At 37.6% G+C, this 65,397-nt stretch overlaps 3 protein-coding genes across 5 annotated transcripts; 2 read left to right on the top strand and 1 right to left on the bottom strand.

Annotated features, from left to right (window-relative positions):
• Nucleotides 1–23,052: 23,052 nt before the first annotated feature.
• Nucleotides 23,053–25,157, top strand: LOC127806658 (auxin-responsive protein IAA32-like). Its single transcript, XM_052344077.1, has 5 exons — nt 23,053–23,362; nt 23,535–23,693; nt 24,142–24,399; nt 24,563–24,671; nt 24,852–25,157. Exons 2-5 carry the CDS (start codon nt 23,543–23,545, stop codon nt 24,919–24,921), a joined length of 588 nt encoding a protein of 195 aa, XP_052200037.1. The 5' UTR covers nt 23,053–23,362; nt 23,535–23,542; the 3' UTR covers nt 24,922–25,157.
• A 403-nt stretch (nt 25,158–25,560) lies between these two features.
• Nucleotides 25,561–28,947, bottom strand: LOC127806657 (receptor protein kinase-like protein ZAR1). Of its 3 annotated transcripts, none has more exons than XR_008024463.1 (3): nt 27,236–28,947; nt 26,204–27,088; nt 25,561–26,100 (listed from the first exon to the last, which is right to left on the bottom strand). XR_008024463.1 is itself a non-coding variant. In XM_052344076.1 (2 exons), exons 1-2 carry the CDS (start codon nt 28,713–28,715, stop codon nt 26,418–26,420), a joined length of 2,151 nt encoding a protein of 716 aa, XP_052200036.1. In that variant the 5' UTR covers nt 28,716–28,947; the 3' UTR covers nt 26,124–26,417. The 3 variants fall into 3 exon arrangements, 1 of the variants encoding a protein (XP_052200036.1); XR_008024462.1 differs by having other exon boundaries at nt 25,562–26,100; nt 26,315–27,088; XM_052344076.1 differs by lacking the exon at nt 25,561–26,100 and having other exon boundaries at nt 26,124–27,088.
• Nucleotides 28,948–40,308: 11,361 nt separating this feature from the next.
• LOC127805544 (uncharacterized) lies at nt 40,309–41,133 on the top strand. The gene has a single exon (XM_052342299.1). The coding sequence runs from the start codon at nt 40,309–40,311 to the stop codon at nt 41,131–41,133; it is 825 nt and encodes a 274-aa protein (XP_052198259.1).
• The last annotated feature ends 24,264 nt before the right edge of the window (nt 41,134–65,397 follow it).

The following is a 65,397-nucleotide window of genomic DNA, read 5'->3' as shown; positions in this document are numbered from 1 at the left end:
TCAAAACTAATTTTTGAAAATCATTTAGGAGATTTCATCATAATACTTGTTTGTGCAAATCTCCATGTATAAGAATATAGTTTGATTGATCATGATGAAACCATTTTTCCATTGTATGTTAAATTGATTTTTGTTTGATTTAGACTTCAAAACTAATTGTTGTTTTTCATCATCAAAACCAATTACAAGAGTAAAACATCAAGAATAAGGTTAGACTTCATAGAATAAAGAATTAACGCTCTAACGGTTAAACTATCCTCTTTCCGCTTTTTGAGTAATGGCTATAAAATTTAAAACCCGATACTAGTTACTGGACTAACTCCTAGAGATACTTGACTAATATAAGAGCATACTTGATTGGATATCTCACACAATCGATCATATAGAAGCCTCACTCGAGTAAAACCAAGTAATTACTTGACTATCTCAGAAGCCATAGAGACTTTGCATTAAGCACTCGACTACTTGGCTAAGGTTACTCGACTAACACAAGCATATACTTGAGTACAAATAACTAATTCTCAATTAACTTTAAGCATGGAGACTTAGCCATAATTAATCCAACTTTTACTTGACTAATACATAAAAATACTCGATTATGAAAATACTTTAGTCGATTGATGAGAGAGATATACTCGACTAAGGAGATGCTTGAATTTTGATTCCAAAAATTTACTCAATTAAAAACAGTCCTTACTCGATTGATTTTAAAAATACAGAGAGTTTACATAAAATGCTCGAGTAGGAAACCTAAATAGTCGATTGAAAAGTGATTTTGCCAAAGCACATAATCAATTGATTTGAATAACACATAAAGCAATACTTAACTGAAAAATATGCTATAAAGAAACTCAATTTTTAATAGCTATAAAGAAACTCAATTTTTTAAGACCTTACTCAAGTATGAATAATCAATATTAGATTATAGAAATACCATACTCGATTATAGCTTTAAAAAACAAAGCTTTGGAAGAACATAATCGAGTAGGTTTTTATGATACTCAATTAAATAGCTTTAATACTCGATTAATTTAAAAAGTAAATTGAGCAATACTCAATTGACTTGAAAACTATTTTTAGGTTGAAAACAAATGTAGAAGTTTTAACATAATTTTTGAATACTTTGCCTTCAAAGGCTTTAGAAATACATATAATTAGTTGAACAAAGGTCTTTTATACTTAGTCGATTTTTAAAAATAATTTTAGTATGTTTGACTGACACAAAATATATTTTTTGTTGATTTGGAGAATATAAGTATATATATAAGCTTAAAGTTCTCCAATTTAAGAAAAATATTTTCTTAAACTACAAAACACTTTGATCAATCATTCTCGACCTATACAAAACATATTTTGACTAATTTGGAAGATATGAATGAGCATGAAGTTTTTCAATTTAAAATATTCATATCAAATGTTTTGGGGATCATCACTAAACCAAATTTAGTGAAAATATATTTTTTAAAATTATTTTCTCCATAAATCAAAATATAATTTTTTCAACAATTGGTTTAAAGTGTCTCAATCAAACAAAGGTATGGAAAGTGTAAATCCCTTTTCTGTTTGATTATGATATTCTTTGGTCTCTTGAAAGGATGACTTCCTTTGGATAAACATTTAACTGTGGCCACAGATTTCAAGTCATCTTTCACCAAAGGGCCTATGAGACATATCTCCCCTTAACAGGGGTTGATGAATCCTATCTTGAGCACTCCTAGTCTTTGCATACTTCATGGCATACCTAATCACTTCCACACTCACACTCCTAGATGTTTCCTTAATAGTGTCAAAGTATAAAAATCCACATGCAAGGCACAATGGTGATCTCAAGTTGAAGGATCACTTGCACAACCGTCACAAGAGATTTTCTTAGACACTTTTTACAATATCCATTTGGAATCCTCAAGTCAAGTCACTGCCCAGTGAACTTGTTCTCCAACAAGAAGCTATGTACTAGCTTAGGCATCCAATGCTCACAGTCTGTAAGATCAACTGCCACCTTCCTAAGGTGACTGCATAGTACACACTGATCTCTTTATGTCATTGATGTCCCATTTCAATGCAACTTTTGACCAAGGACGTTTTAAGGTATACTCTTATGTATATCAAAGACCATATAATTAAAGTCACACTTTAATTCTTTTCTACATAGAATATTTCTAGGGACTTTCTCTTTAGGCATCCAATATAATTAAATATAAAATACAAAGATGTGCCAACTGAATACATGAAACAAATAGATATATTACTCATAATATATCAAACCTTAATCTATCATATACAACTTAACACTTAAATTGTAGGCCATACACTAACAATATCAAATTTTAATATATGAAGTATAACTTAACATTTAAGCTGTAGGGCATACACTAACAAAGTTGATATTAATTGAGTAACTTTGTGCTTAGTTGAGTGATAATCATTGGACAGAGTGATAATCTCTATATTTGAATTATTAATCGACTAAGTGAAATTTGTAATCGAATAATGTTATACATTAATCAATTATCAAAAGTAGTTAATCGAGTAACAAGTTCAAACTTACAAGTGATTGATGTGTTAATCAACTAAGATATTATTTTAATTGAGTATAATGATCTTGTAGTCGAGTAACATATATTTTAGTCAAGTAATGACTAATGCAGTTGACAAGCTTAATCGAGTAACATTAGTTAGCAATCAAGTAACATCTTAATCGACTAACTCTTAAGTTTACTCGATTAATATTGTGTTGAAATTCAAATTTTATAGCCGTTAAAAACAACATTTGTTGTTACCAAAATACAATAATGAATTTATAGTGTGGGAAAGATAATCTTGACAATCTTAGGCAATGAAGATCAGGTGACTGGATAGTAATGATCAGGAGGCTTGCTGATGAACAGATGGCTTGCTAATGAACGAATGCCCTTTGATGAATGAGTGCCCTTAAATGATCGAGTGCCCTTCGATAACCGAGTGCCTTTTGATGACTAAGTGCCATCTGATGACTAAGTGCCCTATCAAGACAAACAAACGGTTAAGGGCACGAGAGGTTGTCCCTGCGCAAACCTCTCGATGTTTAAGTTAGTCTTCGAGTGCTTGAGTGTAAAAAAGGAGTCTAAATATCAGAGTAAGGGTACTTGAGAGAAGAAATGGTCCTTCTATTTATAGAGGAGGGAGAGGTGGACACATGGCATCCATCTTAGGCTTCTAGGGTGGCATATTCTGAGTATATTCCTAGCATATTCGTGTCATATTCTTGTGGGTCCTAGGGAGGATCCCAAGTTCGGTTCGAGGAACGCCTCAGAAAGGTCTGTCAACTACAAGGAAGGCTCCCAAGGGTGACCTGTTACATGATCATCATGGCCAAGTAGTGGCCATTCAGTCATCACTTTACCACCAATTTGCTTGGTTTTTCTTGCTTTTAATTTTATGTTGTGTTTCGGCCCATTTAGGTGTACTTGACCCAGATCTACTTATTGGGTTTGACCCATGTCTAGATTATTTGTTATTTGTATATCAGCATTAAATGAGCACAATTTTGATTTCAATCAAATCAAATCTTCATTAAATGATGTCTGAACAATCTTTCAACAAGTTAACTATGTTTGAACTTTAAGAACACATTCTAACCGTTGGAAAGAGAAAAAAATAGAATATTCTTATTGTAACACCCCATTTTCCAAACGTGTTATAACTTAGGACAATTCTAAGATAAAAAAAAAAAAAAAAAAATCTACTCAAAACTACGGCTAAAGCATATCAGTCCTCATACCTATCACAAAATTTTCATTCATCAATCTCAAATGAGAATCATCATAAATATCAAATGCGGACACTAAGAATCGAACCTTAATCTTTAACATGAATCAATAATAAGGTTATATATCATCATTCCTTAAAATGTCCAGAATTCAAAGTAGCAGAACTTAAATACATGGACTACATAACATACAATCAATTCATCATGCACTTTGCTAAGTGCCATTTCATGCCTTATTCATTCTCATTTCTACTACAATCTCCATCTAGAATGTTTGAATATTCCAGGGGCAAAGCCCAAGTTAGATGATAAATCATCTAAGTAAGGGTACAATAAACATATTTCGTGCATGGATGCAATATGCAAAATGTCCTTTTTCTTTTCCTTTCAATTTGAGCAAACCATACCTTAATGTTACTCTCCATTTTACAGCTTCCTGATGACTGCTACCTATGTTGCACGGAAACGGAAACGGGAGACGTTTCCGATAGGAAACGGAAACGCGAAAACGGCATTTTTCTAAAAAGGTAGGAAACGGAAACGCGGGGTAAACTGTAAATTTAAAAAATATAGGATTTTTTTTATAAATATAATTTTTAATATAAAAAAATATTCAAAAATAAAGAAGTCAGTGTCATCATATACCTTCAGACATTTTGCTAATAAGACCATAACTTAAAGTGATGGATTCCTCCAATGAATATGAACTTCATGAGTAAGAATGTTAAAGTGCTGGAAGGAATGTGCCATTCTGGTCGCTGCCAGGAAGTGAAAAGCTGTTTGACCAGGAGACAGCCTTGATGCAGATGGCGGCGAGGGAGATGGAAGAAGAAGAAGAAGAATAAAAAGAAGAAGAAAAAGAAGGGAGGGAATGAGGGCTCCATGTGCTGTAATCGCACGCTATTTGACCAGGAAAGAGCTGAGAGCCTTGATGTAGATGGCGGCGACGGAGATGGAAGAAGAAGAAAAAGAAGATAAGGAAGGAAGGCTTCCTGTCTTGTAATCGCGAGCTGTTTGACCAGAAGAGAGCCTTGATGCAGATGGCGGCGAGGGAGATGGAAGAAGAAGAAGAAAAAGAAGACAGGGAAGGAGGGCTCCTTGTGCTGTATCGCGCGCTGGAAACGCGTTTTCGGCTGGAAACGCGTTTCCGGCGAGGTTGTTAAAATTCTGAAACGGCCCGCAATGTTTTAAAAATTACACAAACGGCCCAAAAAACGTTTCCAGGCCGTTTTTCGCGTTTCTGAAACGGGAAACGGTTCGGAAACGCCGAAACGGCATCTCCGAGCCGTTTCCGTGCTTCACAGACTGCTACGCTACCCTGCACATTTATTTATCAAAACAACAACCAAATTTATCAAACATTAATCCTTTTGTTAAAGCAGGTATAGGGCGATTATACTCGCCAGTGTGCGAGTGTGCGTGTAGTACAATTTTAAATTTATAATTCGGTGAGTCCGAGTCGGTTCATAGGGAGATTATTTTGGATGAAAACAGAAATCACTGAATATTTGATTTTAAGAGGTGATTAAGATAATCTAAAGGAAATGATTAAAACTAAATTAACAATGAGTTTAAGTAGCTTGGGTCAAGACAATTTCAGTGTCAAAACCAATTAATTCCCAACTTAATAGAAAAGATTAATAATATTCATCTGAATTAAGTTTTGCAGATCTATGAGTAATTTTAGTTCAAGATAATGATAATTCTTGTTTAAGCAATCTCCATACATGGCATGGAAATTCTAAGTCAAGCAATTATCATAAATTGAATTATATCCCACAGATAGAATTTATAGGTACAGATTAATCATTTGGGCTTGGGTATGAAAATATTTCCAGGTCTAGCAATCTCCATACGTGGCATGGAAACTCTAAGTTAGGCTTATGCTCCAATCCAAACTCATAGATACACTATACGCACACTGCTCAAATTAAATCAGATTAATATTACACAATTGAAGCGCAGCTTTCTTTGGGAATCATTGGCGTTGGACACTGTCCTTGCCTTAACCCAAGATCGGATTTAGCTACTCATCTTCATTTTTAAAATAAATTGGCAGGAATTTAAATGACGGGAATTAAAAGACAGTATTTAAAAGACTATTTTTTAACCGACCATATAGGCGGTATATAATGAAAAGACAAGAATTGAAAGACTATTTTTTAACCGACCATATAGGCGGTTTATAATGAAAAGACAAGAATTGAAAGACTATTTTTTTAACCGACCATATAGGCGGTTTATAATGAAAAGACAAGAATTGAAAGACTATTTTTTAACCGATCATATAGGCGGTATATAATGAAAAGACAAGAATTGAAAGACTATTTTTTAACCGACCATATAGGCGGTATATAATGAAAAGACAATATTTAAAGACAATATTCAACCGACCATATAGGCCGTATATAATAAAAAGATAATATGAATAACATAATACAACTATATGGAAACAAAGGTTGAAGATTTAAGAGAGAAATTCTAAGAACGAAATCATATTGAAACTAAAGTGAAAATTTTGAGAGAGAAATTTCAAAAACATAACTATACTTTCATTATAGGAAAATTGAATGGTTACAAATGCACCCTAAGTGCTCTATTTATAGGGTAAAAGATGCAATAGAGACCACTCAATTATATAATTTAATAATACAAAATATCTAAAGAAAAATAAAATAACTAATTTAAAAATACAAAGATAAATAAAATATCTAACACATGATGTAAGCGATGATGTCATTCCAACTCATGATGTAAGCAATGATGTCACTCCAACCCATGATGTAAGCGATGATGTCATTAATTTGTGGGACTTGGGCTTTTCATATTTTTGGGCTTGGGCCTTCCTTGTGTTGGGCTTGGGCCTTCCTTGTTTTGGGCTTAGGCTTGGGCTTTCCTTGTGTTGGGCTTGGGCTTGGGCCTTCCTTGTGTTGGGCTTGGGCCTGGGCTTTCCATGTGTTGGGCTTGGGCCTGGGCTTTCCATATTTATATTATTATATATATTATATTATTATATATATTATATTTAATTTTTTTATATTAATATTTTTAAACATGCACAAAATTACAAAATGCATAATAATATTCAATTTAAACCATTTTAAGATCAAAATAAGGGTGAAATTATAATAAAATTTTTACAAAATTGATCACTAATCACCTGACCATGCCGAGGTGTATGGGTGCACCCTTGGTAGAGCAACGATACCGACCCGTACTCTCAAACCCTTATATGATGCATGATTAATAATATCATCGTATACATATGCACATTTCATCATAGCATGTAAATGCAATCTACATGACATATTCACATCAATACATGACAACATGATAAAACCATTTATATAAAATCAGGTTTAGAGTCTAATCACTTACCACGAAGGTATCTCAGCATATCTTGACTCTTGTGCCAAGTTTCTAATGAACTCAATTCAGAACCTCAACATTCCATGTCTATCGTATTTGTAACATATTGCATTGAGCGATAGCAAGGACTGAAACAACTTACCTTGATGGGCCTACGCGAACTTCCTAGGAGTTATCCATCCTTAAGCTTTCCTAGCTCAAGCACTCTTAATCTAGGAGTTTTTTGTCTACATTCAGCCCAAAAGGTATCTAGTTGATGTTGTTTCCTTCCTTACTTATCCTCGATATATACTACCCTTCTCTAGGCTATTGAGGTGTTACATTTTCCCTTCCTTGAGCACATGATGTCCTCGTCATGCGACTTTACAACTAGTCTCAGATCTTCTCCCTTTTGGGGTTGCCATCCTAGAAGCCTACTAGAAGCCACTTGTTGTACAGGCCCTCGAGCCCTGGCGCCACTCCCCGCCGTCATCAAACTTCCTTCACCATGGGTCAGATCTGATACCACCTGTAACATCTTGCATTGAGCGATTGCAAGGACTGGAACAACTTACCTTGATGGGACCACGCGAACTTCTCAGGGATCACCCATCTTTGAGCTTCCCCAGCTCAAGCACGCTTAACCCAGGAGTTCTTTCCCTACATTCAATCCAAAAGGTATCCAGCTGATATTGTTTCATTCCTTACTTATCCTCGATATATACTACCATTCTCTAGGCTCTTGGGGTATTATAGTATTTATTCAAGAATATCAATATTCTATTTTTCTTAATTTTCTCACACTTTCCTCTACTTCTTCCTATTTTTTCCTCAATAAATCCACACTAAATATTCTCTCAAATATTTCTCTATAAAAATTCATAAAATAACTTTCCTAATTTTTTGAAATTTTCTAGGAAATTTTACTCACCTTAACTTAGCCTCTTAGGCTTCCTCGGTATGCGAACTCTGATGTCAAAACTTATGCCCGGTCAATTTCATGATTCCAGACATACTCCTCTAACCCCAAATTAATTCCTAGAATTTTTGGAGATTTTTTTCTATTTTTTCACATTTTTTTCTATTTTCTTTTTCTTTCTTTTTTCCTTTTCCTTTTCTTTTCTTTTTTTTTTCTTTTTTCTTTTTCTATTTTCTTTTTCTTTCTTTTTTTCCTTTTCCTTTCCTTTTCTTTTTTTTTCTTTTTCTTTTTCTTTCTTCACTTCTTCTTCCTTCTTCTTCTCCCCTACTTCTCCTTCCTGCACGAATAGGGCCTCACCCATCCACCTGCTCCATTGGCCACCTTTGCGCTCGTGGCCACCGCAGCCTCTCCAACCGCTACACACGCCCTCGCTAGCCGCTGCCCACACTCTCGTTAGCCTTCGTTGCAATCGTTGTCGCAACACCCAGCTACTGCAATGGCAGTTTCGATGCTGCCATGGCCGAATTCAACCACCTCTGGCCCCCTCCGCCGCTTGTCGCGACCACCACCGATTGCCTTTTGTTGTTGCTCGGCCACCTCTGCTGCTGGCCACCCCCTCTCTCACTCATTGCAACTCTCTGCTTCATTTCTCACCATTGCTTGCTCCCTTCTCTTTTTATAACCAAACCACCGTCTTTCCTTACTGCCTTGGCCATCACCCTATGCATCCAACCATCACTCTACGCACCTACTTGCAAAAAATTTCGCAGAGGTATGGCCATGAAATTTTGCAGAGGCATGGCCTCCACGCACCCAAACAATTACGTATATATATATATAACTACATATTACATAATAATAAGAAAATTATATATTTAAATCTCAATTTTTTCTTTATTTCACATGTACAATTCTCTAATTGCAATTATATTCTTAAATATCAAATTAATTTACATTACGACACTTAAAATCTAAAATTAATAACTCATGACTTACTCGATAAGAACGATTTCGCCTTTGCGCCCTCACGGGACCCTTGTTTCATCCCAAAACCACTTCAGGGTTGATCCTAACACAAAATCAGACCCTCATGGTTCAGTTAATTTTCGGGAAGTCCCCTACGACGATTCAATTTTTTAGCCTGAATCATAGCTGTACCAAAAACTGTCTCCGATATGACCGCTTTCAATTTCATAAATCATATCTCAAAATGATTGTCAGTACCATATTAATTTCCTTAGTCATCTACATTCCAAGGCATTCCCTGTAGTCGATTCGATACTGATAATTGTAAAAAATTATACTTAAGTCTCAAATCTTTTAATAATTTCACCTATAACCCAAGTTAAAATTACTCTTAAGCCCTTTTAAAAATCTGGGATGTTACGCTTATAGGTTATAGGTTTAATGACTTTATCCTCCAGACAAACTGCAAAAGAGCATTGAAGAATGAAAAGATATAAATATCAAATGTCCTCAAGATCATACCTCTTCTACATGAGCTAACCTAAGTGAAAAAGTTCTCTTGAGTAGAATGAAAAAGAAGAGAAAGAAAAAGAAAGAACTGAAATCCCTGTTTGTAATCTTGAAATCCCTCGTGAGCTTTCTTTCTTACCCTTTGAGAGTTTTTTTTTTTTTTTTACATCATGAGCTTTTGCTTAATATTCCTTAAAAGAAACTATTATAAGGGTTATTGCTAAGCCTAACTAAAAAGAAAAAGGGTTAGTGCCTTAACTTGGTAAAAGGCTTAAAAAGGTTTTAGTTGAGCTTGGCAAAAGCTACTATGAAGGTTCCCACTAAACCTATGAAAAGCTATGTAAAAGGTTCTAGCTAAGATTAGTAAAAGCTAAACAGTAAGTACTTGAAAATCCTTAGTGAGGACCGAAGGTAGTGGAGTAGGTCAGGTTATTGCAAATCACTATAAATCCCGTGTGTTATCTACTTTATCTTTCCTACATTTGATTTCACAGTTCATGCACTTCCTATTTCCATTTATAGTATTGTTTTCCAAAAGAACTTGTTAATTAGCTTAAGAGATGTGAATTAAGCTCACCCAAAAATTAAAACTTAGATTTGCAAAAAATAAAGGAATTGAAAGAATGCAGCACTCGACTTTGGAAGGTGGTTCTGAGATTGCCCCAAGTAGGACTAACCTTCGTTTTACAAATTTAGCGAGAAGACTTGCTCGTTTCAAATGTCGCGACATTCTCCATTAATCCAAACATTAGTGGTGTAATCTCTGACATCATAAAAAACATACAGTCAAGTGTATACCAATATAGTACAATTTCTTAACTCTTGTGATTGCCACCCGAACAAAAAATTGTTAACACCAAAATTCATTAGGGCTCCCTTGCCTTAGTCCATAAAACAAATGGGGCACCAATCAATGTAAGGACCCACTCCCAGATATTCTCACTAGCATAGGATATCTGAAAGGAGGTCACCACAAAGATGATACCAAACAATATAATTCAACATCATATTTCTATCCTTAGATATTATCAACGGAAGCCAAAATAAAAGTTTACATCATCATCAGTTTACGTCACCAAGAATAGGATATCCAAAAGAAGGTCATGGCAAAGATGATACCGAATAATATAATTCAACATCATATTTCTATCATTAGATATTATCAACAGAAGCCAAAATAAAAGTTTACAGCATCATCAATTTATGTCATCTTGGCACCATGGCTTATAAAACATGTGCACAAAGGCACTGTAACAGCCCGCCTCCCGGAGCCCCCGTGCACTAAGAGGATCCGTGAGAGGGTCATTACTAAAATGATATCGAACAATAACATAACTACACTCTTACTAAAATCACAATCTTTTTATCATAGCACATCACATAATCGTTTTTACAAAATCATTCATCACTTGGGCCCACTTGAACTTACATAACATATATCAATTTCAAAAACATAAACATTAACCTTAACATAGGCACAATGACACCCATGATCTAGTTTCGGGAGAGCTCTGCACTTGCTACCATGACACGAGTATCTAGACCCAACTCCGCGCGTACACACCTGCGGTCTTGGGATGTTCTTACTTGGAATGATGTAAAGCAAACGTGAGTCGCGAGACTCAGCAAGCTCTAGAAAGAAGAGTTGAGGGTTTAGGAAAGGACAATTCCCATGACACCCCATGCAATTTATGTCAATGCAATCACGCCATGTCATGAGCTATACATACCTTACTTCTACATGCATAACATAAAGTTAACTGCACATAAGGAACCAGGGGCCCACATAAGCCACACATTGGTACCCAAGTCCCGCATACAAACCTGTTGTAGCCTAACATAGGATACCATATCATTAACCATAAAGACTTGCCTTTTCCTGACTTTAGTCGACTTTTCCTGATACTTATGACATGCTTTTCCTGATACCTATCATACCCTCATATGTTCTTCCTGTTATTCATCACATTGTCATATACTTCCGCGATCTTGGTCTTCCCTCGGGCCAGCCCCAAGCTAATATCTAAGCCGAGCCGAAGCTCACCCGAGTCGGTACTCCCGACACTTGGCACAGTACTCCCGCCCAGAATAATAGTAATAATAGAACCATGCAATGCAACACATAAGAAATGTAATGACTTTTGTAGCATAAACGTGATGACAATGCCCCTATAAACCAAGCATTAGGTGCTACTATGCCCACGTAGGAATACATACATGCGGCATGTTCTAAATGCACACGTTCGCCTAGGGTACCCAAATTAGCTCTTAGACCAACCGAGTCATGCAAATGCTCACACATCCCGTCACACACAAAGCATGTTTTCCCAAATGAATGCAACCTAGCCCCCTGTAGCACACACATCATGATATGCACAAACCAAGGCGAGAATCTGGAGTACCAGCTTTTTTAGCCCGTCTAGGGCTTATCGTAACAACCAATGACTAGCGCCCATACATCCAACCATCAACTGCCACGACCCACGGTCGACAATCAGTGGTTTTGTACCCCATACCCTTAGACACACATGTCGATAATACAATACTTAGTCACTTTAAGCTTATCAGTTCACAAACTTTCTCCATGAAAACATAAACTCCATTATATCATTCTTATTCTCATCTCTTCTCATACATAGGAAGCTATTTCCACATTCATAATAAATTATTAACCTAACACTATTAAACCATAATCAACACTTCTAAGAACCTTACCCCAATGGGTTCGACATCATTCCCAAGGGAAGCGGAGCGATACGAAGCTCCGTGATGGTCGAAAAGAAAGACACCAAGACATCCTTACTTAGCTTATTTAATCACCAATTAATCCATTATCAGCATATAAGACATAAGATAGTGGCCACGCGGGTTTGCATTATTAATGTGTGGAACCGAGTCACGGTGGGGAAGGGTTTAAAATATAAGAAACCTCGAAGACTTTCACGGGAAATAAATAATGCGAGGAGAGGGTTAGAAGCTTGCCTGAAACCAGTTGTTTTCGGCCTCTCTTGTGCTCTCGTTGTGAAGTAAAACGTTTCCTAACAGTTAACACAATTGGGACTTAAATTAATTAATTCTAACCGCGTAAAATTTATAATTTAATCATATAATACTTCTACTAATTTTTTACTCACGTACTTGATCACTTTCCATGCCAAAAAATCCCAAAATTCCTTCATTTTTCCCATATTTTCTTCCTTTTATTTTATTTTCTTTCCTTTCTTTTCTTTTCTTTTCTTTCTTCTTCTTCTTCCCCACCTCTCTCCTGCGCACCATGCTTCTTCTTCTCCTTTCCCTTCTTATTTTCTTTCTTTCCTTTCTTCTTTATTTTCTTCTTCTTCTTCTTCTCTTGTCTTCTTCTTCCCTCGCACAGCTACCTCGGCGCACCAGCACGGCCGCACGCCCCAACGGCCACCAGCCACAGCCGAACTCCTCCAGCCGCATGTTCCACCTACTCCAGCATCGCCCATGGCCGCCGCTATTGGCCTTCCTCGCGTCGCTCCCTCCCTTGCTCAGCTGCGGAGCTCGGCCAGCTTCCATGGCCCCCGCTCCCTTTTTCTATCTTTCTCTCTCTCTCTTGGCTAAGCTCTCTCTCTCACCCGATCTCTCGCCCCCCTGCTCCCATAAGCTCCTTCTTCTTCCTTCTTTGTTTAAGAGAACATGGCCCCCCTATAGCATGCTTGGGGCCCACGCACGTTACATATAAGTATATATGTATATATGTGTATATATATATATATTAGGTTATTAATTTAAGTTAAGTTAATTTAATTTAATTTAAACATTTTTATTATTATTAGCATTATCCCTATTATTGTTATTATTATTATTATTGCTATTGCTATTATTTTTTTTCTATTATTTGGTTACCTTAAATCCTCAAATATTTAATACATACCCCAAATACTGAAATTTAATAATTATTATCATTTCCAAAATTTCGGGATATTATAGGCACTAATGTAATTAACAAAATGAAATCTCTTCACAACATGCCCTCATCAAAACTATTAACATGGACCTTCAAGTTTGGGATGTATCTGTATAATTACTTTACATTTACCTAGAATGACATAAGAGTAAACAAAGTGAGCCACGAGACTTAGCAAGTATATATATAAAGCATAGAAATATAGGATCAAGGGCATAGATAACCAAGATAGAGTAAATAATGACTCTATGAAAATATATAAGTAGGACACAACTCATAAGTTTCCATTCACAACCATTTCCATGTCGTGATCATCATACATGCCATGCATTCATGTCCATCCTCATGCACATACATTAATAGTAATAAATTTCACATGCTCTACATGGCTCCCAAGGCCACCACATCCATGCATATATAAATATATCACAAAAATAAATCAACAAGCAATTGAAATTTGAGCCTCGCCTACCGGGCTTATAGGCACCTCCACCCATATCAGACACTCGTAGGATATCCTTTTTCTCACCCGTGGACACAACCGTCGAGCAAAATAATGGGTGCGCAAAGATAATAATCATATTATGCATCACACATGAAATCCCATGATCATGTCAACCATGCACGTATCATGACAATTTCCCAACATGATTATTATGCATACTTACTTGACTCAAGTGCATACTATCTCCTGAATTCCATATTTAAGTGAGGTTTATCGAGCTGTTACGGGTTCAAAAAATAACCAATTAATTCCATAAATATGCCAAGACAAATCTTATAAGGTCTAGATTATGGTACAAAAAGCGAATCTCAATTTGGATAACACCACAAGAAGTTATATTCCAAAAATTGGAGTATTGTCGGATTGAAACAAAAATCTTAGGTGGTGTTCTCTTTGTGTTTCAATTTTGAGTTTTGAGTTTTGAATTCATTTTCAATTTTGTGTTTTGAGTGTCTGTTTTGAGATTATTGAAAATGCGTTCTTTTTGTCATTCTGAAAAAATGTTTCTCAAAACTAAAAATTAGAAAACGCGTTCTCTTCGAGATTTTGAGAAAAAATATTTTATGATATTTTATTTAATAAATTTGATTCAAAGTAAATTATAAATATTTATTAATAAATTATAAATTTAATTTAAAGAATTTAAAATATAATACCAAAAATAACTAATAATTTAATCATATATAATAATGTATTAAAATTACAAATTATTTTTTAAAGTCATTTTTAATTTGACTCAACTAATAATTTTATAATAAAATTATTTTTACTTACAAATTAAAATTTGACATTAATTTTAAAATTTAGATTACCCACAACATAAATATTAAAAAAAATTATAAATCATAAAATAGCAAAAGAAAAAGTTTATCTAAAATTTTTAAAATATTATTGAAAAGAAAAATTAATAACAAAAACCAGAATACATAAATCATAATACATATTTTGGGTGTGGAGGCAGAAGAAATGGCAGGGAAGAATGGCCGAAGCTGAAGGAAGAAATGGCAGGGAAGAAATGGCTGAAGCTGAAGGTGATGGCAGAAGAGACGACTGGCGGTGGCGATGGTGATGGTGATGGCAGATCTGGGCGTGGAGGGCGGTGGCGGGCGATGGCAGTGGCGATGATGGCGGTGGCGGTGGCGAATCTGGGAGTTGATGGCAGTGGCGGGCGATAGCGATGGCGGTGGTGGCGGATCTAGAAGTAGCAGTGGTGTCGGTGACGAGTGATGGCGGTGGCGGTGGAGGATGCGGATCTTGGCGTGGAGGGCAGTGGCGGTGGTGTCGGTGGCAGATCTTGGCGTGGAGGGCGATGGCAGTTGTGGCGATGGCGGTGGAGGTGATGTCGGGTGGTGAGTGGTGGCGTGGAGGGCAATGGCAGTGGTGGTGGAAGATCTATGTTGCTTGTTGGAAGAGAAAGTGGAGGATGGAAAGGGAGAAGGAAGAGGGAGTGTGTGAGGCGGAAAACGCCTGTGTTTTCCTCGTTTTCAATTTTTACAGTATTTTGGCTGAAAACAGCCAAAACGTTTTTTTGCTGTTTTTCATTTCCTTCACAAATTTTTTCCTTGTTTTTGAAAACGTGTTTTTGAAAATAACAAAGAGAACACGTTTTCGGTATTTTGAAAAATTGAAAACAGAAAACGGCTCGAAAACGCCAAAGAGAACAGGCCCTTAGATTTCAAATGGGTATTTCACAAGACATTTACAAGCTCAATACTTATCCAAATAATCCAATTTTTATACCGAAATGAATCTTATCGAGTTTAGTTTACAATGCAAAAATAAGATCTCAAATCAAATATAACCACATAAAGTTATACCCAAAAGAGTACAATATGCGCAGGCTGAAACAAGAAGTCGACTTCTAAAAAGTCGACATTTAGAAGAAAAAGTTAACTTCTACATCAACTTAGTTGACCTAGCCAAGAGCTTCAAAATACAGAGTTGACTTTCACTCAAAAGAATCAATTTTTGAGACCCAAAAATAAAAACGGACGAAAGAATGCAATGCATATCAATAATATTTGCATTGTTCTAATCTAACCAATAAAAATACCATTCCTCGTAGGATTTTTGGAGAGAATCAAGCCCCAAATGAACACCTCAACAAGACCCATTAATATTCAAATTTTTTATAAAATGTTTACAACCAAAAAGAAAGACTCATTTTATCAAAAGAAGTAATAATATTATAGTAATGAAGGAAGTAAAGTGTGCTCAAAATGAAAATAAATAATCAAGAAGAACTTGCACATAAATGGAGAAGATAAAAGAACTTGCCTTTTTGATGGTGAGAGACCAAAGAGAAGAAGAAACACCCCCTTTAAAATCTGCTACCCATAATTTGAACTTCAATCTAAGAAGAAAATGGAGAAAGAAGAACAACAAAGAAGAAGAAGAAGAATATGTGCAATCGGGAAAGCAACGGGAGAGAGAAGAGAATGGAAGGAAGAAAAAGAAATGAGGAGATATAGAGGAGGAGACGGGGGAGGAGTGGGTTACCAACCATTCCTTGACATTTACCATAATGCTCTTCCAATTAAAACACAAGCAATTCACTTTAATTAACTCTTTTTGGACATTTGCCATTTGCTCTTTTCTTTTTTTATTTTCTTTATCCAATTCATTTATGTAATTTCTCATTTACCCTTACTTTTTTCACCCACAACATAAAGACATTAAATGCTTTTTAGATCTTTACATTAATCATTTTCAACCCACAATATACACATATATATAAATCACATGCACCTACCGGGAGTTTCTTTCAATTTAAACCCCACATAAATTTTAACTTTTCCACATGACTTTTCAACCATTCATATGCCTTGACTATTCTACATATATTTTTTTCTCACTTACTTGGACTTTCATTACACATAAATTCACTTACACTATTTTTCTATAAAATAATATTTTTATTAATTCTAGCCTCTTTATCAACACACAAGATATTTTTGACATGATTAATTCAAATGATACCCAAGATGCAACACCTATAATAAAATATTAATAACCACTTTAGACCTATGAATGAGTCGTTATAATTAATCTCTGTTAAGTTGTGCCATTAATTAATATGAATCCTAAACTCTTCGGAACCCACCCTTATTGTCAAATGTTGATGTTCTTATTAATTGGTCTTCTATGTGTAGGGCACACCACGTGAATTCCATGCCTCTAGGATCAAATGTACTCAAAAGATAATAGGTAATAAACAAAGGGGATGATGAAGTTAATTGTGTGGCCCAGATTGTTGTTTTTTTTATATGAAGCTATCTATCCATGCCATTGTTTTTAATTTTGTTTTATTTTATTCTTTATCTTAAACCTTCTGCTAAGAGAACTGCAAACCACCACTTAACTGTTGTGTAGGTCAGATAGTTGTGTGCGTGTGTGTATATATATATTTGTGTTTAAAAGAGCAAAGCAAAGTGGGGCAATCAGCATAACGATCTCCTTTGGTCATGACTATGAGAGTTCCTTTTTAATTAGAGAATGTCTAGTTCGAGTCATAATTTCTGCTAAAAATATGAGCCTATCACTCCAATTCCACCATAATATACAAAGTCATACGCGGCAATTATTCTTCATTTTGACGTTATAAATCTAAATTATTACACAAATAAAATGAGTTTAACTTTTAAATTCCAAACTATGTACTGAACTAACACCGAGTCGGTGATTTTTGTATGGCTTCATTTTTGTTCCGTTGCCTCTATATGGCCCGCCTATATGACTCTCGCTGCCACCCCCTTTGTCAATGTCACGTAGCTCTCGGCCTTTCACCTTCGGTCCCATCTCTCTCTCTTTCTCTTTCTTTTTCTTTCTGCTCCCCATCATTGATGTGTGGAAATGGTATGGAGATGCTGTTTCAGCGTTTCCAAACCGTTTTCATTTCGAAAATGGTAAAGAGGAATCAAAACGTTTTTTGGGCTGTTTCTATAATTTTTGAAACATTTCGAGCGCATTTCACAAACTATAAAAAATTATTGAAAACGCGTTTCTAGCAACTGAGCTTGCTGCTTCCTAGCCGTGCATTAGAAGAGATAGATACCCTAGAGGGTGGATGAAGGGGCAGAAGAGAGTGGAGCTTGGAGTAGAGGGCCTTCATATGATTTCTTCTATTTTTCTTATTGGTTTTTTTGTTAGCTCTGGATGATCTAAAGTCATTCTCCGTCACTATTCCCAGCTCCCAACAATTACTCTGAAGGATGCATATATATATAATTTATATTCATTCTCCAAATAAGCGCTAAATATATTGAGTTGTCAGTGTTTTCTTAGAGTGGCAAAGCTGCAGGATAGGGCCAAGCCGCATTGTAAAAATAATTGTCTGATGAAGAAAGTCATTTCATTTAATGATGGGTTGGGATATATATATATATATGTGTGTGTGTGTATACATATATATTTGGATTTTGAAAGTGGTCCAAACATTCTATTTGGTTTATGAGGGGAAAAATGGTTTTAAAAAATCAAAAATCTTGGGAATAGTTATTGCATAATCAATTTGTAAGATTAGGTGACGGTGAGAAGTGAAAAGATTTACTTAGTTATTATGGAACTGAGTAGAAATTGTTTGTTTGAATATATTATGAAACTTATATGTATTTTTTATATTTGTTTGTATTAGGTTTGAATTATTTTTTATAATTTTTTATATTAAAAATTATATTTATAAAAATAAAATATATTTTTTTAATTTACATTTACCCCGCATTTCTATTTTCTATCTTTTCAAAAAAAACGTCATTTCTCTATTTCTATTTCATATAAAAAATATTTTTTATTTCTATTTTCATGCAACCTAACTCCTCACAAATCCCTCTTCCACTCTATTGAGAGGCTCTGTTTGACTACCCAAGTAGGGTGGCAAAAGAGGAAAAAAAATAAAAAAAGTAAATTAAAGTTATCAAATAATATGTTGATTTTTTTATCATTTTAATTGAAAATAATATATATATAGAAAGAAAAAATCAATAGTTAAAGGAGAAAACTTGAATTTTTTTTATACAATTAACTTCGGTATTTAACCATAACAATATTATATTATTCACTAGCATAGTGAATAATCACCAACAATTTTTTTACCATTAATGTTAAATGTCACACAAAATGTCAAAATTTTGTATTCATAATTTTTTGACTATTAATATTAAGTATCACACAAAATATTGAAACTTGATATTCAAATAATTTTTTAAAAAAATAATATTCCATTATATAAACTCGTGTACCAAATACATCCACAAAGAGGATAATAGATTACACCACCCTCATTATATTTCGATATATTATACAAACTTTCCTTTCTTCACAACTTTAAAAGTTGTCTCATGTTCTTAGAAGCTAGGTTTATAGTCGGATTCTTAATATGAATCCTGCTCCTCTCATGTCACTAGTAAGATGAGATGTGATGTTAATTAAATCCTAATCTTATGATTAAGAATGGAATAAAAATTTTAGAATAAAATGAGAAATGTAAAATATTAACAAGGGTAATCCCTCCACTACCATATATTACAATTTGTAAAAGTAACTTTTCCATTAAGGAGTAAATAGATTTCCACTTGGTAGGATTTTAAAAATTACATTTTAATTTTTGAATTCTAAGATAATATTAGGTGAATTGATTTCAAAAATTATTTTCCAACAATTGATTTTAATATATATAGTCCTCAACTCATTTTCATTGATTCAAAAAATATTATATACAAATTCATGTTAAATTATGTTATTGTAAATTATTGTTGTTGAAATGCAACAATAAAAATTCTAACTTTGGGAATTGCCTTTAAGTCATGAGTCTACAAGATAGAAGATAGTTAGAGGATGCAAGGTATCTCCTATATATGCAATTCATCCAATACTTAAGTCATTTCAGTCAAAAAATAAAAGAGTATGCAATGAGTTTCTGTAAAATTTTTGACATCCCTATAGATATGAGGGATCACCTCCTATTTATAGAGACAATGGATGACAAGTAGTAGGGTCTTCCGTAATTTTGGAATTATTTATTCTAACTTTCAAGAAGAAGATCTTGAAGGTAACTATTCGCATATAGTATAAGGAGAATACCCCATGGGAGATTGCCTTAGAGTCTCTCAAAACCTCCTTTGTGGGTCTATCAAAATGGTTTCTTTAGAGCTCTTTGCTTGATAAGGTCCCTTGGGTTCTCTTTCTCAACACACTTTTCTAGACTTGTGGGGTTTATCTTCTTATGCACCTTTCAAAAATGGACCTCATAGGCCATGCATACATCATAAATAAATGTGTTTCACTTAGAGGAAAAAAAAACAAGTGTTTCTAAAATTTTTTGTTAATAGTGTCAAAATAAAAAAATAATAATGATATTTTCATCAAAATGGACAGTCAAAATTATTAGTCGAGTGAGAAAAATGATAAAAAATAATTCCTATTTTAATGAAAATATCACATAGTGGAGATTATTCGAGAGAGTCTCTCAGAACTTTCTTTGTGGGTCTATCAAAATGGTATCTTCGGAGCTCTTTGATTAATAGAGTCTCATGGGTCATCTTTCTCAACACACTTTTCTAGACTTGTGGGGTTTATCTTCTTATGGACCTTTCCAATACGGACCTCATAGACCATGCATGCTTCATAAATAAATGTGTTTCAATTAGAGGGGAAAAAAAAAAAAACAAGTGTTTTTAAAATTTTTTGTTACTAGTGTCAAAATAAATTAGTCAAGTGAGAAAAATGATAAAAATATTTCTCTTTTAATGAAAATATCAGAGTCCAATAAAAGAAAGCTCATCTAATTAGGAAGAGTTAGATCGTGCATACAGGAGAGATAAACAAAAGGAGGGGGGGGGGGGGGGGGGGGGGGGGGGGGAAAGAACAGTCAACAAGGGGAGTTTTTGGGTTTCAATTCTGTTTCCAAAAATGTGAGGTAGAGAGCTTGTGGGTGTGGGTGGCTTGGCTTCAAGTATGGCATTTTCTTGATATATATGTCCCCCCAAGCATGAACCATAAAATAAGTTGAGAGTGTTTGCAAGTGATGAGCTGCAACTGCAGACAAAAACCCTCTGAAATCACACACATGTTAGACACGCAAAACACCCTAACAAAGGATGGGCAGATTCTGCAATTACTTGCTGCAAACTGCATCCATTCATGTCTCGTCATCAAACCAGCTGCTTAATTAGCTCTGGGAATATTCCTATTAGTTCTTTCACATTGGTCCATTACGACTGATCTCTTTTTTAATATATTTCTGTGAATTTACCATTATTATTTTTTGGGTGTAGTTTAATAAATTTACTAATTGCATGTAATACTTTATAATATATGTAAATCATGTAAATATAAACCCTAAAGAAATTTAAATCTTTGTCGGAGAAAAAGTCACTGTAATCTCTTATTAACCAATCTTAGGGTTTAAGTGATCATTTCCATTTACACCCTTTAAAATTAAAAAGAAAAAGAAGAATACTATTGGAATAATGTGATTACCATTTTAAGTACAGATATTTTTTTTCTAGATTATAAGTCGAAATCAGTGAGGGGGCAAAGTGAAAGAAATGACCACCCAACAAGGGGAAGTGGTTATTTCTTCCACTCTGCCCTCATTTCAAACCTATATTCTTAGACAAAAAAATATTGCTCTAACATTTTAATCGTTTTAAATCGATATAAGTGAATATAAATAGAGAGTCTGGTATACAACAGTTTTGAATAAGGAACTTCATTTAGTAATTTGTATTGTTTTAAGGACATTAAACAAACAAAATTACTATACATAAGTAACACAGAAGATTCATCACAAGGACAATATGAACCCTTTTCATTCCCACACCATGCTCCCTCAGCTGTTCCGTTATTATTGCAGCAGAAAATAAAAAGAACGAAGTTACCAAAAAATATTTTGAATTGAGTCGCAGACAAGGTCGCTTTCTTTAAGACGTTTGGCGACTGTGCCCAGACTTGTGCAAGCAGTATATTAGCCCTGTCGTCCTCAGGATAAAACAGCCCAGAATCACCTCTGTCTCTGACCTCCCTTGCACTGAAGAAGACTGGAATACAAACACTCTTTGATTGCTTGAAAAACCATAAACAACCAGAATTTTTCAGTTGTAAAGAATAATTTTTTCTTTGAATGCTGGTTTTTTTTTTTTTTATCAGAAATTACTGCTTTCTCCTCATTTAAATAGCAAAAATACAGCAACAGAAAAGAAGAAGAAATAGGGAAGAAAACGTGGAGAGAGGAGGAGATCATGGAGAGATTTTTGGAAGAAAAATCAAATAGTATAGTTTAAAAAAAATTGTAGACTGAATCTTCTCTTTATTTTAGGAACAATAGTATGCACAGGTGGCCACAATCTCTAAGAGATAAACACTAATATTTTTATGAAAAAATTCACACAAGTTCCAACAGTTATCTTGGGCTAGACCATGGATGGCGCTTGTTGGCCCTATGCCGTGATAATGGCAACCAAGAAGAAAGCCAATATTTGAATTTATTGGTACCTTCCTGTCTCGCATTGTTATAGGTTCCATTAAGATTCCTTAACTCCCCCCTCATTCATAATTTTCAAATGCTTCTTAGCTTTCATGCCGTATATTAATGGGGTGTTGGATTTTACAGCCTCAAGATATGCAAAGGATTCTGTTGCCCTATAAAGTGATTCATTCAGTATATCTGTCATATCTATAGGCTATCTCTTGTTCAAATATAGAGGGTCCCTCGGGTTAGGACGTCTTGTTTTCTTTGTTTCACTATCAAAATAAATATATAATAAAATAAAATATTTTAGGATATAGTAATCTATATATACTACTTATGCTTTATGAGTTATGACAATGATTTTTAATCTAAAATAACATTTTGGTAATTTAATGGGAATACAAGTAAGTAAATTGATGTGGGCCTTATTTCTTCACTTAACACACATAATAATTCACAAATCACACATATTACATAAACATGTAAAAATATGTTTTTTGAACTTATTTGTAAAAAAAAAAAAAAATTAAACCCTAATTATCATTAATCGTGCTTCTTTTTAGTCTAAGAATATTGTGCTGCTTTTCCACCCACAGCCCTAGCCCTAATATACAGTTGCTTCATCTATGCCTCTGGTCAGTGTCAGAGACTTTGATGGATCTTTGTAGCATAAATGGGAAGCAGAATCCCAATCCACTTGTATTAGGATCAGATCAGTTCAGCCATTCCTTGTTCTTCTGCAGCGTCATGTTTCTTCCTTGTATAGTAGTGTTTGTTGCAGCTGCATTAACTGCATCTTATATATTATTATTAGTGGCGGCAGCAACTCAATGATTGTTAATGGAGGAAAGGCTTCCTTGTCTTCCCTTCCACTTGCATCTCTCGTGCACCATGTTTGGCGCCTGTTTGATTCACTATTTTTCAGAAGGCTACTGTTTGAAACCAAGTCGTCAAATACCATCTTTTGAGTAAATTGAGATATTATTTTCTTTTTTTCATTTTTTTTGCAGGGCGTTTAGTTCTTTCCTTTATATATATCTGCTTGTATAAATATAGGAGGCCACACACCAAGTATTTTGGGTGCTTAATTATTAGAGCTGCAGCCTGCATTGGTATATTTATTATATTTGCAATTTGTAGAGGCATATATGGATTCAAACACATCGGGCTACTTTCTGAACCACACAACTCTTCATCAGTCGTCAGTTTACTATCAAGAAAAGGAGGACGATGGTTTAATTGACTTGGGACTCAGTCTGAGAGCCTTGCAGCCTGAAGCTTATCATCCTTCTGTCCACGGTATTTCCCCTTCTTCATTCTTTCTACGCAGTTGCAGAATGCATCTTAAATTCCCACTTGATTACAGTCCTTGTTAGCTGGGTAAAGGGTATATGAATAGCAACTAAGCTTAAGCATGGCAAGCGGCCACCCTTGAAGCCCTTCTTTTGTCATTGAAAATCTTTATAGCTTCGTCTCCTCTGTTTTTCTATTTGGGACACAGCCCTCAAACTAGAGACTTGTAGTCCCCGTCCAAGCCAAACTCTCACTGGACTGCCACATTAAGGACAGTCAAGAGCTATTTTCACGTTAATAAACACCATGCTTTTGCTCCTGTCTGTATTAAAGTTTAATTTTAGGCTAATGGTACAAAAAAGCATCTTTAATTAAATCACAAGACTCCTTGCTTTGAGAGAGTTGGGGGACGATCGTTTTTCATGTCGTCCGGTATTTGCGTTTCAACGCACAGATGATTACGGCGGTCTGATAGAGTGGTCGGAGCTGAACCCGGAGCCGAGGCAAGGAAGAATTGCGTATCCCGGAAGCATGAGGCAGCAGCTGGATTGTGAAGATCATCATCATGACAAGGGAGAGGCCGGAGCTCAGAGCCAAGAGCGGTGGGCTTACGTGAAAGTGAACATGGATGGAGTAATCGTCGGGCGGAAAATATGCATTCTTCAGCATATGGGCTACTCTTCCCTCGCCCTTCAGCTTGAAGACATGTTTGGTAGGCATCCTCAAGCTTGAACATTTCAATTTCACACATTAATAACTTAAAAACAACAATACATCAAGTCTTAATTTTACGACATATAGAGTCAGTCTACCATATGATCAGTTCTATGTCGTTGCCTATAACCTATTTCATCACATACTATCTCTTTGTGAAGGTCAACAATGCTTGTCAGGGTTAAGGTTATTTCAGGCTGGGTCGGAGTTTTCTCTCTTCTACAAGGATAGAGACGAAAACTGGAGGACAGTGGGCGATGTCCCTTGGAAGTACGTTTTCCATCTTCTTTGCGTATAGACTAATTCAAAAAATTCCATATTTTTTCACCTGTTGGAACTTGTAGTGATTACTAATTACCTCTAGGAAGAAATTCTAGTTTTATTTTATCAGAGAGAGCCTCATTTGTTGATCAGTTGATTAACAAGCTGTTTAATGGGTCGGATCTGCAGGGAGTTCGTTGATCGGGTGAAGCGGCTTAGGATTGCACGCAAGAATGAGGCTCTCTCATTCCCTAGCTAATATTGCAATATTCATCTCTTTCTTCACCTAGTTTTTCTAGTGAATTGCTATGTTCTCACTCTTTTAAGGTCAATTGATGTGATGAATTATATCAATCTTAATTCATTCACATCATATACTAAATACGATTATATTGTAACTCAACAATATGTATGTACTCATCAATTAAGAATTACACAAATTAGCTATTAATTAAAATGTCATCAAGGCACGATACTTCTCATTGTGAGGAAAGCGTCCTCTTCGTATATAATTTTATACTTTTTGTTTATAAGAAAGTGTTCTCAAGACAGAAATTGAATGTCCTAAAATAATTAGATAAACTTAATATATAGATGAATCCTTGTACTTAATGATTAAGATTTGATTATGTCAATCGATTATTTTAAATTTATTCAAATAATTTAACAATTTAAAAAATTAAAAAAATTTGAAAAAATCTAAAATTGTTGAATAAAGAAACCAAGTCTTAACTATCAAGTATATAACATATCTAAATATTTCGCCTCTAATTAAGCAGCACAAATGGGAATGAAAAAGTAAACAGAGTATGGACAAAATGTGTTGGCAGATCAACATTTATTTATAGATGGGGGACTGCTTTTTGCAGACAGCCGTAGTCCCTATCTGCAATACATTCTTGGGGTTGTTTGAGCATTGAATGAATTGGGGGGCATGTATGGCCCATAGCTAAGCATAAATCCAAGCTTGCCAAGCTGTATTAGTTTGACAAACAACATTCTTCACAAAAAAGCTTCTTTGAAAAAGCCTCTAGTCCACACCCAAATTTATTACTTGTCAATTACATCGCCTTATTGTTCTTTTACAATTAGAATGTTATGAGTTTAAATTTTGAAAATAATTTATAAAGGCAATGATGGTAAAATGCCATTTAAAGAATAAGGTAAGATTGGAAGTAAAAAAGCAAGGACTTCGTACGTGTTGTCTTTGTAACAATAGAACATCTTGAGTATCAAAGGATACCGATATTAGTAGAGCTTGTAGAATACCTAAGGGCTAAGGATACTGAACCTCCAATGCTTTGTGTTCCCTGCATTGCAACCCTTTGACGTGGGACCAAATGCTAGAACTCCCATCAATGCTTCACATGTTCAATAGTTTATCCAGCAGCTAGTCCTCCATCCATTGAATTCATTTCCCAAGCTATAAAGGCTATGCCTATATATATATAATGACACAAAAAAACCATTAATTTATACCAAGGGGACAATAAAATGACAAATGGTCTGCAATAAGAGTAAGAAGAAGACGACATTCTTACATGGTGTCAATTCAAAGCAGGCTATTTTCACCGGGGAATATTAATACACTCAAAACTACAGGAATCCTAAGCAAATACAAACTGTTAACACCTCCCAGTTCACTGCCTCACCTGCACTTGTATTTCCACCATTGATATGGCCTTCCATCGGTTCCAGCCGCAACTTTACACTTGATCTTGATAGATGAACGAGATTTAGCAGCCGGGTTTTGTTTCAATCGCTAGACGCTGTCAGTCTCTCCAAAGCATCCGAGACATGCCTCATGGTCGGTCTTCTTTCGGGGCTACTATGCGTGCACGCCATTGCAATCTTTAGAACAGCAATCATCTCCTCTTCCTTGTCTGCATCATCTGCTAGGTACGGGTCCAAAACATCAGCGAGTGGCTTTTTTTCTTCGATGCAGAGCTGAATCCAGCTAACGATATCCATTTCTGAGGCACCCACTTGGACCACTGGCATTCTTCCAGTGATCATTTCTAATAAGATCACCCCATACGAGTAAGCATCCCATTTCTGTGATGGCTTTACCACTTTCAGTGCCTCAGGGGCTTGGTAGTAGGATCCAAAGTTTGCAACCGAGCTGACTGTTGCAAGTTCTGATGGAACATTGCTTTGTTGCCTTTGATGCAGCTTCTCGGATGCAATTCGATTGGATTGTAGGGTTGGGGATCCTCCAGCTATATTAGCAAGGCGTCCAAGTCCAAAATCAGAGATTTTGGGTTCCAAATTGGATCCAAGCAAGACATTGCTCGGCTTTAAGTCCCCATGGACATATTTTTTAGGACTGCATTCATGCAGATAAGCCAAGCCTTTTGCAATTCCTTTCATTATTTTCACTCGAACTGACCATGGAAGAGGCGCAAATGATGTCATTCCTGGCTTGCCTGTCAATATTAGAGATACAAAAGAACAAATCAACAAAAACATCAGTCCGATAACCAAAAGAATAAAAGAAAAATAAAGAGACTTCATTCATCCACTAAAGAGTAATACGACAATAACTTCTAACAAGAAAGTTTGATAAAGCTTACCGTGAATTGCAGTTGAAAGGTTACCATTCGGAATATAGTCATAGATAAGCAGCTTCTCATCGACAGACCAATAGTAGGCTCGAAGAGGTACAATATTGGGATGCCTTATCTTCCCAATCGCCTCCACTTCAATCTGAAATTCTTTAAACCGCTGAGATCCTCCTTCTCCCAATCTTCTCACAGCCAATGGGAGCCCATCTTCAAGCACTACCTTGTAAACAATCCCGATCCCACTCTTTCCTAGCACAAAGGCTGAAGCTTTCAGGAGCTCGTCCAAATCAAAACTCACATGTGAATCCAACGTGACAAGATCATACTGTTCTACATTATCTGACAACATCTCTGATTCATCCTTGGTAAAGCACAAACATTCTTTCCTTCGCTTCCATCCTTTTCCGAATTCATAACCATTTTGATCCTTCCTCTTGCTACAAGGCAAAAATCTTGAATAGCAATACGAGAATATCAGCCCAATTAGGAAAATGCCAATGATATCGCTAACAATAATTGCAATCACCACACTTTTACTAAGCCCTTTCCCGCTCCCATTCTTTCTTGCATTATCGCTGGTACCCTGTGGAGGGTAGTTATTTGGCAAGAAAGGGTACGACGAAGGAGAATTAGCCCCTGCTGCATCGGATGAACACGGATTTTTCAAGGGCGGGCCACAGAGACCGGGATTTCCTATAAAAGCTGTTGGCCCTCTGTTCATAAGAGCACCAGTTTGTGGTATCGGCCCGGTGAGCTTGTTGTATGTGAGATCAATATAGACCTTCTCAGGAAGGTTTCCTAGGCTAGCTGGGATTGGACCACTAAACAAATTGTGAGACAAATCAACAGTCCCTTGCAAATTAGACAAGTTTCCCACGTCACTAGGAATTGGACCACTGAATTTATTGAAAGAAAGGTCTAATTTTTCTAGGGAAACCAAACTAGCCCCAAATCCATCAGGAAGGGAACCGGTGAAATTGTTCTGACCCAGATCAAGGGTTCTCAATCTCTTGCACTGAAGTAACGAAGTGGGTATTGACCCATTAAAGAAGTTATATGATAAATCCACGTTCTGAAGAAATTTGAGCTTCCCAATCTCAGAATGAACAGGCCCAGAAAGGGAATTCCCAAAGAGGACCAAACTCTGAAGCCCCTCAGCTTGAAAGAGCCCAACAGGCAAGCTTCCAAAAAGATTATTGTTCCTCAAATTTACATGTCTAAGCTGAGAGAGATCTCCAAGGGAAGAAGAAAGAAACCCGGAGAGTTTCTTCTTTGGGATGCTGACAGAAATAACTCTTTGTTCTTTGCATGTAACACCATTCCAAGAACAAGGGTTTTCATCAGAGTAGTTCCAGTTACTCATTGACCCTTCTGGATCTTCTCTAATGGACTGTTTGAATGACAAGAGAGCCAAACCCTCATCATTCAAAGAACCCACTAGAATTCCAGATTTACATAGCACCAAACTGAGCAGAAACAAAGCAAGCATCTTCCTAAAACTACAAGAAAAAAAAAAGAAAAAAAAGGGGTAAACAGTTGGAAATCAAAAGATGGGCGTCTCAGTACTTACCTCTCTTGCCCAGGAAACCAAGTGATGTAGGAATGGAGTTAGAGAGAGGGAAGAGAGAGACACTCAGAGAGAGAGCTTTGATCTTTGACAGCAGAAGGAAGAAGAAAAGAGTAAGTACAGAAGTAAAGTTGGTTTCAGCTGGCATAGGCCTTGGGAAAATAGACAGTATAACAATTAAAAAGGAAAAAGGAATCCGATAATCATGGCACAAGTAACATTCCTTCAATTTCCAGGGAATTTATCGTGATATGATCGGACGGCCGGCATTGAAAGCCAGAAATGTCATCATACTTGGGGGTGGGGCCTCTCTTCTTTGGTCCTCGAAATTGTTAAGGCCACAGGCTATGATACTGGCCAGGGCCCAAACCAAAATTATAGGGAAATTTGAAAAAATAAGACTTTCCGTATTCAATTTTGAAAAAATATGATACTTTAAAATCTTTATAAAATTAGAATTTTTAAAAATTAATTAAATAAAAATATCCCTACTTTAAATTAGTTGTATGATCATGTCTTCGTTTGTCACGCATATCTACCCCTACTTTAAATTAGTTATAGGATCATGTCTTTTTTTTTTTTAATGCATATCTGTCCCTATTTTAAATTAGTTATAGGATATTGTCTTCATTTTTCACGCATATCTGCCCCTACTTTAAATTAGTTATAGGATCTTGTCTTCTTCCTTCATGCACATTCTCACTCATCTATCTTTAATTTCTTTCACTCGTTTTTCTTTTTTTTCATCTAAGCATTGTTGCTTCGTCTTTTTCAAAATCATTGTCGTTATTTCCTTTGCAAATCCAATAGCTTGTCTCCATATCGGGCATGTATTTATTTTCTTATTTTTAAAAAACTTTGACCATTACGATTTTTTGAATGAAAACGTAATGGGTTTGTAAATGAACTTGCCTCTAATTCTTCATTCAAAAGCTCGATTGAGTGAAAAATATGAATTTCACTAGTTTGAACATATATCGATTGATATATCGGTTAAGTCATGATATATTTCAACCGATATAGATTAAAACACAACACATCATGAAAAATGTTTTATACCGATTGATATATCGGTCATAAAACCGTCATCCTTTCTCAATTGATATATTGATAGCATGTTATTGGTTGAGATCTTATATAAATCAATATCTATTAATCGATATATCCTTATAAGACCGATATTAAGAAACTGATATAACCTTAAACAACTGATATATTTTTATACTTACAGAATCGATATGTTTTAATTTAATTTAGAAATTGATTCAATTTATATTATAGACCTTTCTCGTGTTTGATCTTTTTTGTTGTTGCAACAACTTCTCCATTTTCCTCGTCTTCGATCTCTTCTCCTGCAGCCATTTCTCCACCTTCCTTGTCATTCACCTCTTTTGCCATAATTACTACAATGTCATATTCTTTCACCTCTTTTGCCATAACCACGTGTTTTTTTACCCCTTTTATGAACATTCAACACTTTCTTACTGACAGTTCCAACCTGACACAACTCACACCAGAAAAGAAACTTCTGTTTAGTTTCATATATCGGTTAGGAACCAATATATTATTGCAATATAATTCACTTGTATCCTTTGTTTATTATCACAATTAAAAACATCTTCAACCCTATGTTTATCATCATCCCAATTAACATCTTCAACACCATGTCTAGCATCATCACAATTAACATCTTCAAGCCCATTCTCATCCACATCATCATCACAATTAACATCTTCAAGCCCATTTCCATCCACAATATCATCACAATTAACATCGTCATGCAAACTTGTTAATGGTGAAGCATCAAACGATGTCTTTTTAATCCAAGGAGGTGGAGGGTCACGATCGGCAACCTCGGGCTGCATCATGGCGCCCGATTGAGGGTCACGTGGAAACCATCCGTGTCTCGAGATGGCGCCTGATTGTTCTCTTCCATGTGAATATCCATCGTGTTGTGTGAGCTAATCCGAGCCATCCATCTTACCTTTCTAAAACTCTATCCCAGCCATCCAAAATTGCTATTTAGCCCTCATTGGGATTTGGAGCCATCGTCGGAGAAAAAGCCAAAGAAAAGAGAGAGAAATGAGGGAGGAAAATGGGAGGTGTTCAAGAGAGTTCTCGCGAGGATGCCTTGTGGCCTCGTTCATCTTTGCTCTGTAAGCTCTATATATGATTTCTTTTATTTTTCTAGTTTGATAGGTTGAGCCCCTAATCTGTATTAGTGATTATCGAGCATTTTTGAGTATCGAATCAGTGATGTATAGAGAGTTTGTGTGAGCCATTTTGAGGGTGTAATCTCCTTTCTCATATAGTGTAGTGAGCTCTTCTTACTGGAGCTCAACGTGGACGTGGCCCCGATTTGGGGTGAACCATGGTAAAATCTCACTGTGTTATTTTTCTTTCTATTGTGTGCATGTTTATTCCCTTTTGTTATGAGTTTTGCCTCCGATTGAATCTCTATGATTGGGTCAAAAGTGGTTATAAGTGGTATCAAGGTTACGAGTGAGTGTGGCTTGTTTTATATGTTCGTCAAACAAGTGGTATCAGAGCCATTTCTTTAATATGTACTGGTCAAGTTTTTTGATCCCCTCAGAGTTGGTGTGTTCAAATCTAGGGTTTTTTCTAGCCGATTGTCCTGTCTGAATCTCTAGGGTTTTTTGAAGAGTCACTATCAGTAGTGATTTCGACAGTTGGAAAAAAAAAAAGATGAGAGTTGTACTCTCTCATCACAAAGTGCTAATTGCACTAGAGTTGGATGATCGAAAATGGTCCAATGAGCAAATTGCTAGGACCAATGAGATAAGGGAGGAAGCATTCAATTTGATATTCCTTTATTTGGGGGATACTGTGATTGATTTTTTCTAGCCGATTGTCATGTCTGACTCTCTAGGGTTTTCTGAAGAGTCACTATCAGTGGGTGTTTATTATGTGTCTCTATCAGTGTCTAGGGTTTTCTTAGGGTACCTTCATGTAAGGCGAAGATGATAACAACCCGATTTGAAATCGAAACATTTGACGAGAAAAGAGATTTCAACAGTTGAAAAAAAAAAGATGAGAGTTTTACTCTCTCATCACAAAGTGCTTATTGCACTAGAGTCGGATGATCAAAAATGGTCCAATGAGATAAGGGAGGAAGTATTCAATTTGATATTCCTTCATTTGGGGGATACTGTGATCAGGAAGGTAGATTGTATGACTAACTCTCTTGATCTTTGGAATATACTTGAATCTCTATATGTTGTTGTTTTTGCTCTTAAGTTAGTTTATTTGAAAGGCATGTTGTTCAATTTTAAAATGAATGCTTCGAAATCTATGGATAAAAATATAGATGAATTTACTAAACTTACATTATTGTTAACGGGTACTGATCAAGCCCTAGGTGATACTAGTGAGGCAATGATACTGTTAAATTCTTTACCTGATGAATATAATGTAGTTAAGCGTACTTTACAATACACTAGTATTGTGCCTACTTTAGAACTAGTAATCTCTGGAATTAAGGCTAGGGAATTAGAATTACATACTTCTAAAAGGCCTGGTAATAATCTGTTTGTTAAGGGAAAGTTTGAAAAAGGGTACAATGGTTTTAACATTAATCAAAATAGGGGTTCAAGACCTAAGGGTATACAAAATGGAAAGAAGGGAAAACAAACGCAAGCTAAATGAAAATGTTATCACTGTGAGAAAGAGGGATATATTAAGAAAAATTGTTATGATTTTATTAAAAAATAGAAACAATGGGGGAATGCAACTGTAGCTACTAGTAGCTCTAATGCTTTAACTGAAGTTTTAAATGTATCATGTTCTTCTACTGCTAATGAATGGATAATGGATTCAGGATGCTCTTTTCATATGTGTCCAAACATTGAATGATTTCAAAACTTTAGCACTAGAGAAACTAGAACTGTTTATATTGGAAATAATCATTCATGTAGTGTTCCAGGCATAAGAGATATCTCTTTGAAATTGCATGATAACAAAATCAAACTGTTGACTGATGTGAGATATGTGTCTGGTTTAAAAAGACACAATTGATCTCTCTTGGTACCTTGGATGAATTAGGGTTTCTTACAAAGTTGAAAATGGTTTCATGCATGTGTTTAAAAATGATGACCTAATTCTTATTGGTACTAAGAAACATGGTTTATATGTTTTGAATGGTTATTGTCATATATCATCTGCATGTGTAGCTAAATCTGATAGAACAGATCTCTGGCACTTGAGATTTGGTCACATGAGCCAGAAAGACTTGTAGGCACTGTCAAACCAAGGCTACCTTGGTCTAGTGTTTGTAAACTCCTTAGGCTTCTGTGAACCTTGTACTCTAGGCAAGCAACATAGGTTGAGCTTCCAGAAGAGAACTCAATTGGCAAGGCATGTTTGGAGTACTTGCATGTAGACCTTTGGGGTCCCTCCCAGATCCCCTCTCACAGTGGTAACAAGAATTTCTTGTCCATTATTGATGATATCACTAGAAAGGTATGGGTATTTTTGCTGAAAAATAAGGATTAGACCTTAAAAAAATTTAAAACATGGAAGACCTTAGTTGAAAACCAAACAGATAGGAAAATTAAAATCCTAAGAATCAACAATGGATTGGAGTTTTGCAATAGGGAGTTTGACGAATTCTGTAACACCCATGACATACTTAGGCATAAGACAGTAAGGAACACCCCTCAGCAAAATGTAGTTGCCGAGAGGATGAATATAACTCTTTTAGAAAAGGTTAGGTGTCTTTTATTTACTATTGGAATGCCTAAAATATTTTGGGGAGTAGCTTTATCTATTGTAGCTCACTTAGTGAATAGGAGCCCTTCGATAGTGACCAACCTTAGGTGTCCTGAGGAAACATGGACTGGGAGAAAATTGAACTTAACCTATCTGAGAGTCTTTTGGTGTGAAGCTTATGCTCACCAATCAGAAGAAAAATTAGATCCTAGAGCCATTAAATGTGTTTTTGTTGGATATCAAGATGGGACCAAGGGTTATCGGTTATGGGACAGACACTCAGGTAGAGTTAAAATAATTATAAGTCGAGATGTAATATTTAATGAATTAGTCTTCCCTTGCAAACTTAGTAACACTGAAGATGATCCCAAACCCAGCACCCTTGATAATTTTGTAATAGTGAGTTGTACCCAAATTAAGGTGGAGTAACAAGATCTTCCTGCTGCTCCCACTTCTCAAGACCCTAACACCCAAATTGATTCCCCAACCCAAGAGCAAACCTTTGATCAGGAAAGTGATCATGAGGTCCAAGAAGATGACCTTGAGGTTGAGGAGCATGACACCCCTCAACAAGACATCAACAATTATCAATTGGCTTGAGATCAAACCAGGAGGACTATTAGACCTTTTACCAGATATGCATACTCAGATTTAGTTTTTTGTGCATTAGTAGTAGGTATGGAGATGAGAAGTAGTGAGCCATCTTGCTATGAGGAGGTTGTTAGTTCTCATGACTGCTCTAAGTGGCAACAAGCCATGGATGATGAGATGGCATCTTTAAAGGCGAATGAAACTTGGAAATTGGTTCCAAGGCCTAACAAGTAGAAATTAATTAAGTGTAAGTGGTTGTTTAAGCTTAAGGAAGGTATGCCTCTTTCTGATCTCCTAAAATATAAAGCAAGATTGGTAGCTAAAGGTTTTTCACAAAGGGAATGAATAGACTATACTGAATTTTTTTTCACTAGTAGTTAAATTCAAAATTATACGCATGATGCTTGCTGTTGTAGTACATTTTGACTTAGGACTTAAACAATTAGATGTCAACACTGCATTTCTACATGGTGACCTTGATGAACTTATTTGCATGGAACAACCTGCTGGATATATTGACATTCATCATCCTGAACATGTCTGTTTACTTAAACAAATCTCTTTATGGATTCAAATAATCTCCTAGGTAGTGGTACAAAAAATTTGACAATTTTGGTGCTGAGATTGGTTTTACTCAAAGTAAATATGATAGCTGTTTTTACTATATGCTTTCTGATATCCTTGTTTATCTTTTTTGTATGTAGATGATATTTTGTTAATTAATAAGTTTAAGTCTAAGATATGTAAATTAAAATCCCTGTTAAATACTAATTTTGACATAAAAGACTTAGGACTTGCTAATTTTTTTTGGGGAATGATAGTTGAGAGAAATAGAAGTAAAAACAGCTTGAAAATACACTAGTATGACTATATGTTTAAAATTGTTCAAAAATTTGGCATGGCTGTGTAATATCCCAAATTTTTTAAAGGGCTCAAGAGTAATTTTAATATGGGTCATAGATAAAATTATCAAAAGATTAAGGACTTAAGTGTAATTTCTTACAATTATAAGTGTCGAATCGAATGAAGGGAATGCCCTGGAGTGTAATTGTTTAAAGAAAATGATATGGTTTCAATGAGCGTCCCGAAGTAGAATTTATGGTGTTAAAAGAAATCGGAATTGAGACGGTCTTCGGTACAGCTAAAATACAGCTTCGATTTTGATTGAAAATTGAATGGTTGTAGAGGACTTTCGGGAAGTCAACGGAACCCTGATGGGGTTCTGATTTTTCATAACGATCGACCCTGTAGTAGTTTCGGGATGAAACAAGGGTCCTGTAAGGGCGCAAGGACGAAATCGGTCTTTATTGAGTAAATGTCTATTATTAATTTGGATAAATTGAGATATTGTGTGGTTTGAGGGTAATTATTTTGAGGCCTTGGAGGGTTCAAGAGCTATTATCCAAATTTCTAGTGCAATTATCAAAACCCCTAAATGCAATTAAGGAGAATTGGTAAAGTAAATGTGCAATTTGTTTGAATATATATACATATATGCGCATTAGGCTTCCTAGGATTCTTTCTTCAGAATTTGGATATGAAATTTGAGGCTGAGAGAGAGTTGAGGCTGATAGCTTGGACGAGCATGGTCAAGGGATCGGGAAGTAGAGAGAGAATGAGAGATCAGATCGAGTGAGAGAGAGGGAGATGGCCGATCGACCATGGCAGACACAGAGGGAGCAGCCAGTGATCATGGCTGGCTACGATGGAAGCTGAGTAGATCGAGGATGGTTAGCGATGAAGCTAGAAAAGTAGATGCGGCTAGAGACAACAGTGATAGTGGCCGAAGGTGGCCAGAGTTAGCCACACAGATGCGGCAGCCATGGTCGCAAGCTCACAGCTGCTGGCTGCGAATCAGGGGTCGGCCGCGGTGGTTCGTGAGCAGGCGGTCAGCGACCGGGGGTCGGGGAGCTTCTAGTGATGGCGAGACTGGTCGACAGAGGCCGGACGGTGGCAAGGAGCACGCGGGTGGGCATGCGTAGGTAGCTGGTGCGTAGGAAGGAGAAGGAAGAAGGTGGAGAAGAAAAGAAGAAAAAAAGAAAAAGAAAAGAAAAAGAAAAGGAAAAAGAAGAAAAAGAAAGAAAAATTATGAAAAAATAGGAAAAGTCTCCGGAAAAATCTCTAAACATTGTAGGAATTAATTTGGGGCTTGAGGAGCATGTCTGGTGCTAGAAAATTGATCGGACAAGCGTTTTGAGGTCATGACACCCATATCGAGAAAGCCTGAAAGGCTAAGTCAAGGTGAGAAAAATTTCTTAGAAAATTTCAAAAATTTAGGAATATTATTTTATGAATTTTTATAGTAAAATATTTGAGAAAATAATTGAGAATTATTTAGGTTGGATTTATTGAGGAAAAAATAAAAAGAAATAGAGAGAAAAATAAAGAAAATACAAGAAATTATGGAAAAATAGGTTTTAATGCTTATTTAAATAAATATGATGATTATGGTACTTTGAGATTTAAATTGAAGTGACTTGTGTGAATTTTGAGGTTGGCACGCTAATCGAGATGATGCACGTATTTCAATGCAATGCGCAAATATCAAGATAGTCTGATAAGATTGAGAAGGTAAGTGGTACTTCCCAACTAGATTTAGTTTTATGAAAATGCTTAGTTTGTGAGTGGTTTGATTCCTGTGGTGCCCCAATAATCGAAAGGGAATGACACATGAAGCAAATCAGCTTAAGCTTCGGAAGCTACATATGGAAACGGTCTTCGGAAGAATGGAATGAGGTTCGGAAGATGTCGGCGGCGTAGCTTCGGAAAGCGTAGCGGCATATCTTCGGAAGGCGATCTCCTAGGTTCGCAAAGAAACAGTCTTGAGAAGTTCGGAAGATGCCTTCGGAAGATATCTTCCGAACTATCATGTACGGTCGATTGTTGATCTCTATATAAGGCCAAGCTTATTAATCCAAAAGGATCTTTTTTTTTTCTGGAACACGGGTATTTTCTCTCATTACTTACCTTCTGAAGATCTTAGTTTTCTCTTTGTTCCTTACGTAAGTGCTCCTTCCGTACTGACTTAAGCTTCGGAGGGTCTTCGTGGGAAAAGTCCCACAAGCCTTCTAACCATTCTCTTACAGAAACTTCAGAAGCTACTACAAACTACCTTCGGTAGATCACCTCAGCAACCATCTTTTGGCAGCAATCTTTTCGGAAGACCTTTGGAAGCCTTCGGTAGCCCATCAGAATACCTTCGAAAGCCCTCCGCAATTCCTTCGGAAGCTTGTCATATATATACTTCGGAAGGACCACCCTGATCTTCGGAAGACATCATTTATTGAGCTTCGGAAGTTCATCTCGGAAGGTTCCTTCGGAAGTTGGCTGTAGAATCGTTCTTTGTTCTGATCTTGGGGTTAACAGCATTTACGCACGCTCCACTCATGAAAGTTTTTAATTGTTGTATTTTGGAAACAACAATTTGGCGTCGTCTGTGGGAAGTGAAACAAAAAGCTTAAGCATTTCCAAGATGCCGAGAGGAACAAAGTCAACTGGTTTAGCAAATCTGCCTAATGCAACCCGAAGGAACACTCGCTCTCAAACAGGAGACCCTAGCTATGTGCTTCCCGCGATACGGGGACTTTTGGAAGATCACTTAGACAATGAGACACGCTTGGGTAATATTCCAGCAACACTGGAAGGTCGCCAGACTATTGGATTAGGTGTTATGGAGCATTCGGAACAAGGGGAGGTGCATGTTGTCGGGTTAGGGGGGCAGGTGTGGAGGCAAGGGAGACGAACCCCACCTGTGATGCAGGAAAATCAAGGCAACACTCCCTGGGACAATCCTCAATTCTGAGGAGAAACCCTGTGGTGACCTTAGTACCTCCAGAGCCTTCAAGGGCAGCACCACCCACGGTCCTATGATCGGATTATGAACAACTACAGAAGAACTTTGAAGAGCTGAAGAACTAGAACAATGAGCTTAGGACGAGTAATGAAGAGAGTATGAGAAAATTGCAGGGGATCACTGTCCTGTTACATGAATTGATGCCAAACATTCACATTCCCCAAGCAGGACAAACAGGTGTAGAAGGATATTGGAGATCCTCAGACAACCCTCCGAGGGCACCTCACCAAGGGATAAGAATCGGGACCCCCAGGTGTAATGATCAAGTTCCGTCGACAGAGAATCCAAGGAGAGTCCATGATAGGAGGCCAGGAAAAGCTCCCATGTATGAAGAAATGACAGAAAGCACCCACTCAAGGGCTCTTTGTGTTTCGTCCCCTGATAGAAATGAAGTAGAGAAGGAAATACTCAAGGCGTTTGACATCAAGCGCCTTATAGAAGAGGTATTAGAACAAAAGCAAATTGGGGCAACGCTGTTAGAACAGTAGGTTCTATGGAACACACCAAGAGGGTGGCTGAATTGGTTATTTTAAAAACTTAATTGATAAAACTTTGAAATCATTTTGATTGAAAATAAAAAACTCAATGCACGTGAGGATAATGAAATGCTACCAGTGATAAACAAATAAAAAGAAACATAAGTAAGAGAGAACACAAAGATTTATAGTGGTTCGGCTTAACCCAAGCCTAATCCACTACCTTAGCTCCTCACTAAGAATTTTCAAACCATCCACTATCAACCCCCTACTCAACCCAAGTAGGTCCTCTAGTTCGAGACTAGGAATTACAACTACTCACTCAAATGGGCCCTCTAGCTACACAAGCTAGGAAAATAACAACGATATAAATGAAAGAGAGAAGCTAAGAGTTAACACTCTTAGTTACAAGTTCTCTCACAATGAAAACTAGGCTTAAGAATAGATTTACAATGATAGAATAAAGCCTTGCATAGAAAAATATAACAATAAAAGCACAGAGAACACTGTAAGCACGAATAAAATGATTTGTAATATTTAGATCATCTCGTTTCCGTCCATTAACCTTCTCTTGATCATCCATGACATGTATATATAAGTGTCCCACAAATTTGAAGAGAAATATAGTCGTTTGGAGCCGTTGGGATTTGAAAAAATAGCCGTTGGAAGCTTTCTGCGAAACACATAGTCGACAGAGAAAATAGGTTAGTCGACTATTTTATCAAATAAAGCTAAGCATAGTCGACAGACAGAAAGTGATAGTCGACTATCTTTTAATACAAAAATCCCATAGTCGACAGATCCTTTTACATAGTAAACAGATCAAAAATTACAAAGAAAATTTTGAAATTCATGAACAAACATAGTCGACAGATGAAATAGCATAGTCGACTATCCTATCACAATAGTCAACAGATGCAAAAATAGTCGACAGATGCAAGATATAGTCGACAGACTGAACAAGTATAGTCGACTATCCTTATGCATAGTCGACAGATTGAAGCACACAGTCGACAGATGATGAAGATTTTCAACAGAAAAAATTTTGAAAACATTACAACATATTTATATTTTGTTTAATTTATATTTTATCTTCCATTTACTTTAATACATAAATGTAAATAAGAAAGTACCCCCCATTTGGATTCAATAAAAATATCTAAAAAATCAAAATCCTTAAGAATAAAAAAGTAGAATTTGGATTTTAGTAGGAACTTAGGATTTTGCGATTTTACCACCTCCAAGATATACACTTTCTATTTCTTAAAAAATTCGTTAAAAATCATTTTATCACTAATGAATGTTAGCTATTGAATTACCGGGAGTTAGTTTTCTGAAAAGTAAACATTTTCATATATGTCTCCTTATAAGGTGCTAGTCTTCTAGACTTAGAAAAAATATTGAAACGTTATCAAAATGAGTTTCAAGATATGATGCATGAACTAAAGGATTTTTCATACGATTAAGTTTCAAGCCAAAACCTTTTATGCACGTGTCAAAATATGAAAGCTTATTTTGAAGTATGAGATTAACATAAATGATTTTTCATACTTAAGATTGGATTTTCATCAAACACATATATGTTAAAGATGGTCTTTTTCCTTAGAACAATTTTAGCTCTATGTTGACCAACGACTTCAAAGCTAATTTGAAAATCATTTTAGGAGATTCTTTTAAGACTAAATACTTGACTTTGCAAATCTCCAACTAATATAGAAAATGATAAATCTTTTTGGTTTTCATTTTAATAAAGCATTTGAAATTGATTTTTGTTGAAAACCATAGACTTGACTCATGACTTAGGGATAAAACAAGGTATTGTTTTTCATCATCAAAACTAAACACAAGGGTAGAACATCAGACGCCAATGGAAGCGCTCGTGAAAGGATTTCCATTATTTGAAGAGCTTCAAAGACAACCAATACAATCAGGGTTCAAGCTACCACAGCTTCCAGTGTATTCGAGGAATGAAGACCCCGAGAGGCATCTGCAACACTTCGTCGCGATGGCTGTACTACATGGGTGGAACGAGGTCACCAGATGCAAGGCTTTCCCTCTCTCACTGGAAGGACAGGCTCAACAGTGGTTCACTGAGTTACCTGCCGGGTATATTCAATCATTTGAACAGTTGAAGAAAGAATTTTTGGAGGCATTCTCTACTTACGTCCCGAAGAAAAAGAGTGCCATGTACGTGATGAGCTTGCAACAGAAGCTAAACGAGTCACTGAAACAATACATTGAGAGGTTTAGGGCTGCAACACAAGAAGTAAGAGACCTCCCAGTAGGCCTGGCCGCATCCGCCTTGCTTAATGGCACTACCTACGCCCCGCTCAGAAGATCCCTAGCCAAAATAGAACCGAGCTCAATGACTGAATTGTTTGCCCGAGCTGAACAATTTATTGTCCAAATGGAAATTTTGGAAGCATGGGAAGGTAAAAGAAGAGGAAGGTTGAGCGACGTTGGGTCAGACAGATCAGTGAAGATACAGAGAAAAGAAGAACCCCTGAAGATTCCATTCTGGAGCTTCACACCCCTTACTGAGCCAAGGGCCGCCGTCATTTCCTCCATTGCACATACTGGACTTATCAATTTTTTGCCGCACATCAACCAGCCAATGGGTAGGAACATGGACTCCTTTTGCAAATTTCACGAGTCCCCGGGACATACCATAGAACAGTGCCGAGAACTATGAAATCAAATTGAGCAGCAAATCAGAGAAGGGAAGTTAGATCGATTCATACTGGATAAACCAAAGAACCAGCAAGGCAGGAGGGAAGAATCCAGAAGAAACAATCAAGGAAGATCCACACGTCCGAGGGATGACGCCCCAAATAGAAGAGAAAACCAGCCACCCCGACAAAGAGAAGGAGAAAGAAACAACCCGAGGAAGGAGGAAGAGAGACCTGGTGTAGAAGAAGATGGAAATGAACCCGTTATGGAGAGGATACATGTAATTTCGGGAGGAGAAAACTTGGCGGGAGACTCCTCCTTCTCCAGAAAGGCATATGCGCACCAGGCGTTGCATGTTAATTCGGTGGAGAAGATCCAAGAAGACGAGGACCCCCTTATTTTTTCACCTGAAGACCAAGGAAGTATGTCGCTCCCCCACGATGACCCTTTGGTTATCTCTGCTATCATCGCCAAGCACCCGATTGAAAGAATACTGGTAGATAGTGGAAGCTTCATGAACCTCTTGTATTGGAATTGCTTTGAGAAGATGCACGTCGCCCATGATCGATTAAAAACAGTCGCTTCCCCCCTGTACAGCTTCATGGGAGAGGCAGTGCCGGTGGTCGGATCGATTCAGTTGCCTGTTACACTCGGAGACCACCCTCAAGTGATCACCCAACAAGTGAATTTTATGGTGGTCAGGACTTTCTCCTCAGCCTACAATGTGATATTGGGACACTCACTCATTAACATTGTGAGAGCCGCCATTTCTCCAGGGTATTTGCTGATGAAATTCCCTACTCCTCAGGGGGTCGAGCAAGTAAGAGGTAATCAGAAACAAGCCAGGGTATGTTATGTGAGCTTCACGCGGGGTGCTAAGGAAAAAGGAAAAGCGTTGACCAAAGAGACCTTGTTGATTGGCGAGCAAACGCTTAAGGCCAACAAGCCTCAGTCGGTAGAGACGCTTGAAGCAATCCCTCTAAACCCTGATAATGAAGGCCGGCAAGTATGCGTGGGAAGTCAACTAGAGAGTCAAGAGAAAGAAGAGATTATCAAATGTCTGCGCTCTTATACAGACATATTCGCCTGGACGCTTACCGACATGCCTAGGATCAGTCCTAACATTATGTCCCATCGCCTAAATGTACGATCAGAAGTTCGGCTAGTCAAGCAGAAAAAAAGACATTTCGCCCCAGAAAGACTGAGACATATGGAAGAATAAGTGGATAAACTCTTGGAAGCAGGATTTATTAGGGAGGTTCAATACCTCGAATGGCTGGCGAATGTTGTAATGGTGCCAGAGGCCAACGAAAAATGGCGGATGTGCATTGACTTTACCAACTTGAACAACGCCTGCCCTAAAGATTCCCACCCGCTCCCTCGAATAGACAGGCTAGTCGACGACACCTCTTGGTATGATGTATTGAGCTTCTTGGATGAGTTCTCAAGTTACCACCAGATCAACATGTACCCGCCTGACGCGGAGAAAACAACTTTTATAACAGAAAAAGGGATGTACTGTTATCAGGTAATGCCATTCGGCTTAAAGAATGCGGGGGCCACATATTAGAGGATGGTCAACAAAATGTTCAAAGAATTACTAGGGGGGTGATGGAGGCATATGTGGACGACATGATAGTAAAAAGCAGGCAAGGTGAGTCTCATGCCAGTCAACTTGAGAAAGTCTTCGTGATATTTAGAAAGAATAACATGCGCCTGAACCCGGACAAATGTACATTCGGAGTAAAGTCGGGAAAATTTTTGGGATACATGATCACTCACAGAGGGATAGAGGCTAACCCTGAAAAAGTGCAAGAAGTAATTGACATGCAGCCCCCATCCTCCGTAAAAGAAGTTCAGAGATTGAACGGTAGATTGACGGCATTGGGCGGATTCTTTTCCAAGCAAGCTGAGCGCAGCCTCCCTTTCTACAAGGCTTTGAAGGGGGACAAGAGCTTTCAGTGGACTCCTGAGTGCGAGAAAGCTTTCCAAGAGTTAAAAGCATACCTTAAGGAGATTCCTCTATTAACACGGCCAGAAGTCGGAGAAAAATTATGCCTATACCTTGGGATCAGCCATCAGGCGGTGAGTGTCGTTCTCATCAGACAACTTGGCCAGATTGACAGCCCGGTATACTACGTAAGCAAAGTGTTACAGGGAGCAGAGACGCCGTATCCCCACGCTGAAAGGGTGGCTTTGGCCTTGGTAATGGCGGCAAGAAAATTGAGACCCTACTTTCAAGCCCACGCCGTAACAATGTTGACAGATCAGCCATTAAGACAGATTCTACAGTAGCCAGAGTGTTCAGGAAGGCTGACTAAGTGGGCAGTTGAACTTAGTGAATACGATATCTGCTTTGAGCCCAGGAAGGCAATAAAAGGGAAAGCGTTGGCGGACTTCATAATGGAGTGCACTCACTCACCCGCGACAGAAAAAGCTTGCTTGGAAGCATGGATGTTGTTTGTGGATGGGGCATCTAATGCCAAAGGAAGTGGGGTGGGGGTTGTATTAATCTCCCCCGAGAAGGAGGTATTAGAGTACTCCCTACGCTTCATCTTCCCTAGCTCAAACAATACAGCGGAATATGAAGCATTGTTAGCTGGAATGAAGTTGGCAGAAAAATTGGAGGTAAAAAACCTGATGGCCCATAGCGATTCGCAATTGGTGGTACAACAGTTCCAAGGCACTTTTGAAGTAAGGGAACCGCTATTGGCCCGTTATTTACAGAAGGTAAAGGAGCTTGCTCCTAGGTTCAAATGCTTTGAACTCATTCAGATCAATAGGTCTCTTAACCAGCACGCTGATGCACTGTCCAAACTGGCGTCCGCTCGAGACACCTCGGGACGATTGATTCACATGGAGGTCCTGTAACGACCGAGTGTGGAAACAAGTGAAGAGGGTGCTCACTGCGTTGATGATTGGAGAACGTCGATACTGAAATATCTGCTTAATCAGAAGCTTCCAGCGGCACCCTCGGAGGCAAGGAGGCTGAAGACCAAGGCAACTCGCTTTGCAGTCATTGGCCAAGAACTGTATAAGAGAAGGTATTCAGTATCACGACTCAAGTGCTTGGGGACTCGGGAGGCAGATCAGCCCTGGAAGAAGTTCATAAGGGAGACTATAGTGAGCATCTCGGTGCTAGAGAGTTGGTTGGGAAAATCCTACGAGCCGGTTTTTTTTGGCCCACCCTAAAGCAAGACGCAGCCCGAAAAATGCAAACATGTGATAAATGCCAAAAGCACAGCCCTTTGACAATTCGATCCCTATCATCTATCTAGCCGATATTTTAGCCATTGTCGTTTTCACAATGGGGGCTAGACATCTTGGACTCGTTTCCTATGGCGTCACGGCAAAGGAAATTCCTATTGGTGGCCACGGATTACTTCACAAAGTGGGTTGAAGCTGAACCATTAGCAACAATAACTGAGAAAAGGGTAGAGGGGATGGTATGGAAGGATATAATTTGTCACTTCGGAATACCCCATATTCTCAACACGGATCATGGAACACAATTTGATTCTGAAGCCTTCAAGGCCTTTTGCAAGAGGTGGGGGATCAGTTTGAGGATGACATTCGTGGCATACCCACAGGCCAACGGACAGGCAGAGGCAAGCAATAAAACTATTCTCCACGGGTTGAAGACCCGACTGGAACGAGCTAAAGGTAGATGGGCCGATGAACTCCTTAGCATTTTGTGGGCTTATCGCACCACCAGTCGCGTATCTACGGGGGAGACGCCCTTCAGCTTGGTATATGGGGCAGATGCCCTTATTCCAGTGGAAACAGACCTTGCCTTGCCTCGAGTTATGGCTTTCAATGAAGAGAGAAATCCAGACAGTTTAAGGGAAAACCTGAACCTGATAGATGAGTTGAGAAAGAAGGTAGCTGTGCAGTTGGTAGCATACCAGAGAAGAATCGCCAGCTATTATAATGCAAAAGTCCGACCTCAAATGTTCCAAGAAGGAGATTTGGTGCTCAGGAAAACAGTGATTACAACTGCCCACTAGGAAGAAGGAAAGCTCAGATCGAATTGGGAAAGGCCTTACAAGATACAAAAAATACTGGGACCCAACACTTGTGTGCTGCAGACGTTGCAAGGAGAGATGATGAGTAAGATCTGGAATACTATGCACCTCAAGAGATACTTTACTGCCCAGGCAATTGAGACTAGCAATAGAGGATTCAAAGCTGAAGACATGGAGATGCATTCGTTACAAGAGGCACTACCTGGCTCCCCTAAGAATCGAAGTTCTTTTTAATTTTCTTATGTAACAGTTCCCTTATAAATAAAAGAATACCCCCATGTATTCCCGTGGAGTAAGAAAAACTATAAGCCGAACCACGTAAGATCTCCTGTGTCTTAAATATTTGAATGTATGGTTAAAAATGATACAGGTACAATACCCCGGCAAAGGTCCCTAACGAGGTCAGGATAACTCGAGGCAAATCAGGCGCACATAACCACATGCCGGGTTGGGATCCTCAGATGATCCAATGCTTATACTCGCAGACTCACCTAGATCACTCGACTGAGTCCGGTGCTATGCTCCTAAGCTAAAACCGACTCCTCAAACGATCTGGTGCCTAGGTCTCCTGGTAAAGCTTGGACACCTGGAAGGAAACCCAAACTAGATTGGTTATTAGCCCTAGATACGTCGAGGGTAGGCTGATTCTCGCAGGGGGCAGAAGATGGTAAGACGATTGTAATGTGGGGCCTGTGACCCCAGGCCGGGTCAGGATCAACAGAGGCCGATGTCAATGCTCACAGACTCACCTAGATCACTCGATTGAGTCCGGTGCTACGCTTTTAAGCTAGACTCGACTCCTCAGATGATTTGGCGCCTAGGTCTCCCGGTAAAACTCAGTCACCTGGAAAGAATCCCTAACCAAACCACTGGCCAAACCTAGCCCCCCGAAAGCATACAAGATCATGGAGCGGTGGTCATACGGATAAAATACTAGAGGCTACCCCTAAAAGCTTAACTATATAGCCTAAACTTAACACCTGGGATGGTAGATCACTTCGGGATCATCGGATGCTCCAACACCTATGCTCGTAGACTCACATAGATCACTTGATTGAGCCTGGTGCTACACTCTTAAGCTAGACTCGACTCCTCGGACGATCTGGCGCCTAGGTCTTCCGGCAAAATCAGACGCTTGAAGTGAATCCCGCATGGGACCCTTAGACCAATCCAGCCTCCATATTGTAAACAAAGACCCCTCCGGGAAATAGTCGCGAAAGCTTGACAGCCCCCAGTCTCCATAAAAGCTGAAAGCTCGATGATTATTGCAGGAGACTCATAAGCACGTCAGAGGAGCGAAGCCTATCCCGGATCTCCTGGAGTCGAAAGGTCTTGAAAACAAAACAAATTAAATTTCCAATCGAAGCTTGAAAAAAGTGTGAATGCGTGAGTCATGTAACCAACAAGCGAATGAAAATAGCATAATCGGATTATATAATGTTGAAAATAAGACAAGTACAGGCGACATGTTAAAATGATTGCCAAGATTTACGTTCACCCAAAACTAACAAAATAGGGCGCAACGGCCAAAAGTAGGGAGTCAGAGATTCTAAGAAGAATGCCTTGAGATAAAGCTAGCATTCGTTACAAGACCTACACTAATCTTCGGCTGGAGGGTGATCCGCATGGCCCGAACCCTCTCCGGAGGGCAAATGTTGGGAAGCATCAGCAACAATGTCCATTTCCAACTCTCTCTCGATCATTTGGGCGGTGTTAAACGAATTGGCGCCTACTTCACCCTCCTTAAACTCTAAGATGTAAGGACTCCATGGACCCTGTAAGTTGCTGAGGTCATCCTCTAGCACCTGTCTTATACATTATTCAGGTCCCAAATCATCTAGCTCATACTTCCTCTAGTTGGGGGGGTGCCAACGGACATGGCATTGTCAAAAGTTGCCTCCGAGAAGAAATCCCTCGGGTGCCTGGTCTTAATGAAATTGCGACAGAGATAAAAGCCAAACTTCGAAAAGCAGCTGGCGTAGTTATCCTTGCGACAAAAGCAATCCCTTGAAAGACGGTACTGCTTCACGGCATCCCTCGTCGCTTCGTCAATCTCTCGTTGCCTATTCTCGCGCATTCTTTCCACCTCTACTCGAGTATGGGCAGCCCGTTCCTCTACGCAAGCCAAGTCCCCTTTCAAACGGAACACCTCCCCTTGGGCCTCCTCTAGAAAGGATAACTTCTCTTCGTACGCCTGGTTGCGAGACTCTAGCGCCTCTTCCCATTTACGAGAATTATCTTCGGCTGCCTGGCGACTTATAGAGAGGTTATGGAGTCGAGCTTCAAGGCTGGTCTTATCTGACTCCAGATGGCGGATTGTCATGTTAAGGACCTGTTCTTCCTCTTTCCACTGGAAGGACTTCTGTGTCAAGTCGTAAATTTGTGCCTCCTGGTGAGCCAGTCGAGCACGGTTCATAGCATTGGTCACCACGGCACCCTGAGCACTCTGCGAGAAAGGGCATGAGAGGATAATAAAAGACGTATAAAAAGATAAATCAAAAGGACAAATACGAAAAGGTAAGGAAGCATACGATCGCGAGATAACGTTCAAACTCGTCCATATTCTGTGGGGAATTGCAAAAGTATCGATTTTCATTGTGAGGAAGGATGGAAGAATAAAGAAGGCAGGCCCCAACACCGGGCATGTCAACAGTATCTGTATCCAAAACCCCAGGTCTCATGTCGAGTCACTCCCCGCGAACCCAATAATTGGCATCCAACTATATTGCCCCTTGGTGAGGGTCAGGTAGTGCAGGAAAGATTGGGGCCAATCCTATGGATGCTAACCCCTTCTCCATCTGCAAGGTTCGACGATCGCCGCGTTGGGGATTGATCACGACACGACGATACAAACCTCGATCGCTCGCATGAACTGCATCAACGGCAGCCTGGTCAAGTTGGGAAGTAACCTCGCCCTCGGGAGCCACTCCATCCCTGGCCGGCTCATACTTATGGTGAAGAGCCCCGCTCATGGCCACAAATACATCAATCTCGAGCGGAGAAAAGGTAGGAATTCCAAGAGTAGGCTCTGCTGGAGAATCGTGGGCTAGAAGGTCATCGGCAAGCTAAAACATTGCAAAACCTGCCTCTGCTTCTTAACAGCGGCTCCTCTTCCTCCTTCGATGCCGGTGGCGCTGGGGAGCCCAGGTCTTCCTTACCCCCTCACTTTGTTCGGTGTTGTGAGTGTCAAGGATAGGGGTCCCATCTTGAGGATTGAATGATGGAGGTACTTCAGCCTGAGTAGCCCTAGGGGCGACCCGTTGGTTAGCAAATCTCATCAAGTGATGCATGGCTGCAAGAAAAAGACATGATATAGTTAGAAACCCTGAAATGACTCTAAGATAAAGCTTAAAATAAGGAATAATAGCAAAGTAGCTAGGGGGTCCGCACCCTCAGGAGAAGGTTGCTCCTGGAGAGGAACATCCCCCCCTCCCGCCGTGGCGACGAGTGGCGGATTAATTGGAGTGTTTGAGCATAGGGCCCTGGGCACCCTGCGACGAGATGGTTCACCACACTCTGGAATCCAGCCCACCCTTATTAATCTGTCCACAGTCAAGAGGCCAAGGAGATGCTTAGGACCACCTCGAGTAATAATGCGACGGCTATCCTCATATCTCTCCCTAAGCTTAGAAAGGGGCACACTTAATATAGGTTTTCCCACTCTCTCAGGATCGGTGCGCCACTCGCGAGGAGCATTCCACACCTCGTTCAGAGGTTGGACCAAGAACCACCGAGTATCGAATAAAGCTTCTCGAGGTAGGGACTTAGAGAAAAGAGGATCACCTCGGATCCGCTGCAGGGTGTACATGTGAAAGCGCTCCTTGACTAGGCGTAGGAGGAAGAGGCAATAGAGGAAGTCAACGGTAGGGTTTATATTGTTCTCACGATAGATAACGAAGAAACCAACTAACTGGGCCCAGCCGTTGGGATGCAGTTGGCCGGGTGCAAGCCCACTAAGACGAAGAAATTTAAGACCAAAATTATGGAGAGGAAGATGAAAACCTAGGCGAAAGCTAGCCTCATGGACACTCATCCACCTCGCTTCTACGTCCACCGCGCAGTTTTCCTCAGGGCGAGGAAGCCGGGTGCGAGGGATATTATAATTTTGGCGGATAAGGGCCACGTCATTGTCGTTCATACGGGAACATTTACCCTTCAAAAAGAAGTGCTCGACCCCGTGGGAATCGACATCATGATGATAAATTTTTCCACTAGCCATAATAGGAAGGGGAAAAGTCAAAATCAAAAAAAGTGATGGAAAATGGGGGCTATTCAAGAAATATTGTATTCGCTTCGGACGGGTAGCTCGCTTCGGAAGGGTTATGTCTCGTTTGCTTCGGAAATGGGTTACTTTGGAAGGACCGAAGGCTGTGGGAGAGTTGCTTCCGAAGATCCAAATCTTCGGAAGATAGACGCTAGAGCTAGGAGAGCTTTGGAAGTTTTAAGACGAATGGACGAGTGCGCAATGGTTACCTAGCGGATGGGATCGTTCAAAAGCAAGGCCTTCGGAACGATGTGCAGTGAAAACTCTTCGGAAGCGATGGAGCCTATTTATAGCCAACTAGTGGAAGCCCAATCGATGGTCTCTTTCGGAAGAAATCTTCCGAAGCAGCGCTTCGGAAGTACAGTTTGCGATTCTTGGTGTGATCCACGTAGAAAATACTCTTAATTATGTAGAAACAAAATAAAGAGTGGGGGACAATTGTGGTGCCCCAATAATCGGAAGGGAATGAACATGAAGCAAATCAGCTTAAGCTTCGGAAGCTACCTACGGAAGCGGTCTTCGGAAGAATGGAATGAGCTTCGGAAGATGTCGGCAGCGTAGCTTCAGAAAGCGTAGCGGCATATCTTCGGAAGGCGACCTCCTAGGTTTGCAAAGAAACAGTCTTGAGAAGTTCGAAAGATGCCTTCGGAAGATATCTTCCGAACTATCATGTACGGTCGATTGTTGATCTCTATATAAGGCCAAGCTTATTACTCCAAAAGGATCTTTTTTTTTCTGGAACACGGGTATTTTCTCTCATTACTTACCTTCCAAAGATCTTAGTTTTCTCTCTGTTCCTTACGTAAGTGCTCCTTCTGTACTGACTTAAGCTTCGAAGGGTCTTCGTGGGAAAAGTCCCACAAGCCTTCTAACAATTCTCTTACAGAAACTTCGAAAGCTACTGCAAACTACCTTCGGAAGATCACCTCAGCAACCATCTTTTGGCAGCAATCTTTTCAGAAGACCTTTGGAAGCCTTCGGTAGCCCATCAGAATACCTTCGGAAGCCCTCCGCAATACCTTCGAAAGCTCGTCATATATATATACTTCAGAAGGACCACCCTAATCTTCGGAAGACATCATTTATGAGCTTCGAAAGTTCGTCTCGGAAGGTTCCTTCAAAAGCCGGCTGCAGAATCGTTCTTTGTTCTGATCTTGGGGTCAACGGCATTTACGCACGCTCCACTCATAAAAGTTTTTAATTGTTGTATTTTGGCAACAACAATTCCAAAATTCGATTTTATGTAAATGATCTTATCATGTTGTCATGCCTTGATGTGAGTATGTCATGTAGATTGCATTTACATGTTTGATTTATGAAATATGCATATGAGCATGACGAGATTCACGGTCATACGTTGCATGGGTTTGGGATTAGGTACTGGCGCCATTGCTTTGCCAAGGGTGTACCCATACACCCCAGTCTGGCAAGAAGACTGGAAAAATGACGGGTAATTTTAAGGTGAAATCGACCCAAATATGAGAGTTATGATGTTATATGCATTGCATACATACATGAGCATTAAATATTTGGTTCCCTTACTTAGATGATTCATCATCTAACTTAGGCTTTGCCCCTAGAATATTCAAACGTTCCAAATGAAGATTGTAGCAGAAAAGAAGATGAATGAGGCATGAAATGGCACTTAGCAAAGTGCATGATGAGTTGTATGATGAGTTGAATGTATGTTATGTAGCCCATATATTTAAGTTTTGCTATTTTGAATTTTGAACGCTTTGAGGAATGATGATGTATAGTCTTATTTATAGTTAATGATGATGTATAACCTTATTTATGGTTAATGAGAATGTAATAATTGATTTATAATCAATGTTGAGATGTTAGGTTCGATTCTAGCTTTCGCATTTAATGTTTATGATGATTCTCTTTCGAGATAAATGTATGGAGATTTTGGGATGGATAAGAGTAATGATATGGTTTAGTCGTAGTTTTAAATAGAAAAAAAATTTATTATCCCAGAATTGTTTTAAGTTATAACGCGCTCGGAAAACGGAGCGTTACAGCTGGGTGTAAACCTGTTAATGTTCCCTTAGCTAGACATTTTATTTTGTCTAAATCTCAGTGTCCATCATCTGAATCTGAAATTCTTAAAATGGAAAACATACCATATGCTAATGTGATTGGAATCATAATGTACTCAATGATAAGTACTAGGGCAAACCTTGCATATTCTATATCTCTTCTTAGTAGGTTTATGTCAAACCTGGGAAAATTCATTGGAAAGCTTTAAAATATGTGTTGAAATATATTAATGGTTCATTGAGTGTTAGTTTAAATTTTGAGAAAACAGGTGATACTATTGACTTAGTGGGATATGTAGACTTAGAATTTACAAGAGATAAGGATTCCCGTAAATCCACTATAGCCTTCTTCTTCACCTTAAGAGGCAACTACATCAGTTGGAAGTCTTAACTGTAGCCTTTAGGTTCTGTCTTCCATTGAGGCAGAGTATGTGGCTATCACTAATGCTTTCAAGGAACCCATATGGCTTCAAGGTTTATTAATGGAATTCCATCCCCTTTAAGGTAAGATCAAGGTATTTTCTGATAGCCAGAATGCTATTCATTTATGTAAAAATCCTGTTTATTATGAAAGAACTAAACATGTGGATGTAAAGTATCATTTTGTAAGAGATCAGGTAATTGGTGGAGTTGTTTCTATCCTTAGAGTGTCTACCGAGGATAATCCAACCGACATGGGAACAAAGGTAGTGACTGTAACCAAGTTCAAGCACTGCTTGGGCTTGCTACATGTCGGAGTTGGTTGATCAAACAACCAACAAGAGCAGTGAAGGTGAGAATGGAAGCATGCTACACAAATGTGAGAGTGTGGGATCACCTAGAGTTTGATGCTTCAAGGTGGACATTGTTAATGGTGAAGCATCAAACGATGCCGTTTTGATCCAAGGAGGTGAAGGGTCACGATCGATAACCTCGGGTTGCCTTATGGCGCCTGATAGAGGGTCACGTGGCAACCATCCGTGTCTTTAGATGGTGCCTGATTGTTCTCTTCCATGCGAATATCCATCGTGTTGCACGATCTAATCCAAGCCATCCATCTTACCTTGATTTGGGATGAGCTCTTCTCATCGGAGCTCAACGTGGACGTAACCCTGATTTGGGGTAAACCACTGTAAAATCTCGTTGTGTTATTTCTCTTTTTATTGTGTGCATGTTTATTCCCTTCGTTATGACTTCTACCTTCGATTGAGTCTCTATGATTGGGTCAAAAGTGGTTTTAAGTGGTATCAAGGTTGTGAGTGAGTGTGTCTTGTTTTCTGTGTTCGTCCAATAAAACCAGTTGTAGTCATGTTCCTTGTAGCCTCATCTTTCGACCATATTGGACTATCGTTACCCAAGCATATCACCGAAGAATTACTATATAGTTTATTCTCTGTAACCTCTTACTTATTTCTAACACCAAAATTAGGTTGCGTTTTCGGTTATAATTTGTCCACAAAATCAACACACAATGAGCTTCTAGAATCTATCCAAGAGCATTCGACTAGAAAACACTCAACGTCTATATCATCATGAATCTCTGTTAGAAATGCAGATAGATCTAACTTCTTAAACATGTACTTCAGCACAACCGACTTCTCAGCTTAAACCTCCTGCATTAAATCGATATGTATTTCAGCATTGAATGTGCAATCTGGCTTCACATTTATTACCCAACCACATTTATTGGTCACATACTTATATTCTTCCGAATCAACATCATATTCCCACTAACCTTCATACATCATAGGTACAAAGATAGGTCTAGAAGCTGTCATTCCTTTAATATAAATTGAGTAAATTTATAAATTAAATTAAAACATATCGATTTTGTAAGTGTAAAAATATATCGATTTATTAATATCAGTCATGTAAAGATATGTCGATTAATAAATATTGATTTACATAAGATGTAATACCCCAAGAGCCTAGAGAAGTTAGTATATATCGAGGATAAGTAAGGAAGAAAACAATACCAGCTAGATACCTTTTGGGCTGAATGTAGGTAAAGAACTTTAGGGTTAAGCGTACTTGACTTGGGAAAATCCAAGGATGGGTGACCCCCTTGGGAAGTTCGTGTAGGCCTATCAGGATAAGTTGTTCTGGTCGTTTCTAGCGCTCGATACGAGATGTTATAGGTGGTATCAGAACCGACCCCCGAGCCTCTTAGGGCGGTGGTGGGGTAAACCTCAGCAATGATGTTGAGTCCTTAAGGGGGGGTGCGTGTAGGAACCTTAGGAAAATCCCACATCGGTCATGCAATGGGGGAGAGATCTGGAACCAGTTGTAAGGTCGCATGACGAGGACGCCATGTGCTTAAGGGGGGAAGAATGTAATACCCCAAGAGCCCAGAGAAGTTAGTACATATCGAGGATAAGTAAGGAAGGAAACAATATCAGCTGGATACCTTTTGGGCTGAATACAGGCAAAGAACTCTAGGGTTAAACGTACTTGACCTGGGGAAATCCAAGGATGGGTGACCCATTTGGGAAGTTTGTGTAGGCCCATCAAGGTAAGTTGTTTCGGTTCTTTCTATCGCTCGATACGGGATGTTACATAAGATCTCAATCGATAACATGTTACCAATATATCAGTTGAGAAAGAATGTCGGTATATACATATCCTTTCCAAACTAATATATCGGTTGATATATATCTTTTCATGACCGATATATCAACCGATATAAAATATTTTTCATGATTCTACCGTGTTTTAATCTATATTGATTGAAATATATCATGACTTACCGATATATATTCAAACTAGCGAAATGCATACTCTTTACTCAATTGAACTTTTGAATGAAGAACCAGAGCCAAGTTCATTTACAAATTCATTACGTTTTCATTCAAAAAATCACAGAGAAAAGGATAAAATACTTTGAAATCACTCAAACTACTAAGATTTATTGGTCAAAGTTTTTCAAAGATAAGTAAATGAATGCATGTCTGGTATAGAGACAAGCTATCAGATCTGCAAAGTGAAGAACAACAATAACTTTGAAGAAAACGATTAATAAAGAAGTAACAATACTTAGATGGAGAGAAAGAAAAACAAGCGAGAGAGATTGACAGCGAGCGAGTGAGAATGTGTATGAAAAAAAAAGACAAGATCCTATAGCTAATTTAAAGCGGGGGCATTTTTGTCCAATCAATTTTCAAATGTTCTAGTTTTGTAAAGATTTTAAAAGTGTCCTATTTTCCAAAGTTTACTACTGAAAGTCCTATTTTTCCAAATTTCCCAAATTAAAAACATTTTTATGGAGAGATTTTAAATGAAATCATATCATAATTCTATGATTTATGAAAATTTTATATATCACTTCATACTCAAATGTACACTAAAGTTGATTTCTATTAGTTGGTATAAGTTCAAATTCTATATGAAGCGACATAATTCATTGCAAACGCATGTATAACAAACCCCATAACTTTACCCATTAGGATACATGCATGAATTGAATATATATACTGATTTGAGCGAAAATGAGCGGTAAAGGCTTTAGGGAGAGTATGATGATTATGATTCAACAGCAAAAGCAAGTGAACTCGATCTATCCTAGTCTGGCGGGGTCCACGTTACGGCTCCTAGTGATTGTCAAGGCATGTGTGTGATAGGCGGTGGGGCTGTGTTTGGCATGCATGCTTTTGCTCTGTGACTGTGGGGCTCAACCTCAAATTAGCGTGAGAAAATCGGAAACCAAACGTGAGATCTTTCCCGATAAATTCGAACTAACTAGCCGTTTATCGGATAGAGATAGAGAGAGAGAGAGAGAGAGAGAGAGAGAGAGAGAGAGGGGCCATTGCGTTACTTTGGAGCTTGGTCTAATATTATTAATTATTACGACATGGGGGAAAAATAATTAATTGTTTCCCTCCCGAGGCCTTCAACGTTAACAATTTCAAGGTCAAGACCGACAGATTCGCCATTCTATGGGCTATGAGGAGAAGCGGGAACCGGTTTGAACCGGAGACCTCTACTCCTCCTCCGGTTAGTCTGAACACAGAAGTCCTGGGAATTTTGGGAGAAATAATTTTTTTATTAATGGGATTTTCTGGTAAAAAAAAAAATTTAATTTGTGAAAGATAAATTATTACGAAGTATTTTAGATACGTTTGCCAATTTTCTAAAGTAAAAACAAATTGTATTTTTAAAATATAAAATAAAAATTAAAAACTTCATGCTCTGTTGTCGATTGTTTGTGGCAATAAGAAACCCATCGCTTTTGACGGAAACCACCGTCACCTATTGTTTGAGGCGTATTGATTTAGACGATGGGTTGATGGAACCCATCAGCCAATGAGTTCTTAATAATTGGTTTCAAGAAAAGGATCCCACTAACATTAATTGGGTTATAGTGACTAGAACTTATTATCAACACTAAATGTCAAATAGAGACCATAAGGAGGAGGAGGAGGAGGAGGAGGAGAGTGGCAAAACCTATTATAATATGTGTGAAAATTGTGAAAACTAATCATATTATAAATAAAAAATTTATTTTTAACTTCATCTTTAAAAAAAATATTTTTAGACTCTCAAATAAATTAATTACACCTTATAACTATTTTATCAATTTTGACTCTGTCACTACCTAAAAAAACTCTTTAATCTAAATTACATTTTTTCTCAAAAATTGAATATATATATTCTATATATATATATATATATTCAAGTGTGTTGTACTCCAAATCAAATTGAAGTCTATTCAAGGTTTATCACACAAACCAAGAAACCATATTCAAGATATATTTTACTTCAATTCAAGATCAATTAGGAAGTACATAATACTAACCACAAGAACCCTAACCCGACATTAGGCCTATAACCCAGCACCAGGCCTGATCTATAGACCTGGCCTCAACTCACGTCAATTCAACTGCTTTTCATCTTATCAATGTCGTCCTAGATCCCCGGGCAAGCAACAGGCCTCAACGACCTCGGGATTCTCAATCCTTTATCTGCACCCTCATCCTTAATAGCACCAGGATCCTCGATTTCTTATCCTTCCATAACGGCCGAAGATTACACAGGGATTAGGCTCTCCCCCTCTCCTCCATATAAGCTCGTCTAATCACCAATTGAGGTATGTTCTGTTTAGCTTTAAAGAAACTTTGTCATCTTAAATCCCCATTAACGTGAGCATCAAAGTACTTGCAGGTGCCACCCCTGCTATGCAGACTATCGTGACCAGGCTTATCATTGCCTCAAGTTCTCTGGCCGACCACCACTTTGGGCTAGAAGGAACATTTGGTGCCCATCATGGGACCTATAAAACTTACCTACCACATAACCTCACCAAAACATCCCAATAACCCTATCCAAAAACCGACTATGGCCAGAATCAGAAGCCAGAATAACATGGTCCCCCCGGGAGAGTCATATACTGAGGCGAACTTGGCCACCTCCTTACTCACCTAGTTGTACGCAACACTCGAGCTAGAGGGAAGACCTGAAGATGACTCTACTTGATCATCCCTAGCCGCCTCGACGCCACTAACATTGATCTTGGCGATCTTCCTAGGCATGGATGGGGTACCTACACTATCCTCAAAGGAACCAAGGAAAATAAAACTATCAGAAGTTAACACCCCATGCTTATTTTGAGCTACGCTTTGAATACCCTGATCTACCCTTTGAATCTCCCTCCTAAGTTCAGCTAACAAGGCCCGACGGCTAGCCTTTTGCATAAGCGTCGCGTTCATTGCTAGGAGTTCACCTATGACAAACACATAATCGCTCCTCGAACTAGATTCACTCCATGATCTCGCCATAACACTCGATGACTAGTAGATGACGACAATAAGGAAAGTGCGAAAGAGAAAAGAATGAAAAAAGCCAGATTCGAGAGATTGCCAATAAAGTTGAGCGAAATCCCAGGATGGAAAGTGATGAACAATCGAAAATGAATACAGTAGAAGGACAAGGAGTTCTTAGAGAAATGAGGGTTCTTAAATTAGAAGTAAAGGTGAAAAGTAAGATAGAGAAGAAGCCTTTATACTAGCGTCACTCAACGATCGTGATTTAGGTCAGTCACCGAAGATAGATCGTAACTGTAAGATGCATCTGACGGGCAAGATTCAAATGACAAAAATCTTCTACTAACATCACGCCACTTGTTATGACACATGCCAAGCATTCAATGGCCTAAGTGAAGGAGGTGGGGGGGACACCTCCCCACCTGCTTACGACGTCCTGTCTCCCAAACCTAACATTTTCAATTTCGAGACCACATACATCACCTATCAGGATATCGAAACAACCCCGAGTGCTCACACCAGCATCGACCCAAACCCAAAACTTGGCTCGAATATTTTCGACATCGAAACACATCATGACCTTAGACTGTGCATCTTGAGCTCGAATGCTCGTTCCTACGAACATCTAACTTGGGGGGCTATGGACTGTACTAACCATAAGAAGCCCAGCTTGGCATTAGGCCCATAACCCAGCACCAGGCCTGATCTATAGACCTAGACTTGGCTCACGCTAGCTCAGGGACATCCCCATCCTATTAATGCCGTTTGAGATCCTCGCACAGGCAACAGGCCTCAACGGCCCTGGGATTCTAGGTCCTTCATCTACACCCTCATCCTCAGCAGTCCTGGGATCCTTGGCTCCTTACCCTCCCATAACGTCTGGCGATTACGCAAGGATCGGGCTCTCCATTTCTCCCCCATATAAGCTCGCCTAATTACCAATTAAAATATGTTTTTTTTAGCCTTAAAGAAACTCTATTATCTTGAATCCTATTGACTTGAGCATCGAAATACTTGCAGGTGCCACCCCTGTCGCGTAAACTGTCGTGACCAGGCTTTCCATTACCTCAAGCTCTTTGGCCGACCACCACTTTGGGTTAGAAAGAACATAAAGTATATAACATCATTGAATTATAAATTAATAATTATAATTTAATATATTTTATATCTTCATTAAAGAAAATTACCCCAATGGCTCAAAAAACAAAAGAGAAATTATGAACTTACTAAATAATATGTGTTGTCTTCCTATTAGCCCATAGGGAGAAAACAAATATCCCCTTTCCAAGTTATATGGGGTGAATGTTCATCCTCTCCTTTGCAACTTTCAAATTTTTCTTTGATGATTTGATTAAATACTTTGTCATCGTATATGAATCATTCTTATCAGTATGAATTCTTGTACATTGCAATAATTTAGAATCCAAAACATCACGAATCCAATAATACGTGGCATCCATATGTTTTGATTTTGAGTGAAAAGTTCATTTTTTATTGAAATGGTTGTTTTATGGATTGTTATAGTGTAATACATGTTGGGAAAATTAATTTTGAATTGAAGATGCACAAATCCAATGACAAAAATATAACAAAACCAATTTCTAAGGATGGTAAAAAAGAGAGATATCACTGAACTATTGAGACATGCTAATGACATTATCCTTAAAAGTTATTTTGCCTTCTACCCCCTAGAGTTTATAGATGATGAGGTTGGGTTTATGGCTCACAACCTCCCAAGATTCAACTAGAGCCTTCTTTTCTAACTAGCCATCGTTGTAAAAGGATCTAAACAACCCGAGACACCATCAATCACATATAAGAAAAAAAAATAATGGAATTCCAATTATCAATGTTAGTTATTTTATACATAAATAGTAAATATCACAAAAATAAATACCTAGTCAATAGTCAAAATTTTGAATCTTCGAAACTTGTCATGTTATGAGCCTCTTTAAACTTTCAAGTTGACGGGTGCATAATCACAGTACGGAAAGTGCACTTTAGCCACAACCCAAATACCTACTCTTCTAATAAGAACATTTATAATATGGTGCGCGGTGATTTTCAGTGTGTTCAAAACCTTATGCATGGACCTCTATTTATAAAGGAGAAAACCTTACTTATAAGGTTTAAGAGATGTGTTGTACCGGTTATGGAGAAATTATAAGGAGAAAATGGAGGGTTTTTTAAAAGCAAAAATGAGCTTGCGATAGTGTACTGTAAGGTATAAATTCATCATGGATTAACCCAAAAGTAAGGACTTCGGTTGACAAGTCTTGCGACACCTAAAGAAGGCCTTGTGGCAAAGGAAACCTTGCTACAGAGAGGGCCTTGCGTCACACAGGGGATTGACTTCAAAATGAGACTTGTGGCAAGGACGGGCTCGTGGTGCAAAAGGTTGCGGTAAGGGCGGCCTCATGGCAACAAAGGCTTTGCAGCCAAGTGCCTTGCTGCATGGTTGCACTCGCAGCACATAATTCTTGCGGCGCTATAAGCCTTGAGGCAAAAGTCTCATCTCGGCAAGATCAAGGCTCCCACTTAACAATTAACACATGTTAACACCTAGCATCCTTTGGAATCATGCCTTATAAATACCCAGCTATAAGACACAGAAAGGAACTCCCCAATTCGATAAAATTTAGACACATTAACTACGCTTTTCTTGTTTTTCATGAACAACTATCCACATTTGGTATTGACTTAAGCATCGAAGGGTCATCGCGGGCAAGGATTGTAACATCTCGCATCGAGCAATAGGAAAGACCGGATCAACTTACCCTAATAGGCCTACGCAAACTTTCCAAGGGTCATCCATCCTTAAGCTACCCTAACTCAAGCACACTAAACCAAAGAGTTCTTTATCCACATTTAGCCCAAAATGTGTCCAACTGGTGTTATTTCTTTCCTTACTATCCTCAATATATATTAGTTTCTTTATGGCTCTCAAGATATTACATTCTCCCCCCCTTGAACACATGACGTCCTTATCATGTAACCTTACAATCAGTCCTAGACCTTCTCTCCTTTGGAGGCTGCCATCCTAAAAGCCTGCCAGAAGCTACTCCTTATTCAGGCCCTCGTGCCCTGGTGCCACTCCTGCCCTTATCGGACCGCCTTCACCAAGAGTCAGCTCTAATACCACGTGTAACATCCCACATTGAGCGATAGGAAGGATCGGATCAATTTACCCTGATGGGCCTACGCGAACTTCCCAAGCGTCATCCATCCTTGAGCTACTCCAGTTCAAGCACGCTTAACTCTGGAGTTTTTTTATCTACATTCAGTCCAAAAAGTGTCCAGTGGCTGCACTCTCACCCTGTAATTAAAACATAATAAAAACATATTAAAACTTTTATATATATATTTTTATTTTGGTGAGAGGTTTATACTCGTCAGTGTACGAGTGTAGTTGTAGTCCAAATTTAAATTTATATTTTTTGGATGAATCTAGATCGTCCATTAAAAGATTTATTTATGGCAAAAGAAAAAGAATATTACACACACGCACACGCACTTGGACGAATTGGCAACAAGATTTTTTTTAGACAACATATACTAGGAAATAAAGCAAGACAGAAATTGAAATAAATACTGAATGTGAGAATATAAAATTGGATAGTACTTGAGTTAAGACAATTTCAGCACCAACCTGTTGATTCCTAAATTTTAGCTGAAAAGATTAGCAACATTAATTTAATTTCAGATATGAGGGTTTGTTATTAAATGTAATTAGAGATGGTGATAGTTCTAGTTTAAGCAATCCCCATATATGATATGCGGGATTCTAATTTAAGCAACTACCATAAATTTAATTTCAATTAATACACAGAATAACTAAATTAATCATCCGGGTTTGGATATAATACCGTTTCCAGTTCTAGTAACTCTCATATATGGCATGAAAGCTCTAATTTAGGCTTACGTTCCAATCCAAACCTAGTGATTTTTCAATAATTAATACACACTTATACTGAAATTTAAATTAATGTTATTCATTTAAAGCGCAGTTTTCTTTGGGAATCATTGGCGTTTGACACTGTCATTGCCTTAATCTAAGATTGGATTTAGCTACTCATCTTTATTTGAAAGTTAATTGATAGGAATTTAAAAGACGTAATTTAAATAATAGAATTTAAATAACGGGAATTAAAATAATAGAAATTAACCGGCCATTTAGGCGGTGAATAATTTAAATGACAAGAATTAAAATTACAGAAATTAAAAAACATAAATTAACTGGCCATTTAGACGGTGGATAATAAAATAACAATAAATGACATAAGAATTCAAGAGAATAAAGAAAGAATATAAAATCACAAGAGAAAACAATAGAGAAAATAAGAAAGAACAAAAGCAATTCTCAAAGAGAGAATTCTAAGAAAATAACTAAATTTTGATTCAAGAATAATAATCACACTTACAAATACAATCAAGTGAGCTATTTATATCCGACAAGATGCAATTTAAACCACATAATTTCAATTATTCAATTAAACATAATTATATCTAATGGGCACTCACACATTTAAAGTTAAATGGAGTTTAGCTATAATACACACCTAAAGTTAAATGGATTTTAGCTAAAATACACACCTAATAAAGCACTCATAAAGTTAAATGGATTTTAGCTATAATACACCCATAATAGTTAAATGGATTTTAGCTAAAAAACACACATAATAAAGCACTCATAAAATAAATATTAAAAAAAATAAAAATAGATTTCTACAATTAGGTTTTTTATTTATCTTCATTAGGATTAAAAATAATGCTTGGGCCTTCTCCAAATGATGTCTTCCATGGGCTTGCTCAAGTTGGGTTTTAATTCTTCATTCTTCAATCCAATTTGAGTCTCCAATCTCACATTCTTTATGCTTACAAACAAGTAATTGAGTGGTATTAAATTATATATTATGTATATATTTATATGATATATTATATATTATATATTTATATATTATATAGATGCTTCATGCATGCACTTCATTGAGTATATGTATTATGTTATAATATATATATTATATTTACATGTTTATTATAATATATTATATATATATATATTACACATAACTATTCAATTAAATCAATTTAAAATCAAAACGAGGGTTATAATTATAACAAAATTTTACAAAATTAACCACTAATCATCCAACTGGTGTTGTTTCTTTCTTTACTATCCTCGATATATATTAGTTTCTCTTGGACTCTCAGGGTATTACAAAGATTCCTGCGAGCCTTTTAACCCATTTTCGAGTATCAACAAGGGAACAAGACATTCCTTGCGGCAAGATCCTTTTGGCAACATCTCTTATGGCGAATATCCTTCCAACAACTTTTCTTGTGATGACATCCTTGCGACAACTTTTCTTGCGGCAATATCTCTTGTGGCAAATATCCTTGCAGCAGCCTCTCTTGTGGCAAATATCCTTACAATAACCTTTTCTGTGGCAACATCCTTGAGGCAACTTCTTTTGCAACAACATCCCTGCGTCAACATCTTTTGTGGCGAATATCCTTCGAGCAACTTTTCTTATGGCAACATCCTTGTGGCAACTTTTCTTACAACAATATCCTTGTAGCAAGATCTTTGTGGCAACATCGTAGAGGCAGTCTCATTCTTGTGGCAACATTGTTACACTAGAAACCAAGCTCAAATACTTACAACGGTTGGTCCCATATCTTAAAATTTAATTATTGAATTTTCGGCAATAACAAGATTAAAATTTTATTTAAGAATCAAATTATCTCACTTAAAAATAATTTTATTTTAGGATGAGAACTTATCTCATCTTATTTTATTTCTGATCAGATTAAATTATCTTGATTGATTTTAAAAATTAATTGACCATAAATACAAGGCTACATATTTCGTTTGTAGCATTTTGTATGCATGTATACTTAAAATGACTACTAGCATTTTACCCAAGGTTTTACTCTTGGGTAAAGCCTCCTGGTAAGGTCTCCTTAGTAGGTATCATAGGCCACCCTATTAAACTTGTACAATGCATGCCTATGGTAGAAGGAAACCACAAGAGAGAGTGTAGGTGGCGTCCAAAGATTAAAAAGCTCAACGTTGACAACTTACCACCCACCATTAACCACTTGGGCCACCACCTTAGGGCTAAAATATATGCTAAAATATAATCTGTATCGATATATAAAGTTAAGGTTCAGTTTAAGCATTTAAATTACACTAACATTATTTACATTATTAAATTACATTTAAATAACTTAAATAGGTGATTATTCATTTTTCCTGATACTTTGTATGTAAAATATCAAGTTTTTACATCACCGTAAATGTAAAAAATTAAATGAAAAATTTTAATTAATTAAAATAATTAAAATAACTTTCTTGATAGGGAGAAAACGTGTGGATTACTCTTAAACAATAATAATGTAAATTATATCAATGGATGTGTTCTTGGCCAAACACAATAATAAATTTCTTAACTAGAAATATTGTCGTTAAGTCACTTGAAATTTGTAAGAAAGAAAATGATTAGAGGGTACAAAAAAATTTTTGCACAAATATTTCGATACTTAAATTAGACACTAAAGTTTAAAGTCTTAAAAATTGTATTGAAATCAATATCAGAAATGTATATTTTTTTGAATGAGAGCTTGTTTATTTATAGAAGGATATGAAACTTTCCTAAATTTCTGAAAATTAGAATTCTTATGAATAATGTCTATCTTGACATTTTGAAATCTATTGAAATTATGATTTTTATAAATAACATTTAATTTGATATTTCGAATCTCTAATAGAATTAGACTTCTTTAGGGATTTTTGAAAGATAAAATTATTAAACTTACCCCATGTGCTGGATCCCTCCCCCGCCCTCCAATTAGGAAAAAATTACAAATTTTTAGATTAAAATGTTATTTTAAGTTCTTAGACTTTTTTGATCTTTTAATGAGACATTAGAATGAAAATGGCATTAATGATGAGAAAAAGAAACAGTAGTAAAAGAACAAATTAACAAATAACAGGAAGCTCCAAATTTTTTGTAGACACATAGATCAACTCATAATCACTAAACTGGAAACAAAAGGTACCATAGGCAAAGGATCAACGCAGTAGAGTCGAACAAGACAACAACAACTGGTCAACCCTTCTTGTTGCAGCAACAAAAAGAGGGTGACCCTTCAAACGGCAAGCATCTCCCAGGACCATACCCTCTTTCAATGCAAGTTTTGTTACACTCTGGAGTTTCCATGCAATCCCCTATCAACGCACAGGGAGGACTCCCAATTGCTCCTACCTTAGCCGGCTGCATTTGTCCTTTCAGTACCAATCACAAATCTTTATCACTAACTGTACCCCCTAGAAAGATATATACTATCAAAATTAAGCCCATTTATCCTAAAATTATGGGTTTGGTATGAATTTTACCTGAATTGGAAGTCGAACGCAGAACCATGCACAGAATTATTAGGAATAAAGGTCGGATGTTGGCATAAATGCCTTTGACAATGGCCATTTGGGTTCCAATACAAGTTCTCTCGAGAATGGCCTACCGAAGGTTTGTACAGAGTTGTACTGCCACCCGCTTTTAATGCAGTGAATCCTGGAATCTTTAGAAAATCTTGTGAATCTTGGAATATTTAGAAAATCTTGTGAGTGAAGGAATATTTAGATGATTGTTATTTGTTTTTGGTTGTATTTAATGGGTTCCCTACCACTATGATGCATTAAAACACCTCTAGGTTGTCGTTTGAAAGTTTCTGTTTCTTATATTGAGACATTGAAAAATATTCAAAAAAAAAAAAAAAAAAAATTGGGCTATTTTTGCAATTCTAGAAATATTTCAAGATTATTTTGTAATTTTAAAAAATATCAAAAACACGTTTTCACTCGCGATGACGTCAAAATTTTTATTTTTTCTAAAATTTATTTTCATAATTGTTTGAATGGATTATGGAATTTATGTTTATTTTTAAAATAAATAAATATTTTATAATTTTCTATATTAAAAATTATATTCACAGAAAGGTTTTTATATTTTTTTATTATGCATTTGCATTTTCATTTACTATTTTTTTTAAATATCATTTTTCATTTTCATTTCATATTATATTTAATTTTCATTTATATTTTAGTGCAACCTAATCCTACCATATGATTTTGAACATAGAGAGGGTTAGTAATAGAATGGAACAAAAATAGTAGAAATAATGTCAGTATGTTTTGATATAAATATTTATTTTTATAGA

The sequence above is a fragment of the Diospyros lotus genome, chromosome 7 (assembly GCF_014633365.1).
Source record: "Diospyros lotus cultivar Yz01 chromosome 7, ASM1463336v1, whole genome shotgun sequence".
In the NCBI taxonomy this organism is placed as follows: Eukaryota; Viridiplantae; Streptophyta; class Magnoliopsida; order Ericales; family Ebenaceae; genus Diospyros; species Diospyros lotus.
The sequence above is the reverse complement of the archived record's forward strand: the minus strand, read 5'-3'. Positions and strand labels throughout refer to the sequence as shown.

What these genes read in the sequence shown, in the direction of transcription:
- LOC127806658 (XM_052344077.1), top strand. Translation starts at nt 23,543, where the DNA reads ATGGATTCAAACACATCGGGCTACTTTCTGAACCACACAACTCTTCAT. An exon ending in TTATCATCCTTCTGTCCACG is followed by an intron (nt 23,694 to 24,141) that starts GTATTTCCCCTT and finishes TTCAACGCACAG; the next exon opens with ATGATTACGGCGGTCTGATA. An exon ending in TCAGCTTGAAGACATGTTTG is followed by an intron (nt 24,400 to 24,562) that starts GTAGGCATCCTC and finishes CTCTTTGTGAAG; the next exon opens with GTCAACAATGCTTGTCAGGG.
- LOC127806657 (XM_052344076.1), bottom strand. Translation starts at nt 28,715, where the DNA reads ATGCTTGCTTTGTTTCTGCTCAGTTTGGTGCTATGTAAATCTGGAATT. An exon ending in CCTTTCAACTGCAATTCACG is followed by an intron (nt 27,089 to 27,235) that starts GTAAGCTTTATC and finishes TAATATTGACAG; the next exon opens with GCAAGCCAGGAATGACATCA.
- LOC127805544 (XM_052342299.1), top strand. Translation starts at nt 40,309, where the DNA reads ATGGAAGCGCTCGTGAAAGGATTTCCATTATTTGAAGAGCTTCAAAGA.